This window comes from Maylandia zebra, unplaced genomic scaffold (genome assembly GCF_041146795.1).
Source record: "Maylandia zebra isolate NMK-2024a unplaced genomic scaffold, Mzebra_GT3a scaffold09, whole genome shotgun sequence".
Taxonomy (NCBI): domain Eukaryota; kingdom Metazoa; phylum Chordata; class Actinopteri; order Cichliformes; family Cichlidae; genus Maylandia; species Maylandia zebra.
This window is the reverse complement of record NW_027490039.1, coordinates 73,066-145,154: the sequence shown is the minus strand read 5'-3', so window position 1 is coordinate 145,154 and position 72,089 is coordinate 73,066. Positions and strand designations below refer to the sequence as shown.

At 45.4% G+C, this 72,089-nt stretch overlaps 2 protein-coding genes across 2 annotated transcripts; one reads left to right on the top strand and one right to left on the bottom strand.

The window, feature by feature from the left end:
- Positions 1-30,612: 30,612 nt before the first annotated feature.
- Positions 30,613-42,382, bottom strand: slc3a2b (solute carrier family 3 member 2b). The gene is made up of 8 exons (XM_004572179.2): positions 42,003-42,382; positions 37,923-38,113; positions 37,495-37,668; positions 37,190-37,287; positions 36,853-36,995; positions 35,905-36,220; positions 35,671-35,730; positions 30,613-31,619 (listed from the first exon to the last, which is right to left on the bottom strand). The coding sequence occupies exons 1-8, from the start codon at positions 42,311-42,313 to the stop codon at positions 31,269-31,271; spliced, it is 1,644 nt and encodes a 547-aa protein (XP_004572236.2). The 5' UTR covers positions 42,314-42,382; the 3' UTR covers positions 30,613-31,268.
- A 1,835-nt stretch (positions 42,383-44,217) lies between these two features.
- Positions 44,218-66,172, top strand: zgc:109986 (uncharacterized). Its single transcript, XM_024806199.2, has 8 exons — positions 44,218-44,349; positions 44,648-44,772; positions 47,431-47,569; positions 55,615-55,736; positions 56,010-56,120; positions 56,190-56,296; positions 65,518-65,608; positions 65,775-66,172. Exons 1-8 carry the CDS (start codon positions 44,253-44,255, stop codon positions 65,886-65,888), a joined length of 906 nt encoding a protein of 301 aa, XP_024661967.1. The 5' UTR covers positions 44,218-44,252; the 3' UTR covers positions 65,889-66,172.
- Positions 66,173-72,089: the final 5,917 nt, after the last annotated feature.

The following is a 72,089-nucleotide window of genomic DNA, read 5'->3' as shown; positions in this document are numbered from 1 at the left end:
TTTTCCAGCCCGGGGTCAAATGTGGAGCAAGGGCGCCACCCGGTGGACAAATAAAAAAATTACAACTCTAAGGCCTGTACTGCAAACGGAAACGGAAACATAACCGATCACGATCGATTTGACCGTAATTTTTTTGCCGTGAAAAATAGCGTTTATAATGGGTTTCAATGGGGCACAAAACGGTCCCTAGGGTGTTGAGTGTGAGTATTTTTGCTGCTAAGCCGTGTTAGGCTGATGTAAGAAAATCAGACTGAAATTTTGAATTTTTTACAAAAACGAAACCGGCTGGCAAGTTTGGCTATGTTACACCCAACACAGCGGAAATGGCGTTCATACGAATGAAAAAAGTGGCACAAAAAGAGCCCAGTATGACGTGAGGGTTAAGCAAGGAAAACAGGGAAAAGTCTGACATGTACACAAGAACCTGAATGAATAGAAGTGTCAACAGGTCTTTTAGAGTGATGAACTTCTTGGTTCAAACTCTCATCAATAGAGGAGGTCAGGAGAGAGGTTCAACAAGGTCTACAGTGGCGGCTCTGTCATGGTTTGGGTCTGTGGTTCTGGCTAAAAGCTGATCAAAACTGATGAAACCGTGGATGCAGAAAAGTGCCTGATTGGCAAGTACTTCCATGCACGTCATTCATGGACTGACACAGGAACTGATAGAGAACGAGAAGAAGAAGCAGAGTAACTGAACAGAGGTGAAAATAAGCAGGTCTACGTGGGAAGGACATTTGGACGGAGAGACACATTAGAGGAAGACTCGTGAACTGCATCCAGTGTTCTTCCACATAGCACACGATGTATATTACATATGCACTTGTGTTGTGTATTAACTTGTGTTAATATTGATATGGTATGGCTTAAATGAAACAGTGCACGTTGCAAAGCTAGACCATGACTGTCCTGCTAGCCGCCACATTTTATGAGCTTTCTTCCGCATGTTGAGCCTCTTGTGATGCTAAATAATTTTATAGACTGAAAAAAAGAACATGTTGGATTTACTTAATTCAACTTTAGTTGAAAACAAATGTTTTGCTTTGGCAGCCACTTAAACAACTGAATTAAATCAACACAACTTACTCATATTCAATAGACCTGTGCATTTTGTGTAGGTGAAACATGATTGAAACATAATTAAGATGAGCTCTTGGAATATTTATTCCAACACTATTCAGTAACTTTTACCCAAATACTACTGGGTCACTTAAACACATAATGTAGTCTTCATATCAAATAATGTTCAACAAAGTCTAGAGTCTGGTTTACATAAAACTCCAGTGGAGTCACAACAACTGTCACTCCATCCTCGTATTATTATCGAGGTTGTTGGGGCCAGATGTGATAGGGTAAGAGGCAGAATACACCCTGGACAGCTCGCCAGTCTATCACATGCAGACAAACAACCATTTGCACTCACGTTCACAGGTAATTTAGAATGACCAAAGAACCTTGCACTAATAACTGCATGACTTTTAACTGTGGGAGGACACCAGAATACCCAGAGAGAAACCAGTGCAAGCTAGCCATATGGTGGATTTGAACCCATGACCTTCTTACTGTGAGGCAACAGCACTAAGCGCCATGTCACCAATCCAGGGTCGACAGAAGTAGGAAAGCTATGATTTCAAGGCTTGATGCAGAATTTTCTGTATGTTTTTGTCCTTGACAGGTTAAACCACAATAAAAAGCAACAGCATACATGTGGTGTGTGTAGTGATCTGCCTCTTATAACTCCAGTGATTCTCCTGCAGTCTGAAATCTCATGTTATCTTGTTAATCCAGCAACTAACCACTCTTACTAGATTGTATCAGGTCATCTCAACAAGAACAAATTAAGTTGTTGAATTTCGTACAGATCCTACGTGATTTAATTACGTTCAACATAGAAACATGAAAATGTTGTGTTCAAATTACGAGGTAGGCTTTTTTAATGTAACAACCACCCAATATACTTTTTTCGGTTTACCAAAAGAAGTAGAGGCGGCTGCTTGACTTGACTGAGATGGATGCCTTCCTCACACCACGATCCAAAGGTGCAAGACTGAAATGTCTTGCAGTGTCGCGGGATTTAACATTGCTATATATGAACAATTTAATCTACCCGCTCTGCATATCATGTAGTTTCTGCACTATATAGTTACACTTAACTTTAAACCATGAGGCAATTGTGTTAAATACACGCAAGATGCTTACATAAATCCAAGAGCTTTTTTTCAGTGTCACCAGCAGCCTCTCTCACGGGACCCGATTTATCAATCAGTTTTGTTCTGTTTCTCCTTTGTCTGCAAACCCCTCTCCTCCTCCTCCTCCTCTTCCTCCTCCTTCTGTTTCATGTCCTGTGAATTATTGACGGAAGTGTTGCCTTTGATCTGGCTGCTAACAGACTTTGTTCCAGCTAGAGGAGGTTTTGTCTTCGAAGCTATGATCACTTGTAAAAAATAAATGTAAAATCTGTCCTGAATTATAAATTAAATGCAGGAGAACGAGCTGATTTTTGTACCTGTTTTCAACCTGAGGGCTTTTAGGTTATTCATGAGGAACTCTGAAGAGGATGGTGCCTGTCTTGAGGCCATGGCATGTCTGAGGGAGTGTGTGTGTGTGTGTGTGTGTGTGTGTGTGTGTGTGTGTGTGTGTGTGTGTGTGTGTGTGTGTGTGTGTGTGTGTGTGTGTGAGGGAATGGGGGGATAACACTGTCCCACTAGATCCTGAGGTTCACGAGAACAAAGCATCTTTTATTTATTGACACTCTGCTCAGAGCAACTCTGTGGTTCCCTGAAGGAGAACATAAAAAGCAGCAGTTGTAATGTGACAGATCGATGCTGTTCTTCATCTCACCGCTGTTGGATGGTGTTGTCATGGCGCTACACCGACTGAGTTTCAGTCTGAATGTTTAATATAGTTTCAGTAATCAGGTGAGGGAATCAGGATTCAATTTGTAATTATAAAAGACAGCGAGGAGGAGAACTACCCAGGATGTGATCACATTCAGAGATGAAATAAATGCTCATATGATGGAAAACGTGGAGGCATTAATGGTAGGGGGCTGCCAAAGTGGCCAAATTAATCTTTCACAATATTAACCCTCCTGTTGCCATCATAATTTGTACACACCCTTTGTCCTGACTCTCATAAAAGATCAAAAACAAAGCATATGTCATATGTTTTCTGTACTAAAGTATATTATTATTATAAGGTACTGCAAAAGGTGTAAACAATATTTTTATCAAGAGATAGTATTTGTGTTGCCCCACTGCGCAGAAAGTAATTGCAGTTTAACGAAGGCAGCGGCAATAATAGTCAAATATGAACAACGAAACCAAAAAGACATCCTGACAGGGCAACCTCGACCACCACAGGGGAACAAGCGAATAATACAGGCCGCCCCCTAAAAACGTCCCGTATCAAACACACACAATAACTGGTGGGAACAAGTGTAAGCATGTGTAGAGCAACAAGTAACTGTGCATGGAACTTGCAGATACTGTGTGCTGCAAATGTGAGAAATGCTTTACTCGTTCCAGCCACCCTCTTATTATTTAGGGGTTAGGGTTTGGGGTAGCTAGTTGACATGTCATAATCACCTATACTAACTCCTACAAGCCTTAGTTTAATGCCCTAAAGAATCTTTGTGCAGAAAACACGAGCTTGAACATGTTGGAAATACCAACTTGCTTTTTAAACGGTTCTTCAAAGCTTTTAGGTTAATTTAAATTCATTATTCTGCTGCAGGAAGAATCACTCTTCATATATATGCAAACTAGAGCGTGGCGCATGTTTTTGAAAAACATAATACGGCTTCTTCTTGGTCATCGACAGGCTGCAGGGCACAAAACACACAGACTTGTTGATCCAAACCTCGTGTTTCTCTCTGGTTTGGATCCACTGTGATAAAAGTCTCCTTATGCACAACTTTTACTTCTGTCAGTTGTCTCTAGCTGGGTTTCATCGAGGAATTTTTCCCATCATTTACTGTGAAGTGTTGGTACATGTCAGCACCCCAGAGTTCAGTCTTGTCTCTGATCTTGTCCTCCTTCTCTGATTGGAGTCATTCTTTATTTATTTGAACATGGATGGAGCTGTTTTTCTGTCTCAGTGAACAGTGATGTATTAATCACTTGATAGTAAGCTCATCTTCAGTGAATGAATGAGTCTGCTTTGGTTGCAACTAATTCTCTTTGTCTCCATGCATTCCTTTTAAAACCTTTGGTGTAGCCATGACTCCCATTGTCCTGCCATGACTAGTGATTTTTCTACTTTTCCTTCCTGGTTTTTCTTCCCTTGTTCCATAGTCTTTATCTGTCTCTCATTCGCAGGTAGAGTTATGTGACTTTCCTGCTCCCTCACACCTGTTCTGCATTAACTTATTGATTACCTGGTGCCGCTACTCTCTGCAAGATAGTAGCCATTATGGTTTTGCCTACCCAAAGACAGTTTAATTGTTTTGTGTTCTTGGCTTCCTGTTTAGTTTAACAGTTTAACGGCCAATACCAGTTACTCCACTCAAAGGGTCACTGCTCCACCTGACCCACCTTTTACTCAGCTGCCTGCCAGCTGTCCTACAAATGTCCCAGTCAAGATACAAACCAAAACTCCTGTCCCATTCCTGTTGAGAAATCGTGCCAATTACTCACAGTTTCTACAAATAAAATCTGTACAACTGCTGTCGGTCAAGTTAGAAAGTACCAAGTAGCTCTTTGAAGGACAACTCTCTCACACCTGCGACAGACGGGCAATCTGTAGCTGCATAGACCAGAGCCCTCCCACTATAATACGTTTTTATCAGTTTATTATTACTATATTATTATAATATGTTTATTGGTAAATCTTCAGGTTATTTTCTTGATTTTTCATGTAATTTAATTAAATATGTTTTCGACTTAATGTTTGTATAAACTGTTCCACTGCACCATGGCAACCAGTGAGGCTGATCCATTGCTTATGAAAGTAAGGAAATAGCTCTCTGATCTTAAAGAGGTTAGTCCATGACTCTCTGAACTGAAGAAGAAAGACTCGGTCCAAAAACGTAGCACTGCTCAGTGCCGAGTGGGACCTGTCCTCGACATCCACCCATTAGTCGTCCTGCACTAAAGTGGTGGTCCACGGTCAAAAGAGGGATTCAAATGGCAATGTTTTGCCACCCTGCCTGAACCTCTCCTACTGATGATAATTTACTCTATGTAGTGCATGCCCCAGTGAGTCTGCTGAAGGACTGTCTTCATTGCAAAACATCTGACCTTCTTCTAGTACACACTTTCATTTTTTCCTGTCTCAATTATTGTTCTGAACGCAGCAGCCAGGCTGCTAACAAGAACTAGCTGGAGTTAGCACACCACCCCCAACTCTTCCTCCACTTCAACAGGTTCCAGTGAAATTCAGAAAGAATTTTCAAATTATATTATTAACATATAAATCCTCCTTCATAGTTCGCAGAGCTACTGAGACCTTAACTGCAGCCGGCCTACTGATCGTGGTCTCCTAACTGCTACACACCTGAGGTGATCACGCTCTTGAGCTTGAAGCAGCTAGCCTAAAATTGGGCCTGATGAAAATGTGGTTCATTTTAAACTCATTTCTATGTTTTGTCCGTTATCTGTGGTCGTTTGTTCTTCTAATGTCTGTAGGAGTGTGTATGCAGGGATGAAAGTCTTTGACTCTGTGTTTGCATGTAGAACACCTATTTTAATGGTTTCTGTCACGAACCGTAGTTCAGCACACAAGCTGGACCCAGAAGCAGAGACAACACGCCAAGGTGAACGCAAAATAAACTTTATTTTTAACTAAGGGTGTCTCGGAAGGGTCAAAGGAAAACACGCCGATTAACTGGAAAACCAAGGGACCGGGAGGTAAACAACTCAGGAACGCCGTAGTCGGGACTGCGGTAAGCTGCAACAGAAAGAGGAAGAGAGTTACTGGGAAACGGGGAAATAACAGCATAAGCAGGGTAGAGTTGTTAATCTTACGATCAAGGCTGGGCCGTGGGAACCGGAGGGAGGATCCGCGGGGCAGCTCCAGGGAAAACAGAGGAGATGAAGACCGGTGGTGATCTGAATTCCAGGCGGGCAGGAGGACAGGCAGGTGAGGGCTCAAAACACGGCGAACGGTTACCTGAGCGCAGAAGGAAAGGATTAGCGTTGTTTAAAGCAAGTCAGAATCTCACAACCGCCTTCACGTGGGGCCACGTTACCGCTGAAAGGTGACTAACGGACTGGCGTGGAGCAGCTGGCTGAGCTGGGTTAAATAGTCCACCTGATGATCGCCTGGGATGGGATGCAGGTGTGGAGTCGACAGCCACACCCGTGGGCGTGGGCATCCCATCAGCTCCTTGGACACCGGGCTGCGGACCATGACAGTTTCTGTTCACAGTGTTGGGGAGTAATGGAATACATGTACCGGCGTTGTGTATTTAAAATACAAAATATGAGTAACCATATTCTGTTACAGTTACCATTTAAAAAGGTGGTATTCAGAATACAGTTACTTTGTTGAAATACATGGATTACACGGCGGTATTTTCCTGTTTCATATGTTCAGCTATGCTCTCTCTGTTTTTGGTGATTCCAAAACATTTGGTGGAAACCCAAACAGAAAACGCATTAAGAGGCTCTAATGTCTGTGTCTCAGTCTCGCGGCCCATGTCACCTCTACTTGCAGCCCACATAATGACATGAAGAAATATTTTTAAAAATTAATATTCAAAAAATTATTTAATATGAAGGCAATAGCAGAGTGTTACAGGCATAGCCCTAAAGCATGTAGCCTGATGGGCAGTGTAGTCCGTGCTGCAGGGAGGATGGACTGCTGTACCCGTGATGTGTCTGTGAGCGAGGGAGGAAAAGGAAAAGTACGAGCTGTCACCGAGCAGAAACGGGAGCTGGAAGCATGTAAATAGAATCAAATAGAATCAAAATTTATTTATATAGCACATATTAAAAACAGTGTTGACCATGGTGCTTCACAGTCAGTAAAAGCATGAGACAATTAAGACAAAACAATAAAACAGGACAACAAACAATAGGTAACAACACAACAAGCTAGAACAGCCAACTAGTTAGAAACAAAGGCCAAAGTAAAAAGAGGTTTTAAGACGTGATTTGAAAGACTGGTTAGACTCGGCAGTACGAATATAAACAGGGAGGTTATTCCAGAGTCTGGGTGCCACGGTTGCAAAGGCCCGGTCACCTCTCGACTTCAGTCGAGACCTAGGTTGTGCAAGGAGCCTGTGATTGGACGATCTGCTCTGTTGGGATTGTATAAGTGGAGGAGTTCAGAAAGATAGCTGGGCGCTAAATTATTCAGAATTTTAAAACAAAAGAATTTTAAAATCTATGCAATATTTAACAGGGAGCCAATGTAGTTTGGCTAAAATTGGAGTGATGCGTTCATAGATTCTCGTACCTGTTAAAAGACGCGCAGCTGCATTTTGAATTAACTGAAGCCGGTAAAGAGAAGAGTGTTGGAGGCCCGAGTAGAGGGAGTTACAGTAGTCCAGTCTGGATGTAATAAATGCGTGGATAAGCTTTTCAAGGTCCTTTAAAGGAAGAAATGGCTTTGCTTTGGATATCTGACGCAACTGGCAAAAGCTGTTTTTTACCACAGTGGAGACATGTTTCTCAAGTTTAAAAGAGCCATCCAGGAACACTCCGAGGTTTCTTACAGTGAGCGAGAGATGGCTAGCAAGAGGGCCTAGGACATCAGCTAACTGGTCTAGCGGAGTGTGACTACCAAAGACTATCAATGTAAGAAAATTATGTGATAACCAAATTTTAACTTCATGCAAACAGTTGACAGTTGAACAGAGGTTGCAAAGAAGCAGACACATCGGATTTCAGAGGTGAATAAATCTGGATATCGTCGGCATAACAGTGAAAGGAGATGTTGTATTTTTTAAAAATTAATCCCAACGTCAACATGTACAAAGAGAAGAGAGCAGGACCGAGCACGGACCCTTGAGGCACACCACAGTAAATAGGGGCAGAAGCTGAGGAGTGTTGCCCCATAGCAACAGAGAACGACCTCTCTGAGAGGTAGGATTTAAACCAAGATAAAACCGTACCTTTGAGACCAACAACATGTTCCAGTCTTGATAGAAGAATGTTGTGGTTAACCAAAGCAGCAGTCAAGTCAAGTAAAACTAAAACCACGGAATAGCCAGAGTCAACAGTTAAAAGAAGATCATTAAAAACTCTAAGTAAGGCTGTCTCTGTGCTGTGGCGAGGTTTCAAACCAGACTGAAACTTGTCATTAATACCATTTGCATCTAAAAAGGCCTGAAGTTGTTTTAGAACTACCTTTTCCAATATTTTGGAAATAAAAGGGAGTTTGGAGATCGGCCTGTAGTTAGTGAGACCATTAGGGTCAAGATTTTTCTTTTTCATAATAGGTTGCACAACTGGGTCTAAAACTAACGATGAATGAGATGGATGAGAAGCCCTTAGAGCTGAGATTTTTTCAGAGAAATACTTTAAGAACTTATCACAAAGAGCAGAGGAGGCGTCCCTATAAGTGGTAGTGCGAGGGTTTATCATAATAACCACTGCAGCCAAGAAGAGAGCCTGATGAGCCCAGCTGTAAGTAAGCTATTAAGACTCGACTGTACGCTGTGTTCATGTTTTCCTCCCAAACAATAAGTTTTGTTGGAGCAGCCTTTCAACGCCTTGCTCTGTCTCTCGCTAGCAAAGTTGACCCAGACAACAAAGTAAAGCTATTTTTCGGCTACGAGCCGACACGAACCCGACGTATTAGCCAGAGGTCCCTTTACTACAGTTCGGAGCTGCGGACCTGTTTTATATACGCGAGGAATAGTTTTCTATACGAGATCACTGCAAAAAGTGCAGCCTTACCTAATGTCTGTGGTGTATTCATAATTGTCTCTGGTACATTTGGTGTATGGGCAGTATGTGTTCATTGTTTGATTGTGTAATTACGTGTTACGCACTGGCAATGCATGCCGGGAGATGGTAATACAGTGAGTAAAGAGTTGGTCTTACCGCACACAGTGGTCCCGCGTACTTATTCACATCAGAGTAAGAATCTCACATGGTGTCAGAAGTGCTGTGTGACTTGTAAGACTCCATACATCTGCCGAGTGTGAGGAGAAGGGGAAGGTGGAAACGAAATGCCGAATGACGACGTAGACGATCGTCCGAGGGCAGGAGTTAGCACCGCGGCTAGCACCCCCAGCGCTACGTTTAGCATCCAACCACCGGAGCCCTTTGATTTTTCCAAACCACACAAATGGACAAGATGGGTCCGTCGCTTCGAGAGATTCCGTCAGGCAAGTAATCTGTCTGCGAGCTCGGAGGAAAATCAAGTGAACACTCTCATATATTGTATGGGAGACGAAGCGGATGACGTCCTGAGAGGACTAAAGTTAAGTGATGTAGACCAACGGGACTATGCTAAAGTGAGAGATAGCTTCCACAACTTTTTCATTGTCAGGAGAAATGTTGTTTATGAGCGCGCACGTTTTAATATGTGCAAACAAGAGCCGAATGAGACTGTTGATGCATTCGTGACTGCCTTGCATGCATTAGCAGAGCACTGTAACTACGGGCCGCTCCACGATGAGCTGATAAGAGACAGAATAGTAGTGGGCTTGGCCGACACGAGGCTGTCTGAGCGCATGCAGATGGAAAAAGACTTGGACTTGGATAAAGCTATACATATGGCCAGGCAGTCAGAAGAAATCAAAAAGCAACAGTCAGCTTTGAGAAGTGAAACAAATGTAATGCAAGTAAATGCGAAAACAGTTGACAGAGTGATACAAAAGCACGACAAAACAAAGTTCAACATGTTCAAAAGTAAAACTGTCAAAACACAACAGCAATATAGCAAGAGACAAAGTAACAAATGCTACAAGGGCGGAGGCTCTCCACATCCGAAACCCGAGTGCCCAGCAAATGATGCAAAATGTCATTTATGTGGAAAAAAAGGTCACTACCAGCCAGTGTTGGTCAAGTTACTTGAAAAAAGTAATCAGTAACTAATTACTCATTACTTCCCCCAAAAAGTAATCCTGTTACTTTACTGATTACTTATTTTCAAAAGTAATTAATTACTTAGTTACTTAGTTACTTTTTAAAAACCCGATTTACAACCTGAATAGGTGATAAAGCGATAGATCTTTCAGCCCAATTCTACTTTTTCTGCATAATCCATCATACAAAATGTAATCAGATGGAAAAGTCTTTTTTTAAAACTTGTTTTATTAGTTTTAATCTTTTAACTTTATGCATCAAGCAAAAATTTAATTATATGCAACATTCTCTGACTTGAATAAATTAGTTTAACATTTAAACCTATTTTCTGCACATTCCAGCACATAAAATAAAATATTTTTTGTGTTTACACTCAGTCTTTCAAATAGATGCAAGTAAAACACAGCAGAAAATAAATAAAGTCAAAGACTCAGCGGTCCTGTTGCTCTGTTTTCACTGTAAAGCAGGAGTGGGGTAGGCGGAGGTTTACCCTGGTGCAGGTGTGCCGCGGTCAGTGGAAGAATCCAGTTTCTCTGTGAGTTTCCCATTACGTCGTAGCTACTCGGTGCTTGTTGGAAGTTTAGGGTTTTTTCGGTGTAAAAAGAAGTTTTCTTCCCACGCACAGCGGACACTAATGTTTTTGTCACTTTTTATGGAATCAAACTCAAAGTAAGGTCAGTACTTCCACGCTTTAAACGCTGCACGCTCATACTCTCTCTGCACTCATATATGATCCATTGTTGATCTGCACACAGCTGTTGTCACGAACGTCGCACTTGCTTACGTCACTGTTGTGAGACACTCTCGCAAAAAATCACGGTTTTAGTGACACAGTAACGCAGCGTTCCTACGGGAAAGTAACGGTAATCTAATTACCGTTTTTGCAATAGTAATCCCTTACTTTACTCGTTACTTGAAAAAGGTAATCGGATTACAGTAATGCGTTACTGCCCATCTCTGCTACCAGCGCGTCTGCAGACAAAGCAAGACAGTACAAAGTATTGAGGAGGAAGAGGAGCACGGTTTCTTCCTAGGCTCAGTTTCCAGTGACGGCCAGGCGTGGACAGCCATCATACAAGTGAAAGATGCAAAAATCAGAATCAGAATCAGAATCAGAATACTTTATTGATCCCTGGGGGAAATTATTTCAAACTGGATACTGGAGCAGATGTGACTGTAATAGCTGACTCGGACTTATCAAAGATTTTTGCCAACGAACACAGACCAGTTCTCCAGCAGCCAGAAAAACCTTTGTTAGGCCCTGGAGAAACACCACTGGACGTTGCAGGTTTTACAAAGCTACAGCTCAACTACGGAGCAAAACAGACAACAGAGAAGGTCTATGTTGTAAGAAACCTGAGCACTCCACTGCTAGGCCTGCCCGCCATTACAGCTCTTGGCCTGCTGGTGCGAGTTGACGCGGTTTCAATGGACACTCTGAAGACTACTTACCCTAAACTTTGCAATGGTCTAGGGAAAGTGCAGCGGGCCTATCACATAAACTCAAACCGAACGCTGTGCCGTACTCGCTCAAAACTCTGCGAAGGCTTCCTCTGCCTCTAATGGGAAGGGTAAAGGAGGAACTCCAACAAATGGAAGAGCTTGGTGTCATTACCCGAGTTGAGGAACCTACAGATTGGCATGGTTGTTGTTCCAAAGAAAAACAGCCCTAGGCTGAGACTTTGCGTAGACTTTACCGGACTAAATGAGTATGTGTGCAGGGAAAAATATGTGCTGCCATCGGTTGAACAAAGTCTTGGAATGCTCGCAGGAGCCAAAGTGTTTAGCAAACTGGATGCCAACATGGGCTCCTGGCAGATTCCCCTGTCCAATGAGTCTGCCAAACTCACCACCTTCATCACACCCTTTGGGCGGTTCCACTTTAACCGCCTACCGTTTGGGATCAACTCAGCACTCATCAACACTTTCAGCGCATGATGGCGGAGGTCATCGAGGATCTCGAAGGAGTGGTGTGTCACATTGATGATGTGTTGGTGTGGGGACGTAACCATCAGGAGCATGATTCAAAATGCGAGCTCTCCCAGAGCAAGGTTGCTTTCTTGGGTCACATCATAGTAGGGCTGAACGATATATCGCATTTGCGATAATATCGCGACATGATCAAGTGCAATTTTCTAACCGCAAAGGCTGCGATTATACTGCGATTATATTATACAATTCATGGGCTGCATCCTCCTGAGGCCGCATTTGTAGACCGATTACGTCACAGCGACGCGCCGAAGGCTGTCCAAATTACTACCATATCCCAGAATTCATAGCGCGGCCCAGCCAAACTCCAGTTTCCAGCAATGGCGGCCGCTACTAAGTTTTAAAATTACTCATACTAATCTTTCTGGGTCACAAAATAAACTTTTAACATATTTTCAGGCGAGAAAGTAGTTGTGTAAACATCAAATATCTGCTCGGTTTATCAAGATATCCCATATTTGCAAAAGTGCTTCGACGTTTTCAGAGACGTCTGCTACCCACCAGCTCGACAGCTAGCCGGGAGCTCGAGGGTTACTGATGCGGCCGAGAACGGCACAACTCCCGGCACATCATTTTCAGATCACCGCGGAGTTTCGCTGCTCGGGTTAAACGTGATATATAAGTCACTTAGACAACCTAAAAATGTTATTGTTGGGCTTTTTTCAGTGTTTTGTTTGTTCGTGAGTAAATCGATTTGGCTGAGATTAAAGTTATTAGATTAGATAAAATAAAACTTTATTAATCCCCTGGGTGGGTTCCTCCTTGGTTTTCACACAGCTGACTAAACGTCAAACAGAAAACTTATTAAACAGAAGTATGAGACAGTCGAGAATTTACACCAGTGTCTGGTTATATTTTAGATAGCAAGAAGCAGACGGCCGAGTTTATTAAACTCCACCGAGACAGCGGTGACGCTAATCAGAACTAGACCGTCCAATTTCACGCCTTTAAACTTTAAAGGCGTGTTTGTGTGTGTGTTTATACAATTGCTATTATGTTTGCACTTTATGTGTAATGTTACTGACTGCAGAGATCAGTAAGATGTGTGTATTTTTTATTTATTAGTTTTATTTATTTAATATTATTTTTTAATTGAATGACTGTCTAGTAGTTCACAGATGTCGAAAAACTGAGTGTGGTAAAGCCACTGATTTTTTTTATGTATATTTCTGCAATCTGCACATTGTACTGACTTTCATTTTAATGTTTACACCAGGGTTCCTTGTCAGCACTTTATGCTCAGATGTTTGTAAGCTAAAAATAAACTATTGTGTATGTTCAAATATACTGTTGTGATTGAAGAAGTTAAATAAAAATGTCAGTCATCAATTCATGCATCACCTCATGTCATCATAACAGAGGTCTGTCTTCCAGGAAAGAACAGTTTAAAATTAATGTAATATAGTATTGGCCATACTATATGATGTATTGCTTGTCTTTGTTTAATAATACAGAAGACAAATACCTTAAAAAATAATCGCATATCGCATCGCAATCGCAATATTGGGGCAAAAAATCGCAATTAGATTATTTTCCATAATCGTTCAGCCCTACATCATAGCGGATACAGGAATCAGTCCCGACCCAAAGAAAGCGGAGGCGATTACAGAAATGACAGAGCCAACTAATGTGTCAGAGTTGCGCAGTTTTCTGGGCATGGTGAATCAAGTGGGCAAGTTCTCCCCCCATTTAGCCGAAAAAGACAAAGCCCTGCGAGATCTTCTTTCCAAAAAGAACGCATGGTATTGGGGAACTGACCAAGCGAGAGCTTTCAAAACATTACGAGATGCCCTGACCTCACCCCAAGTGCTTGCAATGTATGACCCCAACAGAGACATTAAAGTATCAGCAGATGCTTCATCCTATGGTCTCGGAGGTGTTCTTTTGCAGCTGTGGGAAGAAGGATGGCGACCAGTGGCGTATTCGTCGAGGTTCCTTTCTCTTGCAGAACAACGATACGCACAAGTGGAAAAAGAGGCACTGGCGTCTACATGGGCGTGTGAGCGTTTTCATGATTTCCTGATTGGTAAACATTTTTGTCTTGAAACGGACCACAAACCTCTCGTTTCCTTACTGGGAGGACAAGCTCTGGATCTCTTGCCACCCAGGATCCAGCGATTCAGAATGAGACTCATGCGTTACTCGTAAACTGTGCAGTACGCCCCAGGGAAATCGCTCTGGACAGCAGATACTTTGTCCCGCTCACCTCTGAAAAAACCAATGAACCTGTCAGACAAAGAGCTGATGGAAAGCACAGACATATATGTCGACAGTATTGTAGCAAACATGCCTGTCAGTTCATCATATATGCAAACACTGAAGGAACAACTGAAAAACGACAGTGTGTTTGCTCGCGTCATGGACATGTGCACCGAAGGCTGGCCAGAACATGCAAAACAAGAGCCTTTACTGCGAAATTACTGGCCTGACCGAGCCACGCTCACTGTTGAAGACGGCCTTTTGTTAAAAGACACACGGCTTGTCATTCCTTCAGCGATGAGAAACGAGGTGCTGGAAAAACTACACGAAGGACACCGAGGTGTTGTAAAATGTAAAGCTCATGCACGCCAAACAGTGTGGGGCCCGGGCTGAGTCAACAAATCTCTGAGATGCTGCTCAAGTGCAAAACGTGTATTCAAGAAAGACACAATAACAGTGAGCCACTCATGCCAACAGAATACCCTGCCTGCCCATGGCTGACAGTGGGCACAGATCTTTTCGAGCTGGGAGGGAAAACTTACCTTCTCGCTGTTGACTATCACTCTAGATTTGTTGAGATTGCTTTGTTAAACAGGACAAAATCAAACGATGTCATTACTCACCTGAAATCTTTCTTTGCCCGTCACGGCATCCCAGAGGTCCTCATGTCTGATAATGGGCCGCAGTATTCAGGTCAAATCTTTACAGACTTTGCAGCAGCATACGGCTTTAAACACATCACAAGCAGCCCCAAGTTTCCACAAAGTAATGGAGAAGCAGAACGTGCTGTGCAGACTGTAAAAAATCTTCTGAAAAAAGCAGCTGATCCTTATCTAGCTCTTCTTGCCTATAGAGCTACACCACTGCAGTCCGGATACAGCCCTGCAGAGCTTTTAATGGGCAGACGTCTGCGAACCACACTGCCGATGCTTCCATCGCAGCTGGAGCCCACACTGCCGGACGACGCACTGCTCGCTCAAAAGGAAAGGGAGAAGAGGATGATGGACGTGGCAAACTTCAACAGGCGCCACCGCGCAAAACCTTTATGCAGCCTGTCCCCAGGAGAGCGAGTTTGGGTGACTGATGTCAAAACTACAGGCACTGTTATCCAAAATCACTCTACACCCTGATCATGCACAGTGGAGTTACCACAAGGGACTGTGAGGCGTAATCGCGTGCATTTGATTCCTTTAAGTTCACCAGTGCATGAACCTGCTAATGTGCCTGTGTTGCAGAAGCCTCAAACACCCAGTGTGATCCCTGCTACACCTGTTAACACTGATGTCAGAACCAAGTCAGGGAGGCCAATAGTTAAACCTAAAAAGTTAGATCTGTAAGAGAGAGCCCCCTGGCTTCTGCTCCGCGGCTGCTGAGTGAGCCCTCATCTGGGACTCTCCTCAGCTCTTTCTGGGACAGTGGCACAGCTGCCCCTCTGTTGGTCTTCCTTGGTCTCTTGTGTTCTGGGGGCCTCTGGATGTCTGGAGTTTTGATCTCCTCCATACCTGCTTCATGCCCTGGAGGACGGGGCTGTGGCCCCCCCACACCCTCTAGCAGATTATTACATGAAGGAACCTTTTAAAAAAACAAGAAACAAGCGCGTCCATGCTCACAGGTGTACACACGGGTGATCACACCCACAAACTACACCCTTTTTGGCTCCTACCTCAAAGCACACTGTGTTCTGTTGATCTTATGTGCTGCACAATAATGTTTAATATTTAGTATTTACTGTCATATTCCCATATATCATTGTGATGTTGTTTATTCTATTACTCTTGTTCTCTTCTGCTTGCTTTCTTTTTTCTTTCTCAGCAGGTGATCCAGGTGATTGATATATGCATTTTTTTTCTCTGCCCGTTCTGTTGGTTTTTGTCTTTTGCCCTTCTCCCCCGTCCCTCTTCTCAGCTGTTTCTCTTTCCCTCTTTCTTTCTCCCCTTCTTTCCCCCAGTCAAGTCTGTCCCGTATTCATTAAGTGAAAATAAAATAAACAATAAAAGGTGAATCAAATGGACCATTACGGCAAGGCTGGGATGGTCAGTTTGGTAAAGTAAATCCGTTGGGCATCTTTCTTTGCCTGTAGACAACAATTCTGATGCAAAAGAGCCAAACGGGACAGGCCAAAAAAAAAAAAAAAAAAAAAAAAAAAAAGAGAGAAAAAAAAGGTTGTTGTTATATAACTGTGTTATAATGGTTTTGTAGAGCACAGTAAAATAAATCTAAAAAGAGTTGTTAAGAAAAGAAAAGAACAAGAAAACAAAAACAAAAGGTTAAAAATGTAATGCAGATTGTTTGCCAGATGTTCTTGTATGGCTTTGAAAAAGAGAAAAAAAAGAATCAAAAGGTAGGCTGGTAGAAAGTTCTGTCCTGAGAAAAGTAATATTCTGTTTTTGTTTAAAAGGGGAGATGTGGTGTATTCATATTTGTCTCTGGTACATTTGTTGTATGGGCTGTATGTGTTCATTGTTTGATTGTGTAATTACGTGTTACGCACTGGCAATGCATGCCGGGAGATGGTAATACAGTGAGTAAAGAGATGGTCTTACCGCACACAGTGGTCCCGCGTACTTATTCAGATCAGAGTAAGAATCACACAATGTCCACCTACTGTTGCTCATTTATATTAAGATTTAAACATCTAGTTGGTGTTGGTATGGAGAGTAAACTTCAGTAATAAATCACAGCAATAGTACATTCATGTAGTTGTAAAAAGCATGATAATATATTAAGTAATCCAAAGTATCCAGAATACGTGACTCTCATTGAGTAATGTAACAGAATACGTTACAAAATACATTTTGGGGCATGTAATCTGTAATCTGTAGTAGAATACATTTTAAAAGTAACCTTCCCAACACTGTCTGTTCAATACTTTGAGAAAGGTTCATGGGTCTGCTGCTAAAGTGCTTTTCTTTTATGAGCATCTTCTGCCCTCTGCAGGAGAAAGTGTGTGCTACAATAAATTCACATTTATATGTTTGCAGCACCACACCAGGCAGAGATGAGAATGCTGTAACTCCTCATGCATAACTCTCAGCTCACCCTAAGATTCAAATTGTTCCTTTTAAAAAGGTTAGTGAGGACACATCTCTGCTAATCATAATTCTTTTGTAGATTTTACATGATGACTGTCACACTTTAAAATAGAAAGGCCATTATTAGGTTAGTTTTGAGTGCACCTTTGAAAAGGTTTTGCTGTTTGGAGAGACAGCAGAAACGTTTACAGTGGCAAAACTGACCTAAACATAACATCTTTTTATCTTAAATTTGACGGCATGTAAGGAAAAAGCTTTACCTGGAAGTGAACTGGGGAGAATGATGGCAATGTTGTAAGAGGCAAAAAAAGAATACCAAAGGAGCCCTCCAACATCCCTGGGACAGTGGGCCAAGAAATTAGACTTTATGTGATGAGATCTGCATACCTGCTTATGATAGGAGTAATGTTTTAATGAAAGATAAGCTCATTTATTCATAGATAAGATAGTTAACCCTGGTTAAAGCCTACACCTTTCCTAGTAGTAGGTTGTTTTCTTTACATGCATTTAAAAATGTAATTCTAAGCATTTTGTGGTTTATGGTGATTTTGGAAAAGCTACCAAAAAAAACCTCAGTAGTAATATTTATTTTGAATAGTTGTGCTTTACATTCCCGAGATAGACAGGCCTTCATTTGTTTCTTTTGGTCAGAGGCACTTCTACGAGCAAACAGAGAAATTGGGGTATGTGAACAAGGAAAACAGGACAGTTGAAAGGAAATAGTAGAAAAGAAATCACCTTTCAAATGTTGTGAGAAGCACCGTTTAATTAGCAGCATGCACATAGATGAGCAAGTACTAAGTATTTAGCTTGACTCTGGAGAGGCACACGCAAGCAGTCTCACATTTTGGCTTCCCAGTGTCTGTTAGAATTGATTTGATGGTTTTTACATCACTGATAGGGTTTGCGGCACACTGACGTCAAATGACCAGATGCTTCGGTCTGCACCAAGAAGCCGAATAAAGCAGAGAGGAGATCAGGCATTCTTGTACAGCTGCACCTAAACTTTGGAACAGTCTCCTCCTTCAGTGTAGGACAGCCCCAACAGCCTGCATCTTCAAACTAGGCCCCCACCAACAGTCTGCATCTTCAAACTAGGACCTCACCAACAGTCTCCTCCTTCAAACTAGGACCTCACCAACAGCCTGCATCTTCAAACTAGGACCTCACCAACAGTCTGCATCTTCAAACTAGGACCCCACCAAGAGTCTGCATCTTCAAACTAGGACCTCACCAACAGCCTGCATCTTCAAACTGGGACCTCACCAACAGCCTGCATCTTCAAACTAGGACCTCACCAACAATCTCCTCCTTTGAGCTACGACCTCACCAACAGTCTCCTCCTTCAAAATAGGACCTCACCAAAAGCCTGCATCTTCAAACTAGGACCTCACCAACAGTCTGCATCTTCAAACTAGGCCCTCACCAACAATCTCCTCCTTTGAGCTACGACCTCACCAACAGTCTCCTCCTTCAAACTAGGACCTCACCAACAGCCTGCATCTTCAAACTAGGACCTCACCAACAGTCTCCTCCTTCAAACTAGGACCTCACCAACAGCCTGCATCTTCAAACTAGGACCTCACCAACAGTCTCCTCCTTCAAACTAGGACCTCACCAACAGCCTGCATCTTCAAACTAGGCCCCCACCAACAGTCTGCATCTTCAAACTAGGACCTCACCAACAGTCTCCTCCTTCAAACTAGGCCCTCACCAACAGCCTGCATCTTCAAACTAGGACCTCACCAACAGTCTCCTCCTTCAAACTAGGACCTCACCAACAGCCTGCATCTTCAAACTAGGCCCTCACCAACAGTCTGCATCTTCAAACTAGGACCCCACCAAGAGTCTGCATCTTCAAACTAGGACCTCACCAACAGCCTGCATCTTCAAACTGGGACCTCACCAACAGCCTGCATCTTCAAACTAGGACCTCACCAACAATCTCCTCCTTTGAGCTACGACCTCACCAACAGTCTCCTCCTTCAAAATAGGACCTCACCAAAAGCCTGCATCTTCAAACTAGGACCTCACCAACAGTCTGCATCTTCAAACTAGGCCCTCACCAACAATCTCCTCCTTTGAGCTACGACCTCACCAACAGTCTCCTCCTTCAAACTAGGACCTCACCAACAGCCTGCATCTTCAAACTAGGACCCCACCAAGAGTCTGCATCTTCAAACTAGGACCTCACCAACAGCCTGCATCTTCAAACTAGGACCCCACCAAGAGTCTCCTCCTTCAAACTAGGACCTCACCAACAGCCTGCATCTTCAAACTAGGACCTCACCAACAGTCTCCTCCTTCAAACTAGGACCTCACCAACAGCCTGCATCTTCAAACTAGGCCCCCACCAAGAGTCTGCATCTTCAAACTAGGACCTCACCAACAGTCTCCTCCTTCAAACTAGGACCTCACCAACAGCCTGCATCTTCAAACTAGGACCTCACCAACAGTCTGCATCTTCAAACTAGGACCCCACCAACAATCTCCTCCTTTGAGCTACGACCTCACCAACAGTCTCCTCCTTCAAAATAGGACCTCACCAACAGCCTGCATCTTCAAACTAGGACCTCACCAACAATCTCCTCCTTTGAGCTACGACCTCACCAACAGTCTCCTCCTTCAAAATAGGACCTCACCAAAAGCCTGCATCTTCAAACTAGGACCTCACCAACAGTCTGCATCTTCAAACTAGGCCCTCACCAACAATCTCCTCCTTTGAGCTACGACCTCACCAACAGTCTCCTCCTTCAAACTAGGACCTCACCAAAAGCCTGCATCTTCAAACTAGGACCCCACCAAGAGTCTGCATCTTCAAACTAGGACCTCACCAACAGCCTGCATCTTCAAACTAGGACCTCACCAACAGCCTGCATCTTCAAACTAGGACCCCACCAAGAGTCTGCATCTTCAAACTAGGACCTCACCAACAGCCTGCATCTTCAAACTAGGACCCCACCAAGAGTCTGCATCTTCAAACTAGGACCTCACCAACAGCCTGCATCTTCAAACTGGGACCTCACCAAAAGCCTGCATCTTCAAACTAGGACCCCACCAAGAGTCTGCATCTTCAAACTAGGACCTCACCAACAGCCTGCATCTTCAAACTAGGACCCCACCAAGAGTCTGCATCTTCAAACTAGGACCTCACCAACAGCCTGCATTTTCAAACTGGGACCTCACCAAAAGCCTGCATCTTCAAACTGGGACCTCACCAAAAGCCTGCATCTTCAAACTAGGACCTCACCAGCAGCCTCCATCTTCAAACTAGGACCTCACCAGCAGCCTGCATCTTCAAACTAGGACCTCACCAGCAGCCTGCATCTTCAAACTAGGACCTCACCAGCAGCCTGCATTTTCAAACTAGGACCTCACCAGCAGCCTGCATCTTCAAACTAGGACCTCACCAGCAGCCTGCATCTTCAAACTAGGCCCTCACCAACAGTCTCCTCCTTTGAGCTAGGACCTCACCAACAGTCTCCTCCTTCAAACTAGGCCCTCACCAACAGTCTCCTCCTTCAAACTAGGCCCTCACCAACAGTCTCCTTTGAGCTAGGACCTCACCAACAGTCTCCTCCTTCAAACTAGGCCCTCACCAACCGTCTCCTCCTTCAAACTAGGACCTCACCAACAGTCTCCTCCTTCAAACTAGGCCCTCACCAACAGTCTCCTCCTTCAAACTAGGACCTCACCAACAGCCTGCATCTTCAAACTAGGACCCCACCAAGAGTCTGCATGTTCAAACTAGGACCCCACCAACAGTCTCCTCCTTCAAAATAGGACCTCACCAAAAGCCTGCATCTTCAAACTAGGACCTCACCAACAGTCTGCATCTTCAAACTAGGCCCTCACCAACAATCTCCTCCTTTGAGCTACGACCTCACCAACAGTCTCCTCCTTCAAACTAGGACCTCACCAACAGCCTGCATCTTCAAACTAGGACCCCACCAAGAGTCTGCATCTTCAAACTAGGACCTCACCAACAGCCTGCATCTTCAAACTAGGACCCCACCAAGAGTCTGCATCTTCAAACTAGGACCTCACCAACAGCCTGCATCTTCAAACTGGGACCTCACCAAAAGCCTGCATCTTCAAACTAGGCCCTCACCAGCAGCCTGCATCTTCAAACTAGGACCTCACCAGCAGCCTGCATCTTCAAACTAGGACCTCACCAGCAGCCTGCATCTTCAAACTAGGACCTCACCAGCAGCCTGCATCTTCAAACTAGGACCTCACCAACAGCCTGCATCTTCAAACTAGGACCTCACCAGCAGCCTGCATTTTCAAACTAGGACCTCACCAGCAGCCTGCATCTTCAAACTAGGACCTCACCAGCAGCCTGCATCTTCAAACTAGGCCCTCACCAACAGTCTCCTCCTTTGAGCTAGGACCTCACCAACAGTCTCCTCCTTCAAACTAGGCCCTCACCAACAGTCTCCTCCTTTGAGCTAGGACCTCACCAACAGTCTCCTCCTTCAAACTAGGACCTCACCAACAGTCTCCTCCTTCAAACTAGGACCTCACCAACAGTCTCCTCCTTCAAACTAGGCCCTCACCAACAGTCTCCTCCTTCAAACTAGGACCTCACCAACAGCCTGCATCTTCAAACTAGGACCCCACCAAGAGTCTGCATCTTCAAACTAGGACCTCACCAACAGTCTCCTCCTTCAAACTAGGACCTCACCAACAATCTCCTCCTTTGAGCTACGACCTCACCAACAGTCTCCTCCTTCAAACTAGGACCTCACCAACAGCCTGCATCTTCAAACTAGGACCCCACCAAGAGTCTGCGTCTTCAAACTAGGACCTCACCAACAGCCTGCATCTTCAAACTAGGACCCCACCAAGAGTCTGCATCTTCAAACTAGGACCTCACCAACAGCCTGCATCTTCAAACTGGGACCTCACCAAAAGCCTGCATCTTCAAACTAGGCCCTCACCAGCAGCCTGCATCTTCAAACTAGGACCTCACCAGCAGCCTGCATCTTCAAACTAGGACCTCACCAGCAGTCTGCATCTTCAAACTAGGACCTCACCAGCAGCCTGCATCTTCAAACTAGGACCTCACCAGCAGCCTGCATCTTCAAACTAGGCCCTCACCAACAGCCTGCATCTTCAAACTAGGACCTCACCAGCAGCCTGCATTTTCAAACTAGGACCTCACCAGCAGCCTGCATCTTCAAACTAGGACCTCACCAGCAGCCTGCATCTTCAAACTAGGCCCTCACCAACAGTCTCCTCCTTTGAGCTAGGACCTCACCAACAGTCTCCTCCTTCAAACTAGGCCCTCACCAACAGTCTCCTCCTTTGAGCTAGGACCTCACCAACAGTCTCCTCCTTCAAACTAGGCCCTCACCAACCGTCTCCTCCTTCAAACTAGGACCTCACCAACAGTCTCCTCCTTCAAACTAGGCCCTCACCAACAGCCTGCATCTTCAAACTAGGACCTCACCAAGAGTCTGCATCTTCAAACTAGGACCCCACCAACAGTCTCCTCCTTCAAACTAGGCCCTCACCAACAGTCTCCTCCTTCAAACTAGGACCTCACCAACAGCCTGCATCTTCAAACTAGGACCTCACCAACAGTCTCCTCCTTCAAACTAGGCCCTCACCAACAGTCTCCTCCTTCAAACTAGGACCTCACCAACAGTCTCCTCCTTCAAACTAGGCCCTCACCAACAGTCTCCTCCTTCAAACTAGGACCTCACCAACAGTCTCCTCCTTCAAACTAGGACCTCACCAACAGTCTCCTCCTTCAAACTAGGACCTCACCAACAGTCTCCTCCTTCAAACTAGGCCCTCACCAACAGTCTCCTCCTTCAAACTAGGACCTCACCAACAGTCTCCTCCTTCAAACTAGGACCTCACCAACAGCCTGCATCTTCAAACTAGGACCCCACCAAGAGTCTGCATCTTCAAACACGGACCTCACCAGCAGCCTGCATCTTCAAACTAGGACCTCACCAACAGCCTGCATCTTCAAACTGGGCCCTCACCAACAGCCTGCATCTTCAAACTAGGCCCTCACCAACAGTCTCCTCCTTTGAGCTACGACCTCACCAACAGTCTCCTCCTTCAAAATAGGACCTCACCAAAAGCCTGCATCTTCAAACTGGGCCCTCACCAACAGCCTGCATCTTCAAACTGGGCCCTCACCAACAGCCTGCATCTTCAAACTAGGCCCTCACCAACAGTCTCCTCCTTTGAGCTACGACCTCACCAACAGTCTCCTCCTTCAAAATAGGACCTCACCAACAGCCTGCATCTTCAAACTAGGCCCTCACCAACAGCCTGCATCTTCAAACTAGGCCCTCACCAACAGTCTCCTCCTTTGAGCTACGACCTCACCAACAGTCTCCTCCTTCAAAATAGGACCTCACCAAAAGCCTGCATCTTCAAACTGGGACTTCACCAAAAGCCTGCATCTTCAAACTAGGCCCTCACCAGCAGCCTGCATCTTCAAACTAGGACCTCACCAGTAGCCTGCATCTTCAAACTAGGCCCTCACTAACAGCCTGCATCTTCAAACTAGGCCCTCACCAGCAGCCTGCATCTTCAAACTAGGCCCTCACCAGTAGCCTGCATCTTCAAACTAGGCCCTCACCAGCAGCCTGCATCTTCAAACTAGGCCCTCACCAGTAGCCTGCATCTTCAAACTAGGACCCCACCAAGAGTCTGCATCTTCAAACTAGGACCTCACCAACAGCCTGCATCTTCAAACTGGGACCTCACCAAAAGCCTGCATCTTCAAACTGGGACCTCACCAAAAGCCTGCATCTTCAAACTAGGACCTCACCAGCAGCCTCCATCTTCAAACTAGGACCTCACCAGCAGCCTGCATCTTCAAACTAGGACCTCACCAGCAGCCTGCATCTTCAAACTAGGACCTCACCAGCAGCCTGCATTTTCAAACTAGGACCTCACCAGCAGCCTGCATCTTCAAACTAGGACCTCACCAGCAGCCTGCATCTTCAAACTAGGCCCTCACCAACAGTCTCCTCCTTTGAGCTAGGACCTCACCAACAGTCTCCTCCTTCAAACTAGGCCCTCACCAACAGTCTCCTCCTTCAAACTAGGCCCTCACCAACAGTCTCCTTTGAGCTAGGACCTCACCAACAGTCTCCTCCTTCAAACTAGGCCCTCACCAACCGTCTCCTCCTTCAAACTAGGACCTCACCAACAGTCTCCTCCTTCAAACTAGGCCCTCACCAACAGTCTCCTCCTTCAAACTAGGACCTCACCAACAGCCTGCATCTTCAAACTAGGACCCCACCAAGAGTCTGCATGTTCAAACTAGGACCCCACCAACAGTCTCCTCCTTCAAAATAGGACCTCACCAAAAGCCTGCATCTTCAAACTAGGACCTCACCAACAGTCTGCATCTTCAAACTAGGCCCTCACCAACAATCTCCTCCTTTGAGCTACGACCTCACCAACAGTCTCCTCCTTCAAACTAGGACCTCACCAACAGCCTGCATCTTCAAACTAGGACCCCACCAAGAGTCTGCATCTTCAAACTAGGACCTCACCAACAGCCTGCATCTTCAAACTAGGACCCCACCAAGAGTCTGCATCTTCAAACTAGGACCTCACCAACAGCCTGCATCTTCAAACTAGGACCTCACCAGCAGCCTGCATTTTCAAACTAGGACCTCACCAGCAGCCTGCATCTTCAAACTAGGACCTCACCAGCAGCCTGCATCTTCAAACTAGGCCCTCACCAACAGTCTCCTCCTTTGAGCTAGGACCTCACCAACAGTCTCCTCCTTCAAACTAGGCCCTCACCAACAGTCTCCTCCTTCAAACTAGGCCCTCACCAACAGTCTCCTTTGAGCTAGGACCTCACCAACAGTCTCCTCCTTCAAACTAGGCCCTCACCAACCGTCTCCTCCTTCAAACTAGGACCTCACCAACAGTCTCCTCCTTCAAACTAGGCCCTCACCAACAGTCTCCTCCTTCAAACTAGGACCTCACCAACAGCCTGCATCTTCAAACTAGGACCCCACCAAGAGTCTGCATGTTCAAACTAGGACCCCACCAACAGTCTCCTCCTTCAAAATAGGACCTCACCAAAAGCCTGCATCTTCAAACTAGGACCTCACCAACAGTCTGCATCTTCAAACTAGGCCCTCACCAACAATCTCCTCCTTTGAGCTACGACCTCACCAACAGTCTCCTCCTTCAAACTAGGACCTCACCAACAGCCTGCATCTTCAAACTAGGACCCCACCAAGAGTCTGCATCTTCAAACTAGGACCTCACCAACAGCCTGCATCTTCAAACTAGGACCCCACCAAGAGTCTGCATCTTCAAACTAGGACCTCACCAACAGCCTGCATCTTCAAACTGGGACCTCACCAAAAGCCTGCATCTTCAAACTAGGCCCTCACCAGCAGCCTGCATCTTCAAACTAGGACCTCACCAGCAGCCTGCATCTTCAAACTAGGACCTCACCAGCAGCCTGCATCTTCAAACTAGGACCTCACCAGCAGCCTGCATCTTCAAACTAGGACCTCACCAACAGCCTGCATCTTCAAACTAGGACCTCACCAGCAGCCTGCATTTTCAAACTAGGACCTCACCAGCAGCCTGCATCTTCAAACTAGGACCTCACCAGCAGCCTGCATCTTCAAACTAGGCCCTCACCAACAGTCTCCTCCTTTGAGCTAGGACCTCACCAACAGTCTCCTCCTTCAAACTAGGCCCTCACCAACAGTCTCCTCCTTTGAGCTAGGACCTCACCAACAGTCTCCTCCTTCAAACTAGGACCTCACCAACAGTCTCCTCCTTCAAACTAGGACCTCACCAACAGTCTCCTCCTTCAAACTAGGCCCTCACCAACAGTCTCCTCCTTCAAACTAGGACCTCACCAACAGCCTGCATCTTCAAACTAGGACCCCACCAAGAGTCTGCATCTTCAAACTAGGACCTCACCAACAGTCTCCTCCTTCAAACTAGGACCTCACCAACAATCTCCTCCTTTGAGCTACGACCTCACCAACAGTCTCCTCCTTCAAACTAGGACCTCACCAACAGCCTGCATCTTCAAACTAGGACCCCACCAAGAGTCTGCGTCTTCAAACTAGGACCTCACCAACAGCCTGCATCTTCAAACTAGGACCCCACCAAGAGTCTGCATCTTCAAACTAGGACCTCACCAACAGCCTGCATCTTCAAACTGGGACCTCACCAAAAGCCTGCATCTTCAAACTAGGCCCTCACCAGCAGCCTGCATCTTCAAACTAGGACCTCACCAGCAGCCTGCATCTTCAAACTAGGACCTCACCAGCAGTCTGCATCTTCAAACTAGGACCTCACCAGCAGCCTGCATCTTCAAACTAGGACCTCACCAGCAGCCTGCATCTTCAAACTAGGCCCTCACCAACAGCCTGCATCTTCAAACTAGGACCTCACCAGCAGCCTGCATTTTCAAACTAGGACCTCACCAGCAGCCTGCATCTTCAAACTAGGACCTCACCAGCAGCCTGCATCTTCAAACTAGGCCCTCACCAACAGTCTCCTCCTTTGAGCTAGGACCTCACCAACAGTCTCCTCCTTCAAACTAGGCCCTCACCAACAGTCTCCTCCTTTGAGCTAGGACCTCACCAACAGTCTCCTCCTTCAAACTAGGCCCTCACCAACCGTCTCCTCCTTCAAACTAGGACCTCACCAACAGTCTCCTCCTTCAAACTAGGCCCTCACCAACAGTCTCCTCCTTCAAACTAGGACCTCACCAACAGCCTGCATCTTCAAACTAGGACCTCACCAAGAGTCTGCATCTTCAAACTAGGACCCCACCAACAGTCTCCTCCTTCAAACTAGGCCCTCACCAACAGTCTCCTCCTTCAAACTAGGACCTCACCAACAGCCTGCATCTTCAAACTAGGACCTCACCAACAGTCTCCTCCTTCAAACTAGGCCCTCACCAACAGTCTCCTCCTTCAAACTAGGACCTCACCAACAGTCTCCTCCTTCAAACTAGGCCCTCACCAACAGTCTCCTCCTTCAAACTAGGACCTCACCAACAGTCTCCTCCTTCAAACTAGGACCTCACCAACAGTCTCCTCCTTCAAACTAGGACCTCACCAACAGTCTCCTCCTTCAAACTAGGCCCTCACCAACAGTCTCCTCCTTCAAACTAGGACCTCACCAACAGTCTCCTCCTTCAAACTAGGACCTCACCAACAGCCTGCATCTTCAAACTAGGACCCCACCAAGAGTCTGCATCTTCAAACACGGACCTCACCAGCAGCCTGCATCTTCAAACTAGGACCTCACCAACAGCCTGCATCTTCAAACTGGGCCCTCACCAACAGCCTGCATCTTCAAACTAGGCCCTCACCAACAGTCTCCTCCTTTGAGCTACGACCTCACCAACAGTCTCCTCCTTCAAAATAGGACCTCACCAAAAGCCTGCATCTTCAAACTGGGCCCTCACCAACAGCCTGCATCTTCAAACTGGGCCCTCACCAACAGCCTGCATCTTCAAACTAGGCCCTCACCAACAGTCTCCTCCTTTGAGCTACGACCTCACCAACAGTCTCCTCCTTCAAAATAGGACCTCACCAACAGCCTGCATCTTCAAACTAGGCCCTCACCAACAGCCTGCATCTTCAAACTAGGCCCTCACCAACAGTCTCCTCCTTTGAGCTACGACCTCACCAACAGTCTCCTCCTTCAAAATAGGACCTCACCAAAAGCCTGCATCTTCAAACTGGGACTTCACCAAAAGCCTGCATCTTCAAACTAGGCCCTCACCAGCAGCCTGCATCTTCAAACTAGGACCTCACCAGTAGCCTGCATCTTCAAACTAGGCCCTCACTAACAGCCTGCATCTTCAAACTAGGCCCTCACCAGCAGCCTGCATCTTCAAACTAGGCCCTCACCAGTAGCCTGCATCTTCAAACTAGGCCCTCACCAGCAGCCTGCATCTTCAAACTAGGCCCTCACCAGTAGCCTGCATCTTCAAACTAGGACCTCACCAACAGCCTGCATCTTCAAACTAGGCCCTCACCAACAGCCTGCATCTTCAAACTAGGACCTCACCAACAGCCTGCATCTTCAAACTAGGACCTCACCAACAGCCTGCATCTTCAAACTAGGACCTCACCAGCAGCCTGCATCTTCAAACTAGGCCCTCACCAACAGTCTCCTCCTTTGAGCTAGGACCTCACCAACAGTCTCCTCCTTCAAACTAGGCCCTCACCAACAGTCTCCTCCTTCAAACTAGGACCTCACCAACAGTCTCCTCCTTCAAACTAGGACCTCACCAACAGCCTGCATCTTCAAACTAGGACCTCACCAACAGCCTGCATCTTCAAACTAGGACCTCACCAACAGCCTGCATCTTCAAACTAGGACCTCATCAACAGCCTGCATCTTCAAACTAGGACCTCATCAACAGCCTGCATCTTCAAACTAGGACCTCATCAACAGTCTCCTCCTTCAAACTAGGCCCTCACCAGCAGCCTGCATCTTCAAACTAGGCCCTCACCAACAGTCTACATCTTTAAAGTTGGACTTCACAGGATACCCTTCCATCTCTCTGCACAGTGGCACATTCTCTTCTACATAGTAAAATGTTAGTGTTCTCAGTTGCGCCGCCCAGTAGTACCATAGTGGGCTTGGGTATTTAAGCCCTCCTCTGTCGTAAGGCAGATAGAAGAGAGATAGGCGCAGCATGGGGCATCTGTTCTTCCATAAAAATTTGATGAAGAGTGTCCTCAGTTGAGAAAACAAATCGCTTGGTGGTGGCAGAGGCAAGTTTTGAAATAAATACAACAGTTTAGGGAGTATATTTATTTTAAGAGTATTTATTTTCCCCATTAATGACATTGGTAGAGCAGTCCATCTATCCAGAGAGTTTGAGACATCTTGAATAACTGAATTATAGTTGATTTCTATGATATCATTACGCAAAGGAACAATTTGGATGCCGAAATAGGTGAAGCTAATTATTAACAACCTTAAATTGAGTAACAACAGAGGTTGGGTTTTCCATATCTAATTGGTTTATTAACATAATTGATGTTTTAGACATATTGATCTTGTAACCAGAAATTTTACCAAACTCCTTAATCAATTCTAGCAGAGCCGGGATGGATTTGTTAATATTTTTAAGAAAAATAATTAAATCATCTGCATGAAAGGCTAAGCGATGTTCTGTCCTATTGTTACACCAGAAGTACTATCATGGGATCTCACTGTGATAGCCAAAGGCTCGATTGCCATAATGAACAACAGTGTGGACAAAACGTCCCCTTTTCTAAATCATCAATTTATTTTTATGCTTTTTGAGATATTATTGTTAGTCAAGTTTTGTGCATATGATTCCTTATAAAGTAATCTTATCCAATTACAAAAATTCTCTCCCAGACCAAAGCACCCCAGAGTCTCAAAGAAATAAGGCCATTCCACTCTGTCGAATGCTTTTTCAGCATCTCGTGACAGTAAAGCAGTGTCCTGAGCCCCTTTTGGTCATAAAGAAGCTTCAGAATCCTTCGGACGTTGTGGAATCCTTGTCTGTCCTGAATGAATCCATTCTGAACTCTCCCAATTATCTTAGGTAGTATTTCTTTGTTTCTCTTGGCTAAGATTTTACAAAGTATTTTCAAATCCGCATTAAGCAGACTGATGGGTCTCCAGTTTTCACATTTATTGTGTGGTTCGGGAGCAGAGCGACTAATGCTCCTCTCAGGGACTGCGGTATGGTGCCTTTTTGAAAGGACTCTAAACATTTTTAAAATTGGAGTCAACACTTTAAACACCTTGGCATTTAACCCATACTGAGTCTTGACATTTATTTTTTTCTTATTATTTTACTTGTTTCTGGTATGTGGAGTCTCCATATTGTTTCCATGAAAACCATTAATGAAAAGTAAGGTCTGTGTAATACAGATCCAGTTTTCAGAATGAGCAGTTTAGACTTTGTCCCGAATTCGAAAATGTTGAGCAATGAAACCAACCACGCCCCTTCATGCGTTTACAATAATTGTGATATATGTCAGTTACAGTAAATATTCATTTAGAAAGCAGACAGAAGTTCCTCCTTCTATCACATTCTTCCATATATGCCAATCTGTTTCACCCTCCAGAGGGTCCCTGAGGATTGACACTTTTCTTCACTCTTCTTCTGTCACCTGTTACTAGGCAAACTCAAATGCAATTAGAAGCTAAATGTGTCCCAGGCCTTTGGCCTAGAATGAATACTATCATGTATGTTTGTAAGCGTGCATGCTTAAACCTTCTGTTGCTCTCGGTCACTTACACCATGGATCCCCTGGACATCGCGCCAAGCTTAAGACCTTTAAATAGACCAAGCATCACTCTATATAAGCCTGCATGTGACTTTAATGGTTTAACTGGAGACGAGGAACTTAAAACTACAAAAACTGACAGACTCTCATGGATGCTGTGCTTTTCTTTCATTTTTATTTTTCATGTTTTCTTAGAATTCACAATACAGAAAGGAAAAGTGACGTGTCATATAAGACATAACCCAATACATCCAAGAAGAAGAAATGACATCATACAGCAGAGCACTCTGAAGCATTTGCTACTAACCAGTAAGCTTGACCTTGTTGAGACATGATTTAGGGAGGTCACTAAACTGAACACAATACCACATCTTTGCCCATAATTGGCCACATTTATTCTAACTGTTGCTGGTTAAGTAACACAGTTCTGAATCCGTTTGCAGTATCACAGGTGATGAGCACAGATCACTGAAGTATATTTCTGCATGTTTATTCTGGATGAATGTAAGACACCAGATTCTGGGAAGTGTCAAATATATAAGCATGCTTCAATATTAGCGTATTTGTTAGCAAGACATGTTAAAAACAGGCAACTACCAGGACATTTTACAAAGCCTTTTTGTTCAGCTTCTGAGAGCATTTATATTATTTTCACATGAAATTATATCATTAGTCGTTATCACTAAGTCACTGAATCTGAAATGATGTGTCGTATGTAATTAGACAACAATATTTCCCCTCACCTCACCATGATGTCAGTCTCTCTGAATCAGACTTTCATCAACATCTAATCTCTGCTAGTATCTTTTCTATCCCGTGTAGGGAAACTTGAGTAGCGCAGCTTCCCCGGGGCCAAGCCGCAGGTTTGTAAGATCCACGCTGCTGTCGGCAGGCATTGTGCTGCTGTTGGTGCTGAGAACAACCACAGCCGTCGGGGGCAGCACTGTGTGGCTCAGCTGCAGCACCGCTGACTCCTCTGCAGCCCAGTTGAAGGCGGCGAGGTAACGCTCGTTCTGATCCCACACCCGCAGGTAAGCCAGGGAGGAGGAGGAGTTAAAAAGGAGGATGAAGTCTCCAAACAGCAGGGAACGCTCTTTACCCCGCAGCTCACTCACAGTGCTGAAAAACCTGCGACAGGTCAGGCGCTCAGCCCGCTCCTCCTGCACAGAGAGAGCACACAATCACTATGTGATATTAACTGTTATCGGTAGGATGCTAGGTTACAATACTCCTGCTCGAACAACTACAGCCAATAACAGCAAACCTGCAGAGAAGGTGTTCATAATCACATCTGTGGTCACCATGACTACCATCTGCCATTGGTTTTGGCTATGACTTGTGAAGCCACAGTCATTTGGATGCCATGTTGTTGGGTTGTTTGAGTCACAGGTTATGATATTTAGCCTACATGATGTAGTGCTAAGTTATCATCTGATGCACACATGCACACAGATACAATACATATAGCACATTTAAAAAACCACAGGTATGCCAAAGTGCTTCACAGAACGAGTTAGAGCAATAATAAATACAAACACAAAATACAAATAAAATATACTAACAGGCGGGTGACATAACTAACCAATAATACACCAGGTGTAGTAGGCACAACCCGAAAGGCTGAAGGTTAAAACATTATAAATATTAATAAAGCTAGAAAGATAACTTACAGTACACCAGAAATGCGGGGGAAGCAAGGCTAAACAAATAAGTTTTTAATCGAGATTTAAAAGATTGAATTGAATCAGACACCTTGAGGGAGGTTATTCCAGAGGTAGGATGCGACAGCGGCGAATGCGCGGTCACCTCTGGTCTTGAGCCGAGATCTAGGTCGCACCAGGAGTATTTGGCCTGATCTAAGCGCTCTCCCAGGGGTATAACAGCTGAGGAGATCCGTAAGATAGCTGGGCGCGGTGCTATTTATGATTTTAAGTGAGCAATAAGATTTTAAAATCAATACGAAATTTAACAGGGAGCCAGTGCAGGTCAGAAAGAGCTGGAGTAATAGACTCAAACCTGCCAGTTCCAGTTAAGAAACGCGCAGCCGCATATTGAACGAGCTGCAGTTTGTGAACGAGGGCAGAATGGAGACCAGTGTAAAGGGAATTACAGTAATCTAACCTTAATGTAACAAAGGCATGGATACGTTTCTCCAGGTCCTTACGTGGTATGTAGGGCTTGGCCTTAGAGATTAGACGTAGTTGATTGAACTCGATTTAACTACGGAGGACACATGTTTGTCCAACTTGAAGGAACTGTCCCAGGGTCCTCACAGTGTCAGAAAGGGAGTCAGCAAAGGGCCCAAAAATACCAGTTAGTTCACCCCGAGAGGAGGGAGTATCAAAGACTACAATTTCAGTCTTCTTATCATTTAAAATGAGAGAATTGCTCAGTAGCCAGATTTTAACTTCATTCATACAATCAAAGAAGTGTTGCAACGACGATCCTCAGCTAGTTCAAAATAGATTTGAATGTCATCCACATAGAAGTGGAAAGAAATATTGTATTTATCAAAGATTTGGCCCAAGGGTAACAAGTATAAAGAGAACAGCATGGGACCCAGCACAGACCCCTGGGGGACACCAGAGGTAACAGGGGCAATGGAGGAGGCGTAGGTATCCATGGTGACAGAAAAGGGCCTTTCTGAGAGATTTAAACCAGCTAAGGGCACTGCCTGTGATGCCCACCAGATGCTCAAGCCTCATTAAAAGGACATTATGGTCCACCAAATCAAAAGCAGAGGACAAATCAAGCAAAATGAACACCACAGGGCGCCCTGAGTCAGCGATTGAGAGAAGATCATTAAAGACTCTCAGTAATGCAGTTTAAACCCCGACTGAAATTTTTGGTGGCCAGAGACTTAGAAGAGTAAGCCGGTCATAAGTTAGCAATGCAGAGCCACCTGAATGGCATATTAGCAGAAAGGTAAGAAGCAGCAGAGAGCAGTGGAGACGGCCTGCCGAACACACTGGCGCCATCTCAATGCCAAGACTCAATGACAAGATAGCATGAAACCAGAATTTCCCTTCTAGGATGGATGGATTCCCTGGATTCAATAAGACGTGACACTAAAGTCTAAAGACACCAGCGAAGTGGTTTCTGAGATCACAGGCGAGAGAGCTGAGCATCGTTTGTCCAGTTTTACTTCTGTCTGAAGCGAAGCCTCCTCTTTGAATGACTACTTATACAGTAACTAAATCAAACTTACCCCCAGTGATAAATGTTAATAAACTGTTTGTTTATGCAGGCTGAATGCACATTCAAACAGGGACCAAGCTTTAGTAGGTTATACTGATACTGTCACTACCACACCAGGTCGACTGTATTACCAGCATGTAATACTATACTATTATTCAAAGCACGCTCCACCCACACAATCAACTCAAATAACACACCTCTGCAGTCTGGTACTGAGAGTTTGTTTGTTTTATCCCTATTACAGTGGGGCAAAAAAGTATTTAGTCAGCCACCGATTGTGCAAGTTCCCCCACCTAAAATGATGACAGAGGTCAGTAATTTGCACCAGAGGTACACTTCAACTGTGAGAGACAGAATGTGAAAAATAAATCCATGAATCCACATGGTAGGATTTGTAAAGAATTTATTGGTAAATCAGGGTGGAAAATAAGTATTTGGTCAATAACAAAAATACAACTCAATACTTTGTAACATAACCTTTGTTGGCAATAACAGAGGTCAAACGTTTACTATAGGTCTTTACCAGGTTTGCACACACAGTAGCTGGTATTTTGGCCCATTCCTCCATGCAGATCTTCTCGAGAGCAGTGATGTTTTGGGGCTGTCGCCGAGCAACACGGACTTTCAACTCCCGCCACAGATTTTCTATGGGGTTGAGGTCTGGAGACTGGCTAGGCCACTCCAGGACTTTCAAATGCTTCTTACGGAGCCACTCCTTTGTTGCCCGGGCGGTGTGTTTTGGATCATTGTCATGTTGGAAGACCCAGCCTGGTTTCATCTTCAAAGTTCTCACTGATGGAAGGAGGTTTTGGCTCAAAATCTCACGATACATGGCCCCATTCATTCTGTCCTTAACACGGATCAGTCGTCCTGTCCCCTTGGCAGAAAAACAGCCCCATAGCATGATGTTTCCACCCCCATGCTTCACAGTAGGTATGGTGTTCTTGGGATGCAACTCAGTATTCTTCTTCCTCCAAACACGACGAGTTGAGTTTATACCAAAAAGTTCTACTTTGGTTTCATCTGACCACATGACATTCTCCCAATCCTCTGCTGTATCATCCATGTGCTCTCTGGCAAACTTCAGACGGGCCTGGACATGCACTGGCTTCAGCAGGAACACGTCTGGCACTGCGGGATTTGATTCCCTGCCGTTGTAGTGTGTTACTGATGGTGACCTTTGTTACTTTGGTCCCAGCTCTCTGCAGGTCATTCACCAGGTCCCCCCGTGTGGTTCTGGGATCTTTGCTCACCGTTCTCATGATCATTTTGACCCCACGGGATGAGATCTTGCGTGGAGCCCCAGATCGAGGGAGATTATCAGTGGTCTTGTATGTCTTCCATTTTCTGATGATTGCTCCCACAGTTGATTTTTTCACACCAAGCTGCTTGCCTATTGTAGATTCACTCTTCCCAGTCTGGTGCAGGTCTACAATACTTTTCCTGGTGTCCTTCGAAAGCTCTTTGGTCTTGGCCATGGCGGAGTTTGGAGTCTGACTGTTTGAGGCTGTGGACAGGTGTCTTTTATACAGATGATGAGTTCAAACAGGTGCCATTCATACAGGTAACGAGTGGGGGACAGAAAAGCTTCTTACAGAAGACGTTACAGGTCTGTGAGAGCCAGAGATTTTCCTTGTTTGAGGTGACCAAATACTTATTTTCCACCCTGATTTACAAATAAATTCTTTACAAATCCTACCATGTGGATTCATGGATTTTTTTTTCACATTCTGTCTCTCACAGTTGAAGTGTACCTCTGGTGCAAATTACTGACCTCTGTCATCATTTTAAGTGGGGGAACTTGCACAATCGGTGGCTGACTACTTTTTTGCCCCACTGTATATAACCTGTATTTATATATGTGTATGCATGGTATATTTATGCTCATGTCCTTACTCTCATTCCCCTTTATTTAGTATTTCAACTCTGTAACAACTTCTGTCGATGCTGTGCTACTGGAAACTGACTTTCCCACCCGAGGGATTAATGAGGTTTCATCTAATCTAATCTTACCTGCAGAGTCCCATTCAGCTCCTCATTGGAGTCCCAAAGCATCTTGGGAAACTTGGTGCCCTTTCGTGGAAATAATAAAATCTTAATATCACAACAAATACAAGTAATAGTACAATATGTATTCATATGTATTCATGCTTTGTGCTTCTCTGTAACTACAATGAGGCTAAAGCAAAGAACACGAGCTTATTAAAATACTGAAGTCCTGAGAGTTTACTGTACAGATGTCCTCACCTCGTCCATCAGACCTATCTCATCTCCGTAGCTGAAGATGGGCGTCCCGGGCAATGTCAGCAGCAGCAACTGATGCAGTTTAACTAGAGCTGGGCCCACCAGTGAAGCCATGTGACCCTCGAGCCGCCCCCCCAGATTCCAGGCGAGATTCATCTGACTCTGGGACGAATACAAGTGCTGGATAGAGCGAGCGAGCTCCGTGACATCCGTGTCACGTGAATGAAGGACCCGGGAGATCAGGAGGTCAACACCCGTGGAAGAGAGGAGGGTGGACACATCTTCAGCAGAGGAGCGGTCTGTGACGCCAATCAAGACTCTGAAAATCACATGCGCAGAAGGTTTACGTAATCCAGAGATTAACTGATGTTAATGCGGGACTTTCTCAGGTAGATCTAATAAACACAGACTAAAAATGATCTGGTCCTAAAGCAGAGCTATGTAGTTCTGGACACATGGCCTCAGTAGGGTCTCCCAGAGGAAGAGTGATTCAGAAAACCCCTGTGAAGGAGAAAGCAAGGTCCACCCTGGTGGGACAAGGTGACAGTCCCAGGCAGTAACAGCAGGGCAGAATACACAGCCTGTCAGCCACAGAAAAACTCTACTGTATGTAAATGTTCTGCAATATTTGAGTGAGAAAGTCCTCGAGCGTATTAACCAAAACAAAAGAGAACTTTTCTGGACCGTGGGGAACTTTCATGTGCAGGTGTTTGCCACATGAAGTGTTGGGCTGTTGCATCTGCTATGTTGGAATAACAACCCAGCGGCTTCGTAAAGTAAAGGGACACTTGCATAGTAAACACTTTTACAAACTTCAAATGTAATCTAAGTGACAAGACACAGACACACAGACGTGGGTAAAGCTGGAGGTTTCCTGCTGCTGCTGCCATCTCCTGCTTCATGAAATCTCTGCTAGTACTCGGTGACATCCAGGCGCACTGTTTTCCTCACCTGCTGTTGGGATGCTTGTCCGTCCTGTTCTGCACGATGGCTCGGATGTCGTTCCAAAGAGACGGCACCACTGTGGCCACGCGCTCCACCCCTGACAGCTGGATGCCATCCACGCCTTCGTCCAGCCAGAACACCAGAGCAGACTGAGGCACACGGACACACTCGTCACTTCTGTTACCCACCTGATGACTGCTTTTAATGAATAATAACTTAACTGGATTCAAATGATTTTAATGTTAATATTGGAAGCAACAATGACTTTACTGCCGCGCACTGAGATTTCTGGCACATTTAGCTGAACAGCAGTCAGCAGCATGTGTGTGACATCAGCACTCACCTTCAGTCTCTCTGCTACAATCGTCACACTGCTGTTGGAGAACCAGGGCCCGGACGAGCCCAGGTAGTTTGGAGTCAAATCCAGAACCACAAAAACACCTGCACAGGTGAGCAAATGTACTACAGTAAGTACATGTGTACTTTGGTGTCGTTCTTCATATACTTGAGTCGATCTCTTTGACTTTTTCAGAGCATTTTAGTGAAACATTCATTCTGGTCTGTAGTCAGCATGACTCCCACTGATATGGGACATAAAACGTGAAACATCATGAGACTGCTGCTTCTGTAGAAGGCTGTCTCCCTGACCCTTTTTATGAGCAGCCTGGACGAAACCCTTAAACTGGTCCAGGTTTCCAGCCTCGGGGGAAATCTCCTCAAAGCTCAGGTTCACAGCTTCATCCGGAGGCGCCACGTGGATCGGCCCGACCACCAGCCCTTTGACTTTCAGCTGAGCCAAACTGTTGACCTTTTGTTCCAGGCCTGAGGTGGAAACACACACAGTGAGGATGAGCAGTAGTTTACTGTTGTGATGGTTCTTTGTGGTGACTCTTTTATACTTCAGCAGCTGCTGACGTTGTGTTTGCCTGATTTTACATCTGACTGTAGAAAACACAGCAAACGGTCAGATAACTGAGCAGGGAGTTGCAGACAGAGCATGTTGCATGTTACACATTTAGTGGAGAATGATGCAAAGATGATATTTATGTGTGATCTCTATCTACGTTTGGACTCACCTTTCAGGTTGTGGGTGTCGGTGAAAGCCTGGATGTTTCCAATCTGGTACAGAGGCCCATCGTTCCACCAGTTGGTGTTGGGCAGATCTTTGCAGCGAGGGGCCTGCAGGATGATGAGGACGGCCCCCACCAGCATCCCCAACCAGCCGAGCCAGAACACCACCAGCAGCGCCCAGCGGGTCCTCACCCAGCTGAGAAACAGGAAAAGGCTGGATTATCAATGAGCCGAGGCTCTGCGTCCTGCAGGTACCCAAACGTGACTCTCTGGACGACTGAAGTGAATCTGGAAACGCACCACGGCTATGAATGCTGAAATGTTTGTGTTTCCTTTGTGACGCCTTCGACGATTTTCACGTCTTGGCCAAAAGACCCAGAACATGTAAAGGTCAAAGTGTTCAAATATGTGAAACAAATCTGCTAAAGCCCACGTCAGTTGATATTGTTGCCATGCAAAATTATCAGACAGCTGTGGGCACTGTTTCATCTCAGGGATGGGGGTGGCTGTAGCTCAGGTGGCAGAGCAGATCAGCCACCAACCAGAAGGGCGGTGGTTCGATCCCGGTGCTCGTGTCTGCATGCCAAATATCCTTGGGCAAGATACTAACCCCATGTTGCTCTCCGATGCATCCATCGGAGTGTGAATGTGTGTGAATGTTAGATACTTAAACTTAGAAGAAGTGCTTGTGTAAACGGGTGTGAATGAATTAGTTGTGTAGAGCGCTTTGAGTGCTCAGACAGTAGGAAAGCGCTATATAAGAACCAGTTTAGCCCAACAAATGCCTCGAACTCATTTTTCTGAACTTTTAACATTTAACCCTTTTAACTTCTTCCTAAGATTTGATCAAATGTCAAGAATACTACATTTAAAATAAAGTACTGTATTAACTACTGTGTTACATGTTTCATATTTTCACATTCTTACACCTCTTCTTGATTTCTCTTAACTTTTCTCCAAACCTGAGCTTTCCCTCTGCTGTCAGCCGAAGACAGAAATCTTTACGTTCTTTACACTCCGGTACTCCATCCTGTCTTTTGGTCAACGCCACTGTCTCCAAATATCATCTGACAGCTGGTCTCACTGCTGTCATCCCTGACACTATATGAATCAGAAAACAGAGGAGCATAGAGTGACACAGCACGAGTCAGACAGAAAAATCTCTGCAGTTTACTTTGCTTGTCACGGTTTGAGAGCCTGCACATTGTTGTTACAGAAAAACTAAAATGTTGTGCACTGAACTGAGATATTAAACCAGGATTATAATAATGGTGTTGCTATGGCAATGACATTGTGATACAACATTTTTATATTGCATAAAAATGTATAGAGGTATCATCATGTACAACAGCATCGGAGCATACTAATTAACACAGAAGAACTAAAGAACTGTGAAAGGTGAAAAAACGAAGCATTTCTCTGATATTTCCACAAATCTCGCGTCCTTTTTAGTACAATTAACTCCCTTCAGTCCATCTCCGAGTCTTTTTTGTGGTTTAACAGAATGCAACAATTAAACATCTTTGCTTTTGTTGCTGTCCTTGGTAGATTTGAACCTGCGTCCCTCCCTCCTCTTATTAAAACTGTAAGACAAGACAGGGACTGATTTTAACCCTCAGGAAAAATGTGTAGTCTCCATCTGGCTGTGTTTGCTTTGGTCGCTACCATATTGCTGCGGTCGCAGGGTCAATGGCAGTGATGGCCTACAGATGCTGGCAGCTACCACTCTGCTCTGAATCATACCTGTTATTAATCTGTCTCTCTTCCACAGCATGTCTTTATCCTTCTCTCACCCCAACCAATCACAGCAGATGGCCCCGCCCCTCCCTGAGCCTGGTTCTGCTGGAAGTTTCTTCCTGTTCAAAGGGAGTTTTTCCTTCCCACTGTCGCCAAAGTGCTTGTTCATAGGGGGCTGCTGCACGGAGGTACAGTTTTTACTCTGTTTCTGGTTTAGTATCATGCCAACCCTAGCATGTACAAAGCTCTGACTTGAACCCCACTGAAAATGACTAAAGTCTTTTCTTTGAAAGTAAAATCTCAGCCCACACAAATATATCAACAACAGTGATCACAAAACGGTGTATAACTGAACACAGTAGTGCAATTTTTAACCAGGTCTTCCCATTAACACCTGACCTGTCCAGAGGGTCAGTCAATGAGCTCGTCAATAGCTTCAATGCTAACATGTTAAATGTAATGGACACTATTGCTCCCATTAAGGTGAAGGTTATCTCTGGAAGGAAAAAGTCTTCATGGAGAAACTCCACACTGGTGAAAAATGAAAAAAGAGAGTGTAGGAAAGCTGAGCGCAGATGGAGAAAAACAAACCTCCAGGTTCATTATGACATCTATAAAGAGAAACTTCACAATTATAATTTACAACTGAGGAGTGCAAGGAGGTCCTACTTCTCTGACATCATCACTAAAAACAGCCATAATGCTCGGGTCTTATTTTCTACAGTTGACAGGCTAACAAACCCTCCTGTGTCAGTGGCAGCTGAACTTCATTCGACCATGGCCTGCAATGACTTTGCCAAATTCTTCACAGACAAAATCCAAAAAATTAGACAAGCAATTGGTACATCAACAGCAGATCCAGGATATGTACTGTGTCCACCAAAAAACTGTTTAAACACCATGAAACAGTTTCAACCTATTAACAGCAAAGACCTGGAGGACATCTTAGGTCAACTGAACTCCTCCTCCTGCTGTTTAGATGTCCTGCCAACAAGTTTTTTCAAAAAGGTCTCAAAGAGTTTAGAGTCAGACCTGTTACAGATCGTCAACTTTTCTTTATTATCAGGTGTGTTTCCAGAATCACTAAAAACTGGTGTAATCAAACCTATACTGAAAAAGGACAATCTTGACAAGACACAAATGAACAACTACAGGCCGATCTCAAATCTCCCGTTTTTAAGTAAGATCATTGAAAAAGCAGTTTCCCAACAGCTCAGTTACTTCTTAAAACAGAATAATTACTACGATGCCTTCCAGTCAGGTTTTAGACAGAACCACAGCACTGAAACCGCTCTGACCAAAGTGTTTAAGCCTCAGATCAGCTGAAACACTCAGTTTATTTAAATCCAGGTTGAAGACTCACCTGTTCTCAGCTGCACTTGAATAAAGCACCAAATCCACACTTTTCAGCTTAGATTTCAAAACTAACATTTTAACTACTGATTTTATCTGTTTGTTTGTTAATTAGTTAGTTAGTTAGTTTGCTTGTTTTAATCAATTTTAAATCATGCTTTTTATTTGTTCTAGTTTCTAATGTCTCTGTAAAGCACTTTGAATCACCTTGTTGTTGAATTGTGCTATACAAATAAACTTGCCTTGGCTAAAGTCGATGCTAGAAGATCATCAAATATGGAGGAGTTGAGAGATTAACCAAGGAAGGGTGGGCAACGGTCTGTGACTGCTCAGGCGACATGTGCAAATGACAGCAAGATATTCAGCTGACTGTTAGCATCAGGGGAGCTAATCGTTTTAGTTTCTGTGTGCAAAGCAAAAATAATCTAACTAGGTTTGGAGAGTAACATACGCTCTACTGAAGATGGCATCTTATTCAGGCTTATTTCCAAGAGACACTGCTCAACTGCATCTATTACAGCAGAAAAGCCTGCAGACCAGACTAATTCAAACATCTCATACACCAGCTGATTAAAAATATGAAAAAGAAGCAGTCCAGCAGTCGGCCTCCTTAGTTCCCAGATGTTTCTGGAGATGGGAATGGTCCATTTTTGAGATGTGCAGCTATTTGTAAGTATTGTGTTTTTATTTGAATGTGAGGTGGACTTCAAACGTGTTTTGGAATCTGGATTAAAAATCACGGTGTGAAAAACCGACATTATAATAAAAGCTGTTATCATTGCCAAACAGTGTTGAACTGTAGGCGATCTCAGCCTTCTTCACTTCCATCAAACCACCAACGTTTACCTGCGTATCCAAACACAGAGACAGGCTCAGCAGTACTGTACGCGTCACAGGTTTACATGAGATGCATGCTGGTGTCATGCAGAAATAAATAAATAAAAGGAACGACAGAGCCTCGCCCTGCAGGGGTGTGCACAGTGTGTCCTCCTCACCCCGGGGTGCCCGCCACCCTCATCAGCTCCTCCTTGTTCAGCCCAGTGAATTTCACCTCCTCCTCCTCGTCGGGGATCTTCAGCTTTACCAAGCCATTCTTCTCCGCCGTCGTCGGTGCCTCCTGCCCGCTGGCAGAGGGTGTGTCGGCGGCCTGGTCTCCTCCCGTCATCGGCTGCTTCTCCTGCTCCTCCTGGTCCAGATCTGCCTCGCTCACATCGGCCTCCGTGGCATCAGCATCCACCTGAGCGGGACCCGCCTCGTCCTTGTGCTCAGCATCCTTCATCTCTACGTTGGTCTCCTCCGTGTTCATGTCGGCCTAGTCCGGTTACTGATGGAAGAGCTGCAGACACGCTTCAGTCTGTGCGACGTTCACAGACAGTGGGACAGACGAACATCCAAACTGTCCCAATTATTTAAGTAAGTAAAAAGTAAGTAAAATTTATTTATATAGCACATTTCACAGATAAAAATCACAAAGTGCTTTACAGTAAGATCAGACATACAAGTTAAAATTAATTAAATTAGTTAAAAGCCCGTTTGTATAAAAATGTCTTCAGCTGCTTTTTAAAGGAGTCAGTAGAGTATTTGAACCAATACGTGTTTCATTGGCGTTCAGCTGTGCCAGCACACACTTTAAATGGTCTATTTAAAGTGACCCTCTGTAAGCCAACTGGGCCAGCTCACAGAAAGGTGAATATGGTGAATGGAGCGGCTATAATGTAGCGCATTTCTATTGTAGCCACTCAAAGCGCTGTAACACGACTCGTCCATGAAGCCCTTTTATTCTCTGCGTAGGTGCTTTCTGTCTAATGATAATGTGATGCCCAAAAGCTTTAGCATTCAGACTGGAGGTGAAACCACCTGCCAATCAGCAGACGACCTGCTCTGATGACAGCCACTCTGAAACTACAGCACGAACAAAATATGTTCAAAATACAAAGCAAACAAAAATATAAACATCAGGTTTGGTTTTTAGGATCATTTTCTTGTTTTCGTTTCCAGAAAATGATTTCTGTAGTCTGGTTTCTCCTACCAATGCTTGAACAGAGATTTCCGAGCGCACCTGAATGTGACATCAAATAGGATTGGGCCAGTTTTACATACGTCAGTTGTAGAAATTGTTGAATAAATAAATAAATGAATAAATAAATAAATAAATAAATAGGAGAGCTGCGTGAAGTTGCAGCTTGCAGTGCTGTGTTGCTTGAAAGCATCTCTCCGTCTGTCTGTCAGCGGGAGACTGTGGCCTGATGGTGACAGCTGGAAGGACTGACTGCATCACTTCGCTCTCCTCTTTTGTTTTATTAAATGTCTTTATTTTTTGGATTACTACTGCTACTCTTTTATTCCCCCTGTCACTGTAACAATCAGAATTATTGTCCGAAGGCCGAATAAAGACCAGAACAGATTTATTTTCCCAAGCAGACTAATACAGCTTCCACTTGACTGTCATATTTTATTATTATTATTGTAAATGTACGAATTTATTCATTTTTTCATTTTGAGGTATTGCAATCAGAACCCGACAGGACCAGGGGACAGGAAAGAAAGAAAGGAGGGGGACGAACACCAGAGGAGGAGACTCTGATCAGCTGCTGAGAAAAAGCATCAGGAACACATCCGTCTCCACCTTTAAGTAAAGAAGTTGAATCAGTACTTTAGCTTTCAGCAGAGTATTTTTAAACAATGGTGTCTATACGTCTACTCAAGTACAGGATGCCAGTGTGTTTGCCTGGATATGTCCCCCAAAGTGTCCACTAAACAAATATGTTGGGATGATTTCTTGTGTTTGCAGAATATCTCTAGAATTAGAAACATGCTGTCGCTGAAAAACCAGTTCATTTCTCCTGGACTACTGTCATTCATCATCATCACCTTGTGTTTATGCCAAATGCTGCAGCAGGAGTGCTGGCAGGCACTGCTGGGCTGACATGTCCTCAGGCTGCTGCTCGGGACCTGTCCGGTCAGGGAAACACGGACCTCCAGCACAGACCTCCAGCACAGACCTCCAGCAGTGCCCAGCGGGACTAGAAGCTCGTTCATACGCACTGACGGGTTTTACGGCTTTATTTAAGTTTTATTTAAGCCAGTTTTACGCCTTTCAGACAATGACTGCATAGCGTGATAGGCGGCGGTAGTGCAGCGTGAACGCGTGCAGACCGCCATTAAACCCAGAGAAGAAGAAGCTTGGCGTTTCTCGGAGGCGTGCAGCGCCTGTGACAGCTTCCTGCGTGTTTTCCAGCGTGAACATGAACGTGGCTGAAGCGAAATCAGAGCTGAAGCGGCTGCTGAGCAGGCTGAGGCCGGCTGAACTCACGCAGCTGCTGGGCTGGATGAAGAACTCAGGTAAACACGCTGCACGTGTGGCGTGGGCTTCGTGGGTCACGGCTTCAGCGGGGGACTCCTCACTGTGTCGTCACCATGTCGCGCTGTTTCCACGGTCACGCACACTTCAGGAGTAATACAGAGTGGGACGCTTCGGGGTTTTACGAGTTTGTTACATCTTCCGTTGATGCTGACAGAGCAGCCCACAGACTGACAGCATGCTGTCACCGCCGAGCCGTCATTTCCCCTTTACTCAGGAGTGTGTGTGTGTGTGTGTGTGTGTGTGTGTGTGTGTGTGTGTGTGTGTGTGTTCTTGCAGATGAGCTGGAGGACGAGCTGCTGGGAGATAACGGGCGGGTGCTGCTGCAGAGTATTGCAGAGGACCTGCGGGCAAATGTGGCCCCCGATGCTATGCTGCCCTGTGAGACCGCTGCCTACAGTAAGGTACTGTGTCTGAACTGAGCAGGTACTACAGAGCACACTGCTGATCAGTGCGCCTGCATCACTTTGTGATCAGAAGCTCATTATGACCTTCATAAGTTAATAATTAAAGTGGTGTTACTACTTTATTTACTTTACAGTGATTGGAGGCAGCTACAGGTGTAGCCACAGCTGCCCTGGGACAGACTGTGGCTACACCTGTAGCTGCCTCCACCAGTGTGTGAGAGTGAATGAACAGTGGCATTGTAAAGCGCTATATAAATGCACTCCATTATTATTATTATTATTATTATTGTTGTTGTTTCTAATAATCACAGCTCTGTTTGGCCTTTTAAAATTCAGTTTTGGAGGCAAATAAGTGTTTTTAATGTGACACAACTTCCATCAATGTTTACATGACTGTACTACAGAGCCACGCCCACATTGTGTTTAATATGCAGCTTTCATTTTACTTCAAGCTTTTCCTCAATATTTATTTGACTTAAAATAAAAACACTATTAGATATTTAGTCATATTATATTTTTATACAGTTTTTTTATGCCGTTATTTTTGTGCCACTATTCTGAGCGCACGTAAAAAAAGTTTGCAGGTGCAAGTGTTGTATTTCGAGGAGAAATTTATTTTGAGCAAAGAAAAGCTGAATTTGAGTGAACAAAACTCATTGCTGCGTGCAAAAAAAGTATTTCAGTGTTTGCTATTATCCACACACACACACACACACACACACACACACACACACACACACACACACACACACACACACACACACACACCAGCAGCCCCTCTCGCTCAGTTTTTGCATTTTCAATCGCTCGCAATGTGTTTCTCGCGCTCTCAACAGACTTGGATGCAAAAAAACCTGATTGGCTGTTCTGGTCTCCAATCAGCTCGAAGTGACGAAATGCAATATCCCAGAAACCATTTCGTCCAAAACTCAAACGAGGCAGTGGCGGAGGAACACAGAGGGGCGGAGTTTGAAATATTACTCTGTCTGAGTCACAAAATCAACTTTAAAGATATTTTCATGCGAGAATGTTTCTGTGTAAACTTCAAACACCTGCTCGATTCATCAGGACATCACATATTTGCATAAGTGCTCTGACGTTTTCGGAGATGCCTGTTACCAGCTGACCGGGTCACTCGGGTTAAACATAATATAAAAGGCTGAACTGACAAAACCACCACCAGGTGTTACAGGAAAAACCATAAAGCCTTTGAACTAAAACGCTGTTGTGACAGTGATGCACACTGTTGTTGGTATATATGTATGATTTGTATCACCTTCATGTTTCCAAACCGACATCATGACCAGCAGCTTTACAGCTGTGGCTCCAGCAAACATCAGCTGATACTAGAAATTAATATTAAATAAATTCTAACAACAGCTGATCAGCTTAAACGTGCTGCTGTTGTTTAGCGCGACATCCGCTGGTTTCCTCTTTCTGGCCCAAAGTGGGAGATAAACAAGAGAGCCGATCAGCTGATCATTGATCAGTTTCATGATTGAAATAGCAACAGGAGAGGGAGGGGAGAGAATGAGAGAAGAAGAGGCAGCTGTGCAGCGTAACGGCAGAATAAATCCAGCTTTGTGTCTTTTTCATTGTAGCTGAAGTCCGGGACAAACTGTTCCTTTTCCCTTCAATACGGATGTCTTGTAATTGGTCCAGCCCAGAGTTGATCATGATTGGCTAATCCACCACCTTTCATTGTTTATACCGTTACAAAAACAAACAAACAAACATAAAAATGAAAAATCACCATCAGCCCACTGAGCAAATGTCCGGCATGCCCAATGGTCAGCTGGTAACAGGCATCTCCGAAAACGTCAGAGCACTTATGCAAATATGTGATGTCCTGATGAATCGAGCAGGTGTTTGAAGTTTACACAGAAACATTCTCGCATGAAAATATCTTTAAAGTTTATTTTGTGACTCAGACAGAGTAATATTTCAAACTCCGCCCCTCTGTGTTCCTCCACCACTGCCTCGTTTTGGACGAAATGGTTTCTGGGATATTGCATTTCGTCACTTTAAGCTGATTGGAGACCAGAACAGCCAATCATATTTTTTTGCATCCAAGTCTGTGATTGGCTGGTTTTGTGGCACAAATATAACGGTGTAGAGAAAGAGTTGAGCGCGCACGGGCAGAAATGTTGAGAGTGCGAGCAACACATTGAGAGCGAGCGCAAAAACTGAGCGAGAGGGGCTGCTGTTGTGTGTGTGTGTGTGTGTGTGTGTGTGGATAATAGCAAACACTGAAATACATTTTTTGCACGCAGGAATGAAGTTTGTTCACTCAAATTCAGCTTTTCTTCGCTCAAATTAAATTTCTCTTCATACAACACTTGCACCTGCAAACTTTTTTACGTGCGCTCAGAATAGTGGCACAGAAATAACGGCATATTTTTTGGGGCTTACAAACATTTTCAAACCTTTCTGAAGTTTAAAAATATTGAGCCATTATATTTCAGTTTTTGATTTCGTGTTTGTGCGCCTGCTGCGTACGTCTGATCATAACGGCACTCGGACACTCACATAAGGAGGACACTGTGTTGGTAGAACGAGGCAGTGTTAGTGGAGACAGGTCTGAGCTTCATGATGTTAATGGAGAGAGGTGTGGTGATGATGAGGATGACGAGGAAGCTTTGGTACGTGTTCCAGATGCAGCGGCGGTCACGGCCGACGGTTCACGTGGATGGCTTCCTGTACGACGACGAGCAGGTGGACTCCCTGTGTGAACGGGGGCTGATGAGCCGCAACTACTGCCTCAGCTGTGGATCCCACAGGACTGCACCTCTGGGTGGGAGCACATCACCACTGCTCACCTTTGTTCAGGTCTACATGTTTAGCAGCTGTAGCTAGCTGGCAGACTCGCATGTGTGTGAAGAAGTGTTACATTAAGGAAAAAGATGACAGCTGTTTAAAGACAAACCGGCACAGTCGCTGTTCCCTCTGACATAGTCAAGTCTTACTTCAGGATCGGCTTGAATAACAAGAAAGCAAACGGTTTGTCTTTTAGCTCACAAACACAGTGCGGTGCTCAGTGTAAGAGTGTGAACACATGCAGCAGAAAGCTGCTAACCCTGACAGGCAGATGCAGGGTTATGTTACAGCCTCGTGCAGTAGAGACGATGTTTGTTAGAACGCACTAGACTTGTAGTCAAGAGCACCTAAACCCAGACCGAGACCAGAGTGTATCGAGACCGAGAAGTCTTTAAACTGCAGCCAGATGCTGCTTTGTTTACGGGTGTCAGGCATATTTATGTATTTCTGCGACGCACAGCCCTCCTCACCGCTGTCCACTGTCTCACCCACTGAGAGGACCGACGCACGCTCCACTTGACTGTCGCGTCCATCCCCCTCTCTGTGTTTCACATAATGATATTATCCTATATCCTCGCATGTGATTGGCCACAATATGGAGGGATTGGAGCGTAGCTGAGCCCCTGTGTGAGAGCTGAGCAGCCAAAGGAAATGTAGCCGGCTCTCGCTCAGTGGGAGTCAACTCTTCTGATTCACTACAAAGCGCTCTGTAAGCACGGCTCTTAGAGCTGACACTTTTGAAATGACACATTATCGAACGCTACGTTGTGTGTCATGGATACTGTTGACTCCAGAGGCGGAGCCAGACATTTTATACACCCGGGGCTTAGCCCCAAAGGGTAGTATGCAGGGGGAGGGTGACTGAAAGATTTATTAGGCTGAGTTATGAGTTTTGTTCAAAAAAGAATGACTTCATATAGGAAAAAATATATATCACATATGCAGGACACCTTAAACTAGTTTTTTAATTAAGCAGCAAGTCAGAACAAAGTCAGGGCTAGGGATTGGTACTGGTATCCGGTGCCATGATGGCTAAAATGACCAAAGAAAAAGACGGAAACAGTTAAACATGAGAGGTTTTTGGACAAAGTTTGTGTTTTTTCCATTGTTTAAGCACTGCTTCCAGCCAAGAGTGATGCCATATATGCCCCATAGCTGCAGAAAAGGCTAACATTGTTATCTTTTTACAAAAAAACAGCTAAACATGAGAGGTTTTTGGACAAAGTTTGTGTTCTCCATTATTTAAGCACCGTTTAAGCACCGGCACCGTTTCAAAAGTACCGGTTTGGTACTGGTATCAGATAAAACCTAAACGATACCCATCCCTAGTCAGGGCTGTTTCAAGACACAGGGACTAAACCCCAATTCAACCAGACCCAGAACTGATCCGGAATTAAAACAGGATTGCAACAGTTCAAAATCAGGACTACTGAGGATTTAACCAAGACAGAACCAGAATCAGAACTAGATGATAGTAGACTATTTAGATTGAGAAACGTTTATATAATTATTTAGCCTTGTTGTGCAAACAATCCTGCAAAACTTAATAAATATAGAATATGAAAAGTAACAAATTGTATCTAGTAGAGCAGGGCGATATGGCCAAAAACTGGAATTGCACAACCCACCCTTCAGTTGACAGCAACACAGGAGAGCCTCACCCACCTTCGGGCTCACTTTTGTCTACAATCGTTCTTCAGAATGATTTGACTGATGTGTGGAGAAAGCTCCATCCTAAAACCAGACAGTATACATATGTAAAGGTTTCTGAGAGCAATGTGAAGGCAGCTGGGCTTGATAGATTATATGTCAACCAGATGTATGATAATAGACTGGTTAAAGCAGAGATCTCACCTGTTGGTTTTTCTGATCATCACTTAGTGACTGCAGATATTTCCTTATTGATGCATTCTAACATCGGTTCGCACTGGCGCTTTAACGTGCTGCTGATTCATGACAAAGAGTTCTGTCGAGCTTTTTCTGACTTCTGGTGCCACTGGAAACTAAGGAAGATGGACTTTTGCAATTTGGCTCAATGGTGGGAGGTGGGGAAACACAGACTAAGCTTTTTTGTCACCAGTACACATCACATGCAACGGCCACTGTTAAAGACTGTTTTGAGGACTTAGAACGAGAGCTCAAGAGGCTAGAGACTGAGATTATAAGTGGGACAGATTAAAGCATGTTCAGTCCCTTCGGAGGCAAGTGTTCATGTTTTTAGACACAGACACTGGATGTCTCCTTCCGTGTCAAACATGAATGGTAAATGGACTGGTTCTTATATAGAGCTTTTCTACTCTGTCCGAGCACTCAAAGTGCTTTATATAGCTAATTCATTCCCAATCACACCCATTCACACAAGCACTTCTAAGCTTAAGTGCTAAGTATCTAACATTCACACTCCGATGGATGCATCGGAGAGCAACATGGGTTAGTATCTTGCCCAAGGATATTTGGCATGCAGACTGGAGCAGCCTGGGATCAAACTACCGACCTTCTGGTTAGTGGCTGATCCGCTCTGCCACCTGAGCTACAGCCACCCCGTGAAGAAGGGCTCTACACGGTGTATGCTAGTTCTGGGAACATGAAATGTTTTGAGTGTGGAGATGTGGGTCATAAGAAAATAATGTGTCCTCACAGACAGCTTGCAGCGGGACCTGCTGTGGATGATAGTGGGGAGGGGGTTAGCGGGCAGCAGGCGCTAAACGTGGCTGCCCCTCCGGTGCGGGGCGAGGCTGTCGTTGCCCTGGCTGAGGCTGTGTCTATGGTGCGGGGCGAAGCAGACGTTGCCCTGGCTGAGGCTGTGTCTATGGTGCGGGGCGAGGCCGCCGTTGCCCTGGCTGAGGCTGTGTCTATGGTGCGGGGCGAGGCCGCCGTTGCCCTGGCTGAGGCAGTGTCTATGGTGCGGGGCGAGGCCGCCGTTGCCCTGGCTGAGGCAGTGTCTATGGTGTGGGGCGAAGCAGTCGTTGCCCTGGCTGAGGCTGTGTCTATGGTGCGGGGCGAAGCAGTCGTTGCCCTGGCTGAGGCTGTGTCTATGGTGCGGGGCGAGGCCGCCGTTGCCCTGGCTGAGGCAGTGTCTATGGTGCGGGGCGAGGCCGCCGTTGCCCTGGCTGAGGCAGTGTCTATGGTGCGGGGCGAAGCAGTCGTTGCCCTGGCTGAGGCTGTGTCTATGGTGCGGGGCGAGGCCGCCGTTGCCCTGGCTGAGGCTGTGTCTATGGTGCGGGGCGAAGCAGTCGTTGCCCTGGCTGAGGCTGTGTCTATGGTGCGGGGCGAGGCTGTCGTTGCCCTGGCTGAGGCTGTGTCTATGGTGCGGGGCGAAGCAGTCGTTGCCCTGGCTGAGGCTGTGTCTATGGTGCGGGGCGAAGCAGACGTTGCCCTGGCTGAGGCTGTGTCTATGGTGCGGGGCGAGGCCGCCGTTGCCCTGGCTGAGGCAGTGTCTATGGTGCGGGGCGAGGCCGCCGTTGCCCTGGCTGAGGCTGTGTCTATGGTGCGGGGCGAGGCCGCCGTTGCCCTGGCTGAGGCTGTGTCTATGGTGTGGGGCGAAGCAGTCGTTGCCCTGGCTGAGGCTGTGTCTATGGTGCGGGGCGAGGCCGCCGTTGCCCTGGCTGAGGCAGTGTCTATGGTGCGGGGCGAAGCAGTCGTTGCCCTGGCTGAGGCAGTGTCTATGGTGCGGGGCGAAGCAGTCGTTGCCCTGGCTGAGGCAGTGTCTATGGTGCGGGGCGAAGCAGTCGTTGCCCTGGCTGAGGCAGTGTCTATGGTGTGGGGCGAAGCAGTCGTTGCCCTGGCTGAGGCTGTGTCTATAGTGCGGGGCGAAGCAGTCGTTGCCCTGGCTGAGGCAGTGTCTATGGTGTGGGGCGAAGCAGTCGTTGCCCTGGCTGAGGCTGTGTCTATGGTGCGGGGCGAGGCCGCTGTTGCCCTGGCTGAGGCAGTGTCTATGGTGCGGGGCGAGGCCGCCGTTGCCCTGGCTGAGGCTGTGTCTATGGTGCGGGGCGAAGCAGCCGTTGCCCTGGCTGAGGCTGTGTCTATGGTGCGGGGCGAAGCAGTCGTTGCCCTGGCTGAGGCTGTGCCTCCGGCGCGTGGTGAAACTGCCCTATCTAAAGAGGACGCTGCGCCCTCGGTGTGAGGTGAGGTCGGCGTTTCTTCCGCGGACGCTACGGCATTGGTGTGGAGTGAGGTGAGTGATTGCATGACTACAACCAAGCCGACAGAGAGGGTGGAGGCTGGACCTGCGGTCAGTACGGCGCAGACTGGGGATGAAATGGGGAGCTCTGAGTTGGGTGTAGAGTGTGTTGTTGCCTCGGGGGACGGAGAGGTGGAGGAGCAGCAGCGCAGGACGCCTGCTGGTGGTTATGGTTTACGACACGAATGACATGGAGTGTGATTCTGACTCTGATAATGTTTCTGTGGCAGACAGTGTCTCTCAAAATGCAGATTTGTATTCTTTGGAGGTAATCGTTGCTTTTCTGGACGACACCTTTGGTAGGAAGGTGAATGTTAGGGAATATTTCCCTGATGTTGAGAAATTCGTTTCGTCAGCTATGACTCTTCAGAAGGTTGTAGGTAAATGGTCTGTATTTATATAGCGCTTTTCTAGTCCCTAAGGACCCCAAAGCGCTTTACACAACCAGTCATCCACCCATTCACGCACACATTGGTGATGGCAGCTACATTGTAGCCACAGCCACCCTGGGGCGCACTGACAGAGGCGAGGCTGCCGAACACTGGCGCCACCGGGCCCTCTGACCACCACCAGTAGGCAATGGGTGAAGTGTCTTGCCCAAGGACACAACGACCGAGACTGTCCGAGCCGGGGCTCGAACCGGCAACCTTCCGATTACAAGGCGAACTCCCAACTCTTGAGCCACGATCGCCTAGATTTCACCAGAAGGCCAAAAGACAAAAACAAAAAACGAATCCAAAACCAAAAGAAACGAAGCACACCAGAACACAGGAAAAAACAGAGTCCAAAACAGAAGAGTTCAGGGGGCCGACCGTGCGGATGGCAACAGCGGCGACGTGGACACAGTTCGGGAGGCCGGCCGTGCGGAAGGCAACGGCGGCCACTCAGGCGACGGTGATCCGGGGGCCGGCCGTGCGGAAGGCAACGGCGGCCACTCAGGCGAAGAGGGTCCGGAGGCCGGCCGCGCGGAAGGCAGCGGCGGCGAGGAGGGAGACGACGGAGCAGTTCCGAGGGCCGACCGTGCGGACGGCAACAGCGGCGACTCAGGCGATGGCGATCCGGACCAGGCGAAGCACAGGCGGAGGCTGGGCCAGGCGAGGCTGAAGACACGGAGGCTGGGCCAGGCGAGGATTGGACTTACTGGATGGTAAAGAGCGTTATCATCTGGAGAAACATGTTACTGGTCTGAGGGAACAGTTGAAGCGTCTGAATCGGTAGAGACACTGGAGTTTTTTACGCTGAAACGTTATGATCATTTCATCTCTGCTGGGTTTTTCTGTTTGCTTTCTTGATGGCTTCCTCTTATGTGCCGGGATTGAGGGTGGTCTCCTTGAATGTGAATGGGTGCAGGGATGCCGATAAAAGAGCCTTATTAGCTGAGGTGATCAAACAGAAGAGATTAGATATAGTCTTTCTCCAAGAAACACATACTGACAGTTTGAATGAGATAGACTGGGATCTGTGGTGGGGAGGGCGGAAGTTTCTTAGCCATGGGACAAGTTTTAGCGCAGGAGTTGCTATTTTGTTTTCTCCTTCTCTAAATGCGAATGTTATTTTCAGCATAGAGATGGTGGCGGGCAGAGTCCTTTTGGTGACGGCTGACATTGGAGGTTTTATTTTTACTTTTGTTAATGTCTATGCACCAACCTCAGGGGCGGAGCGTGGGATTTTGTTTAAAACATTGGAAGAAAAATTAAGTGGTGCTGCTCAAGGGGACTGTGTTGTGTTGGGTGGGGACTGGAACTGTTGTCTTGACTTTACTTTGGATAGGACAGGGGCGGAGCCGCATCTTCAGTCATCTTCTGCTTTAACAGATGTCCTACGGACAATTAACTTGGTTGATGCGTGGCGGGTGAAGCATCCCTCATCCAGGCAGTATACCTGGGTGAAAGTGACTGATGGCAGGGTTAGTGCAGCGAGAGTAGACAGGTTTAATGTGTCTGTTTCATTTACTGCTCGAATTATTAACTGTCAGTGTTTTCCTGTTGTTTTTACTGATCATCACTTGGTTTTACTGGAGCTGTTTCTATCTCCCACCAGCAAATCCAAATCTTTTTGGTGGTTTAATATAAAATTATTACATGATCGGATATTCTGTGTATGAAAGGCCCAAATTCGTGTGTTCTGTCAGCAATATAGTTTTCTTTTGACGGCCAATATCATGAGAACTGTGCAGGACCTTGAAAAGGAGATAACACGTGTGGAGACTGTCTCTGGTTCACAGTTAGGTCAGCAGGATAATGCCTGTCTTCATTCTAAAAGGCAAGAGCTTAACCATTTTTTACATGAGGGCTAAAGGAGCTTTGGTTCGAGCACGTTTCACCAGGCTCCAGGACATGGACGCTCCAACCATGTTTTTCTTTAATTTGGGGAAGTCTGTGGTTCACAGGAAGCAGATGGTGTGTCTTCAGCTTTCGGATGGAAGAGTGACCACGGATCCGGCTGAGATGAGACGGCATGCAGTGGCCTTTTACACGGACTTGTTTAGTGCGGATGGCTGTGATGTGGACTCTGCTTCGGACCTTCTGCAGGGGCTTCCTCAGCTGAGCCCAGGGGATCGGGATGTTTTGAACAGGGATATGACCTTGGATGAGCTGTCTGCGGCGGTGTCTCAGAAGGCTTCAGGCAAAGCTCCAGGAATAGATGGTTTACCATCAGATATTTTTAAGCACTTCTGGAGTCTTCTGGGTTGGGACCTGCTGGACGTGTTTAAGGAGTGTTTTGTAGGAGGGATACTTCCAGCTTCCTGCAGGCGTGCAGTTATCTCTCTCATACCAAAGAAGGGGGATTTAACCCTTCTTAAGAACTGGAGACCAGTGGCCCTTTTATGTGCAGACTACAAGATTCTCTCCAAGGTTTTATCGAACAGACTGAAAATGGTCATTGACCTGCTGATTGGTGTGGATCAATCTTACTGTATTCCGGATCAGTCTGTGATTGATAACTTGTTTTTGATGAGAGATGTGTTTGATATTTGTAAAGTGTACAATGCTAATGTTGGCATCGTTTCTCTTGATCAGGAGAAGGCTTTCGACCGTGTGGACCATGATTTTCTGTTTTCCACCTTGAAGACCTTTGGTGTTGTGCGGGGGTTTCTGACTTGGGTGAAGCTGTTGTATAGCGATGCTTGCTGTGTTGTGAAGGTGGGAGGGTTGAGTTGTCCTGTGCCGGTTCGGAGAGGGATTAGAGAAGGTTGCCCTATCTCTGGACAGCTTTATAGCATTGTTTTGTTCATCAGTACACAACTGAAACCGGTTTAGAGAGTTTGTTTAGCCGTGGAGGGAAACAACTGAAAATATGAAATAAACACACATGTGAGCTGAGACTCTCATTTCATCATTTGTTGATTCACTCCAAGAGCAAGTAACGTAATAATGGGTCAAGAGATCAGTTTGACATCAATCTTTCGTGATTCACCGCCATATTTACATTATTTGTACAGTACGAATGATTTGCTTTGGTACCTGCTCAAACTTAAGCTCTCCTCTGTCTGCCTGGCTGCGCTTCTCCTACAGCAAACTCGCAGGCAGCAGCTCCTCCCCCCTCGCTCACATGCTGCGCTCAGTCGCCGAGTGCCTGAGCTCGGATCGTACCAAAATTAGGGGGAATTTACGACTGCGCGCTATGTGCTTCAAATATTGTGTGTAGTTTTTGTTTTATACAGTTGTCAGTCAGGCATCTAACTATGAAACAAATGACACTCCAAAAGACCCCGGGCTTCTGCAAAGATGACCCGGGCTTAAGCCAGTAAGCTGCTCCACTGTCAGCACGTCAGTGGATGCACGAGGTGATGGTGCAGGCAGCTGAATGAAACCGTTTGCTGTCATCGTCTCCTTTGGCAGACTTCATCTCTCACTCGTTCTCCGTGACCGAGCTTCGGTTCCTGTTCCAGCACGTTCTTCCAGATCTGAGTGGCCGGACATTGGTGGATGTAGGATCCAGACTGGGGGCCGTGCTGTATGGGGTCAGAGGTCAACACACACACACACACACACACACTTGCTGTCGTGTTTTTGTCACTGTAGAGGACATTAGAACGACTGTCCTTCTTCCTAATAAGTGGAGCTGTACAGACTTGCAGGAGGATTTTCCAGGAACACGAGCAGACGCTCAGGCGTTTGGTCTGAATGCACTTTTGTGACAAACTTTTAAAAAAGTAAATCATTCAGTTTAATTTAACAAATGTTGTTGCTTGGAAGTCTTTCTTTTTCACCTGTGTGTGTGTGTGTGTATTCAGGGGTACGTGTACAGCTCAGCGTCCCGGCTGCTCGGCCTGGAGATCAGCGAGGGTTTCGTCAGGCTGCAGGACTCCATGCTGCACAAATACAAGCTGACTGACAGAGTTCAGGTTTGTGTGTTCGGGTTGTGATGGTCGCCTAGAAGACGCTCAGCCACAGATGGTTTCTTCTCTCTACAGGTCCTCCAGGCTGACGTCTGCACGCAGGATGTTCTGCTGCAAAACGCAGATGTTGTTGTCATGAATAACGTCTTTGAGTACTTCATGGAGCCCGAGCAACAGGTCAGGTAAGGTTACACAGATATAAGCCCTGCAGGGCAGTTTTGTTGTGTTTGGTTGTCTGTGTGAAAGTTTGATCTGGGTTTTGGTTGAGAGGACATGCTGACATGCACTCAGGTCTGACTGAACTCGTTGAATCAGGGCAGGCGTCTCTGAAGGCACAGAAAGCTGTATGCACAGAATCATCGGTCGAATCCAGCAAAAAATGTGCTGACTTTGCCCTAAAATAAGGGTTTAGTCCTGTGACGTATGTGCACAGCAGGACAGCGCTGGCATATATCTCCTACTGTGACTGTTCACGTGAAGGCGCAGGCTGGACAGCCTCCATATGGACTATTTCAGACTCGTCCCACTGGTTTGCTCCTGTAATGAAACGAATGATCAGCATTTTGTGTTCAAACATGAAAGTAGTGATCCTTTTCTCACAGCGTCTCTGCAGCCAGTCGTCTCCCCCTGCTGGCCATTAGAAAGAATGCAGGTTTAAGACATTCCTGGCTTCACGTTGTACGAAGAAGTGCCATAATTTAGTTAAAGAGGTTTGTTCAACTCAGTGTTCAGTGTCATGAAGGAGCTTTACACCACAGCCCAGCTCTTACAGTTACAGCAGCACAAACCTGTCACTGCAATTCACTGTATTACAAAAGTAATACAGTGAATTGCACAAGTTACAACAAACATCAGGTGTGCTTGCAGGCTGTTTGTCACCAAGCATACTGATTGACTCAGAGCAATGAATGTAATTGTGATCAGGTGAAACACTACAAGTCCTAAAGTAACCTTTAGTGTTTGAATGGATGCACTTTAACCTCCTGAGCTCTTCCACAGCAGCATTTTGAATTTCTCTTTGATATTTGGGCTGATTGGGACCTGATGAATGTAAAAACAAAGAATGACCAGATTTGTTTTTACCTTATTTTTGTTTTTAAGAAAAATCAGAGCCACATATGAGGATATTTATTTAAAATGTTGATAGAACAGGCGCACTATAATGCCCTCGTAAGTGGACATCAGGCCCTTGTAGAGCAAAATTGAGTATTTTGGTCTAAATAACCCAAAATGTGACGTCCACATATGTGGACACAGGTCCCAGGAGGTTAAAGAGCCTCTGCAGCCCGCACATTAGAAATGAACAGGATCAGTGCATTAGCTGGAGTTTTTCTTTCACCTCTCAGTTGAGTGATTTTTGCTGCATTGCTCTGTCATCCTGTTTCTATTCTTTATACATCTGTATCATCTGTTTCTATAGTAACGTCTGATCGGAGCAATCAGTACTCAGTTATTTATGTTTGTGTAGAGCAGGGTTGGCAACCTTTCTGATGACGAGTGCATCTAACATTTCCTCAGAGGTCAGTGTGCCATATGACTGCATTAGCAATAAATGTAATAACGCTCTATATTAAAAGTTACCCACTATATAGAACCACTTTATAGGATTATATTTGTTCGCAGATGTTGGCAGCTGTCAGCGAATAGTTTTCAGCTATTTGGAAACAAAAGACTTTTTATCCATAACAGCAAATGAACTGTACAAGAGATAATGCAAATGCTATTTATGGTCTCCTCACAACAATGATAAATACTGTCAATAAGGCCTCTGCAATGTTCTGAAGACAGTTAAACTGTCAGGTAGTGACGTCCAGCAGGTGAACATGCAGCTCCATGAACTCACACAGCTGTGGATTCCAGCTGCTTCGTAGTTCTGCAAACTTTGACCCCACAGAGTCGAGCTTTTCAGTTCAATCAGCTGCATTTCGAAGTCCTCTGTGTCCAGCAGGTTAATGTGAGACAAATCCAGCTGCTCATTAAAGATTTCTGGTTTGATCAGAAAAGAAAACACTGGTCCAAACACCTGAAAGTCCTGAAACAGCATTGTGAATTCTGTCTCCAGTCTATGTATGTATCTGTGTATTTCCGCTGAGCCGACAGCTGCTGAAGCTTTTGAAGTGTCAGAATGTGGAAAGCTAACAACGTCCCTTTCACTGGTAGGCTAAGTTACTTTTAGCCAGTTACAAGCTGAATCTGGTAGTTGGGTTGTTAGCTAAGATACCGTCATTAAGAAGCAGCACAACCAATGTTTCTATGCGAGCTGATTTGCGATGTGCACCGCTGGTCATTTATTTTTGAATGCACCTTCTCAGATTAACTCACTGCGTGTCATGCCCAGGGCTGGACTGGGACAAAAAGAACGGCCTTTTGACTGGAGACCGGCCCCCCAGGTATTAAAGCCATAAAGCCTTTGAATGAAAACAACCCTGTTGTGACAGTGATGTACACTGTCTTAGATTAGATTAGATGAAACTTTATTAATCCCTTGGGTGGATTCCTCTGGGAAATTCTGTAAATAAATAAATTTAAAAAGCTTGTTGGTATATGTATGATTTCTATACATGTTACATCAGATAAAAACTTTGGTTGCAAGACTCAGATAATTATTTATTAAAATCATTTTAAATGAGAATAAGAAAGTATGTCTTTGTGCCCCCCTCTCCCTGTTAATGCCCTACCTGCCCCCCTGGCAACACTTTCCTAGACCCGCCCCTGCACAGTTACCAGCTGTCAGCTACCTAAAAAAGGATCCTGGTGTTATTTGTCTCTCAGAAACAGTTCATAACTTCAACTCATCCATGTCACCTAAAAGGTAAACCTGTTTCTCCATCACAGCTCTGATGGTTCAGTAAGGACATCTCCTGGTTTCATCTTCATGTTTCCCTCTCACCACATATCCAAACCGACATCATGACCAGCAGCTTTACAGCTGTGGCTCCAGCAAACATCAGCTGATACTAGAAATTAATATTAAATTAATTCTAACAACAGCTGATCAAGCTTTAACGTGCTGCTGTTGTTTAGCGCGACATCGGCTGGTTTCCTCTTTCTGGCATAAAGTGGGCGATAAATAAACGAGAGAGAAAAGCCGATCAGCTGATCATTGATCAGTTTCATGATTGAAGTAGCAACAGGAGAGGCAGGGGAGAGAATGAGAGAAGAAGAGGCAGCTGTGCAGCAAAGACACAGAATAACTCCAGCTTTGTGTCTTTTTCATTATAGCGAAAGTCCGGGACAAACTGTTCCTTTTCACCTCAATAAGAAACGCGTAATATTTTCTCTGAATACGAGATGATTCTGTTTTTACAGGACGGTTGGAAGCTCTACTAACTAACCTTATGAACAAAATAAAGTTCAACATCAGTAACATAGCACCCACCCAGCTGTATAGAAACTCTGTCATGCTAGCTAGTAGCAGTACGAAAAAGTCAGCATAATGAAAATAAACTCCACCTAAACTTTGTATCTGACACAGATGGACTGCAGGTCATAACTTCTTACCTGAAGTTCACCTGACACTCGGACCGGCGGCCACCTCGGGGCTCTCCTCCTCCGGGAGCTCTGCCGTAGCCACCACCAAACAACTGAGTTATTTTTACACATTGGCCAGCATCTGGCCAATCCACCACCTCTCACTGTTTATACCGTTACACACACACAAAAAAAAATCATCGGCCTATAAAAATGAAAAACTCACACTTAGGACCAATGCCCGGTGGGTCGATGGCCAGTCCAGCCATGGTCATGCAGTCAGTTAACCTTTCGCGTGCCAGCTGTGGCGCACATGCCCAGGGTTGCCGACCGGGAGCTATAACTATCTTTTATAGACAGGGTTCGTAAGGGTGCTTGAAATCCTTGAAAATGCTTGAATTTTAATATTGTCTTTTCACGGTTTGAAAAGTGCTTGAATTTCAGAGGAAGTGCTTGAAAGTGTGTTTCCTTCACCACAAATAACTATCTGATTGAATAGTTTTCTTATCAGAGAGAAATAAAATGAGTCGCAAAATTTAAAAGCAAGATTTCTCCTCCTGGGCTGCCTGATTATTATTTTGCTGTCAAACTCGCTGGAGAAATGATTGCAATGCACAGAGTGTGATGCAGTACGGCAGCGCTATATCGCAGTAGTTATGGCATGGAATATGAACTTAGCTAACATTACTTAGCAGTAGCAGTCATATGAGTTACTTTAGTCAAGTGAAAGCGTTAAACATTAGCCCGTTACATAACTAGCTAACTTAAGGCTTTCTGATGAACCCTCTGACCCAGAGAAGTCTCAGTTTCAACCTGGGTCGAAAGTGCGGACTTCAAATTATATAGAGATTGAAAATATGACATCATTTCTGGGGTAAAACCGCAAAGGATTCTGGGAACTCGTGGCAAGTGGTACTAGCGCACGCAGGCTTTCACAAGAAAACAGTCACACAGCAATAAAAAGAAACCCAAAAAATGGCAAGAAGCTGTTGTATTAACTGCAATAGCCGGTCGCATGACAGCCACGGGAAGCCGACGGGTAAAGAGATCGTTGTTATCGGATTACGTCGTTGAAGAGAAATTGTTCGAGCCATGTTTCCGAAGTAACAAAGAGCCACGGATGGCCTGGATTAATAAATAAAGACAATGAATTGAATGAATTACGAAACACTCTTTTTATTTCTATTAGATCTGAAAATGTTGTGTAACACTACAACCTGAAACGACACATAGATGCGTCGGCCTGTAACAACAGCTGTGAGATGGAGTCGTCCAAATCACCAAAGTAAACTGGAGCTGGGCTTGTTGCAGGATCTGAAGTTACTAAACGTGTTGTGAGTGTGTGCACTCTCACTTAGGACCATAAAATAATAAATATGTGCGTGATGACAGTTGGGCAGCACGCTAACGTCCTTACTCCACTCTGTATGCTCGTGTGGGTCTGTCTCGTGCTTTTTTTGCCTCTTCGTCACGTCTGTCTTCGTGCAGACCTGCCGAGTTCGCCGTCGTTTTGTACATGACTGTTTTTGGGGCAAATAAAATGCAAGTAGGGATTAAAACCGCAGAGTTACAGGTGCTGGAAATGCTGGCGCTTGATGTTTAGATTTTGGTGCCACTCGTGCCCACATCTCTATACGCTGTTTATTTTTTCTGAATAAAACAGTGGTGTTTAAGAAACCGTAAAAACTGTGAGAATCAAAAAACGATACGGCAACATGTGGCATCTGGTTGTTTAGGAAGAGGGGGAAGTTTTAGGAGTGACGCCAGCGAGAGAGAGCGAGTTTTGATAGGTGAGAGATTTGTGACGTTTACTGTGTTTGGAGTCTCAAGTTAGTGTGTTGTCTTGTGCAGTCAGTGTGTAGTCGTTGTTTTGTTTTGTGTGTCAGTGAACGTCACAGCTGCAAAAAAGCCACCAAAGGCAGACTGCAGTGTAAACGCTGACACAGCTGCTGTCAGACCTGCAGGTTTATCCCTGTGCTGTTCTCATCTGTGTCAGAGTGACACAAACTATTTTTTGCAGTTGCATAAATAATTTGTGTGTCTTCTTCTTTGATGCAGAACAGCTGATTGTTCTGTAAATAGATTTAAATGGTTATATAAAAAACGTCTGAGCCTTGGCTGCATTTTTAGGTAAATAGAACCAAATAACTTTGTTGTTTGCAAAACTTGTGCATATTTTTTAACAATGTACAATTTCTATTTGCATTTCAAGTTATGACAATGATTCGTTAAACATGGTTTTTACAGTCAAAATGATCACTTTCTACTCGTATTTTATATTTTGTCTGAATTTAGATCAATGGTGCTGATACAGTTTGTCAAAATGAGAAAATAACAGATTGGCAAGTTAAACAGTTTCAAAGGTGAAATATAGAGAACAAATCCAGTAGTCAGAAACAGCCAGTTACACCCTGGACCCCAGAGGGTTAGAGGCTAAAAGCAAAGGTGTCACCAAGTACTGTTTATATTTGTGTGTACAGCTGCAGCTTCTTTGAGTATTGACTTGGTGCCTTTGGGTGAAATAATGGTAATATGATAATATGACTGATCCATATGGTCACAGAGAATAGTCACTTGTTTCTGTGCTACCAAAGTTTCATTCAAACTGTGTTTCTGGTCAGCACCGACACATCAAACTACTTACACATCATAAATGTCTTCAAGCTCACACTGAGGCCTGTGGGGCACAATCAGCCGCTCAGACAGTACACACATTTATGTGTGTTTGTACATGAATATTTCATACTTTAAGGCTGCCTATTTATTTATTTATTTATTTATTTATTTATTTATTTATTTATTTATTTACTTATTTTTTGTGTCCCGTTTGGATCTTTAGCATCAGAAATGTTGTCTTAAGGCCAAGAAAGATGCCAAGCAGATTTATTTTACCAAGTGGATCATCATGGCCTTGCCATATTGGTCCATTTGATTGACCTTTATTATAATTATGTATTTATTTTGTTTTGCTACAAACGGGACAGACATGACTGGGGGATAGGACAGGGAGAAAGAATGAAAGAAAGAGAGGGAGAGAAAGAAAACCAGAGGGGAGAAGAGACGGTGAGAAGGGGGGGAAGAAAGAAAGAAAAACAAACAAAGCACCTGGATCACCTGTATGGAGAAAAAAAACAGAAGAGAAAGCAAACAACAAAGAGCAACATAATAAAAAAAAGCACCATCACAATAAACTAGCTAGCAGTAGATATCAGTAGATACTAAATAATAAACGATATTGTGCAGCACGCAAGATAGACAGCGCACAATGTGCTTTGAGGCAGCAGCCAAGAAAGCTGTAGTCCGCGTCTGTGAATACCCGTGTGCACACCTGTGTGCATACCTGTGTGGATCAGCATGCTTGCATTCCAAAGGTTCCTTCTTGTAATAATCTGCTAGAGGGTGTGGGGGGGCCACAGCCCCGTCCTCCAGGGCATGAAGCAGGTATGGAGGAGATCAAAACTCCAGACATCCAGAGGCCCCAGAACACAAGAGACCAAGGAAGACCAACAGAGGGGCAGCTGCGCCACTGTCCCAGTAAGAGCTGAGGAGAGTCCCAGATGAGGGCTCACTCAGCAGCCGCGGAGCAGAAGCCGGGGGGAGTTGCAGTGACGCGCCCGTGAGCTCCACCGGCAGCCAGCCGTGCCTGAGTGACCGAGCCCCAGGCCGAGAGGCCGGGGGCACCCCACCTCTGAAGTGGCCCGAGCGAGCCCCAGGCTCCAGGCCCCGATAAGCAGCCGCCAAGGAGTGAGCCGGTGTGTACCTGGACGCCCACCCCCAGACACAAAGAACCACCAACGCACCGACACCTGAGGGAGTCCGCCACTGGCAGGGGAAGTGGTGGTGGGGGGAGATAGGCCTCCAAACCTTGGAGGGCCTGAGATGTCCCCAGAGAGGTGGTGCCTGACACCCAACCTGACATATAGACACAGACATACAGGCACACACAGATACAAACATCCATTCCCACCCTCATGCTCTCATATGCACTTACTCCACACTCAACCAACATGGAGACAGACATAAAGAGACGCTGTACACACGATCACACTCCCCAAGCGTACTCTACAAACCGGGTCTAGGTACCCTTGCTCCTGGAGGGGGGAACTGCACCCAGACCCAGGTGGTGTTACCCTTTTCCCTGCGGTGGGGAGAAGCAGACCGCCCCGACTCCGCAGTAGCAGGGAGGCCCCACACCCCAGACCGCAGTCGGACGGCCAACTCCTCCTCCTAGCCCCCCCGCTCCAGCAGGCCGCAGAGAACGGGGGTGAGAGAAGACTCCAAACCTCCCTCCACCTGCTCATTGTAGTGTTGATGCATGTGTGTTCTAAGGTGCAATTAAAACCCAGGAAGGCTGCCTATTTATTTAAGACAGATGAACAAAATACATTGGACTTGTACATAATAATATCACAGATGATAAATAAATAGATTTTAAATAGATGCTTGTGCATTCTTCAAGTCTTCTATGTTGAATTGAACTACATATGTGATGTGTTCAAAGCCTCCCAGTCAGTGCTGTTCTCCAGGCCTGTCTGACATGATGTTATTAGCACTTTAAAGGTGATCATGTAGGACTTCAGCAATAATGTAGTGTCGTTAAACATCTCACAGTTAGTTTTATTGGGAATTAACTTAAACACAAACAAACATCTGTCTCCTATTTTTGTGTCGTACAGGAAAGAAGCATCAGTATCTGATGAGAAGACTTTGTTTTTCAACAGAAGTTGATTTGTTCACATTTTCACATCTTAATTTTTGAGTGAAATGTGCATTTTGAGTTTATGCATAGAATGCGACCGTTTCCTTTTGCAGTATTTTTGTGTGGTCTTAATAAAAGGGGAACAAAGGTGTTGAAGTTCACCTAGGATGATTTGTTTTAAGGGACCTTGAAAGTGTTTAAAAAGTGCTTGAATTTGACCCTGAAAAAGGCGTATGAACCCTGATAGAAATACATGTACAAAATGTGCAAGGATGCGTACATAAACACACAGAAATGTACATAACTACACTACAATGCACACAGAAATACACTCAAAGTATATACAAGATAAAGCAGCAACAGAAACAGTGATACAGTGATGGTAATAGGAAAGTACAGTTTCATCAGCACATAATAAGAAGCCTCAGCTCATTAGCAGGTCTTATAATGAACAGAATACAACCTAACTTTCTGCTTCCAGAGGAACCAAGAGTGCGAAAGCAGCTCGGTGCTGCTAGTGAACGCACCGTATCAGGTGATGAGCAGGTGTGAGCGCCTCTATACAAGCGGGTCGGGCAGTTTGCATGACTGTGACTTTCAGGTGTGTGTTAACTCGCTGCCAAGGATGAAAGCTGTCAGCAGTAGAGAAACAATAGTTAACCCTTCCCAGACTAACAGGGAGTATCTGAGGATTATCTCAGACACCAGAGGACTCCATTAAGCATGCTGAAAAGTTCATGTGCAGGTGGAAAAAGACTGAATGTGCAGGGTAGGCAAGCGTGTTTCCTTTAAGAAAACATGGTGACATGGCTTAGGTTTGCAAACTTCATTTGAACAATGTGCTCTGGACAGGTGAGACCAAAGTGGAGATGTGTGTCTGTAATCCACAGCAGTACAATTAGTTAAACACAGCACACTGGCACGAACACGTGATGATTTGGGTTCGTCGTGCAGCCAGAGCAGACCTGGGACCTCTGTTCTAGAGTCGGATGTGAGCTCCCTGGTCTGACAGTCCAGCTTGTTCTCAATCTACTGAGAATTCATGAAAAGAATCCATGTGCCAGTCAAAGGTGACTGAAAACTCAGGTGGGACCTTAAGACACTTCAACTACATGGAGACCTGCCAAAGACCGTATGTGTTTCATTATGTCCTGATGTAGAAAACCTTGGTTTTGGCTTCCCTTCTGTACGCTCTGTCAGATGCACACAGCTATGATGACTTTCTGTTTTCAGGGCATGGAAGTTCATCGTGCAGAATTTCCGGAAGAAGGGATCTCTGCTGGTCACTGTTCCCAGCCTGCACGAGAGTCTGAATCCCCTGCAGGTGATGCTCGGCGGATGTTAGCAGTTCTTACATGTGGACAGTAAAAAGTGTTTCTCATGTTGTGACAGATGAAGTTTGTTCCTCTCATGGATAAAGTGACTGCTAACATCATGAGCCAAGCCGTTCTTGGTCTGTTCTTCAATGTGTTTGTGTCTGTGTCAAACAGGAGGTGTTGCAGCCTGACTGGGTGGAGGAGCTTCCTATCAACTACGACGTCTACCTGGGCAGAGACACAGACCCCGACGCTCTCAGACAGATCCACCTGTACAGGGTCATCTGATCTGGACTGGACCCGTTTGTCCCTGATCTCAGTTGAAATCGTCTTGGCTAATTGATACTCTGAACTGGTCAGAAGTGAGCTCGTTAAATCCAAACCCAGTTAATGAAACCCATGATCTGGTTTAAACTGGTTAGGAGGGGTTGAAATTATCTGGGTTGGTTAGAGCTGGACTCTTCCTTCCCTGGTCTGCATATCAAAGAAACTCAGGCTTTGTCTCGTTAATTGAGTTGCACTTGCAAAATACTGTTAATATTAATGTTAATATTATATGTCAGTTAATTCAGCGTTGACTAAACGTGTCCTTTACTATAAAGGCAACAAGTAACCAATCACAAACATGGACAGATGAGCGTGGCAACATGATGAAAGTGTCAAAATGAGGCTTTCTCTAGTAAATCCTCATATTGAGTCACAATGAGACTACCTGACTATCCCAGCAGAAAACTCAATAAATACAACTTTCCACACACCAAGGCCGACACGATGCTTCAGAAAAACTGTCTGACTGGTCGTAAGGTGGGGCATCGTGTAATGTTAGTGTATCCTGCTCAGGTCAGAGATACAGAATAATCAGTGTGAACATACCACGAGTAACATGATCACAAAGGTCAGGTCTGGTCATGTGTAATGTTTTCTTGGATGTGCCTGTTCACACCAATCTTTAAATGAGAAGGTTTGTCATTTCTAAATGTGGCATTCAAAGGAGGAGGCCAAACATCCCTGCAGAGGTTGGAGTCTTTCAGAAACAACAATGTATGGAAAGTGCGACCATCAGAAAACTGATGGTGCAAGTGGTGGGTTGAAGTCAGAATGTAGAAATGCACTGCAAGGAGTCAAACTCCAGTGTCCTGACACTTCTTCATGTGTCCCTGCTGCAACACACGTTCCTCTGGCATTTCTTTATATACAAATGATATCGAATTTAAAAAACCTTCAGATATTAAATAAAGCAGGTGTGGCGCATGCCCCTATTTTAAGTCTCTAGATTGGGGGTGATGGCTAGTGATGTGCGATACCACTGACTTCCTTTCCGATCTGATACCAGGTAAAATTCAGGGTCGACGATACTGATCCGATACTTTTTACAGAAACTTATTTTATTTATTGTATCTCAAATTAAAGCGTCATAATGATTACAGGACATCAGATTACTGTACTTGATCTTATCACTTAATAATGCAGGGTTCATCATATAGAAATAAAATAAGTTGTGCACTATTTGAACACGTTGCCTGTCTGCACTAAAGGACTCTGTGAGAGACGTCTGTCTCGCCCTGGCAGCACCTGTCCCTCTCCTCCTCTTCAGTTCGTCTCAACATAAGCTCGTCATATTCTGTGATATGATTTACTCTGAGGTGTTTGACCAGGTTAGTGGTGTTGCCACAACACCTCACTGTCTTGCCACATGTATCGCAAACCACGTGTTGGCTGTTTGTGGATGTAAAATGCATCCACACATGACTGTTTACACTCAGCCATTGTTGTGAGTGCGCACGCCAGAGGCTGCCACACAGTTATACAGCCGTGTTTCACACATGACTATGAAAGGTGGAGGAAGTAGACAATCCGAATGTTATAGTTTCTTTCCACTGTGTTCCTGTTAATGATAAACTACAAATTTACCCTAAATTACTAACATATCGATATTTTAATGTGAGAATCTATTCTAGAACATAAATGGCTGGTATCAGAGGAATCGATATTTCAGGATCGATCCGCACATCACTACTGATGGCACGGCCATAGCTGGACTGGCCATCCCGGTGGGTCGATGGTGATTTTTCGTTTTTATGGGCCGAGAATTTTTTTTTCTTTCTCTTTTTTTTTTTTTCTGTCCCGTTTGGCTGTTTTGCATCAGAATTATTGTCTAAAGGTGAAGAAAGATGCCCAACGGATTTACTTTACCAAATGGACCATCCCAGCCTTTCCGTAATGGTCTATTTGATGCACCTTTTATTGTTTATTTTATTTTATTTTCACTTGCTAGATACGGGACAGACTTGAATGAGGAAAAGAAAGGGGAGAAGGAAAGAGGGAAAGAAAAACAGCGGAGAAGAGGGACGGGGATAAAGAGCAAAAAACAACAAAATAAGCAGACAAAAATACATCTATCAATCACCTGGATCACCTGTTGAGAAAGAAAAAAGAAAACAAGCATTTAACAAGGGATAACTCAGCAGCCGTGGAGCAGAAGCCAGGGGGAGTTGCAGTGACGTGCCCGTGAGCTCCGCCGGCAGCCAGCTGTGCCTGAGTGACCGAGCCCCAGGCCGAGAGGCCGGGGGCACCCCACCTCCGAAGTGGCCCGAGCGAGCCCCAGGCTCCAGGCCCCGATAAGCGGCCGCCAAGGAGTGAGCCGGTGTGTACCTGGACGCCCACCCCCACACACAAAGAACCACCAACGCACCGATGTCTGAGGGAGTCCGCCACTGGCAGGGGAAGTGGTGGTAGGGGGAGATAGGCCTCCAAACCTTGGAGGGCCTGAGATGTCCCCAGAGAGGTGGTGCCTGACACCCAACCTGACATATAGACACAGACATCCATTCCCACCCTCATGCTCTCATATGCACTTACTCAACACTCACCCAACGTTTTCTTTTTTTTGTAACGGTATAAACAGTCAAAGGTGGTGGATTGGCCAGATGCTGGCAGATGTGTAAAAATAACTCAGTTGTTTGGTGGAGGCTATGCCGGAGCTTCCACAGAGGCCAGCGGGTGGATGAGGGAAGGGGAGGCAGAAGGAGGAGAGACCCGAGGCGGCCGCCGTTGTTCTGGGAATCCATCCTACCTGGAAAAACATCCTACAAAATGTTTCTGCGCAGACGCGGCGCATGCACACAAAACCAACGCTGAATTAACTTCTTTTTCTCTCACCCATCCGGAATACTTCTTAAGGTTATGGTTAGGGGAAGGGTTAGGTTTAGTCGCAACTCACCCTCAAATTATATGTAACCCAGGTCCCACGTAGCTATGGTAAAGCTAGAGTATATAGTACAATGAGACTGGGCCTGGGTTCGTAGTGCTACTAATAATGATACCTGATACCCTCTAATTTAACTAATAAGGACCACCACAACTGTATTTTACACAAATTTATCCCTCACTGGGTATTTATTTAGACAAAAAAGAAATGAATAAACAGTTACTTTTATAAAATGAATTGGATTGAAATAAACAAAAATGCTGTAAATGTGACTACATGAATTATAAATAAAAGATTATCAACACAAAATACCTCTTTCTTAGGTGCCAACTGTTATTTCAGTTACGACAGCTCACACCTTTAAAATGGATGAATTTAAACCTTTGATTATAACTTTGATTAAAACTACACACTTACTCAAATTAAACTAAATTTGTAACAGTGGGCCCCCACACACAAACACACACACACTTTAACCTGTCCACACTACACCTGTAGCACGGTGCTTGTTGCAGGCCTGATTCGAAGTTCGGGTGCGGTGAGGCCTAAAACTGATGGCCGCTTCACTCAAACTGAGCCATAAACAAAATACGTGCACTTTAGTTCCAGTTAGTACTCACGAGTCCAATGAGTTTGTTAGTGGGGCAATCAGAAACGGGCAGTTAACAGTTAGTTCACCAGTAGTGAAGACAGTCAGGGGCGAGAAAACAGTCAGGGGTGAGAAAACAGCAGGGTCCATCCGGGCAGAAACCTCTCTCTCCTTTCAGAGCGTCCCTCGGCTTCTAAACATATTAAAACACTTGAGCTACAATACCAAATGCTATCACATAACGATTTAGCATTAGCATGCTTTGACTGAAAATCACAGAGCTAAACATACAGCATGGCATCACAGCACATAACGCGGTAAGCTGCGCTAATTAGCAAGCCGCTAGTTAGCATCACATATCACGCTATTTTATCACTATAACGAATAGTTACTGTAGCACTCTCGTGTGATGCGACGAGCTAATAATCACTCTCGATGTTAGTCCGCTGTAAAACTTTTAATGCGTACTCCAGCACATGACAAAACACACAGACCGCACCGGAAGAACAAAACTCCCCCCACCATACTATTCCGGTTGGACTAGTCCCCCACAGTTATGGCAGGTCCGCACAAACAAATATTGCTTGGTGATCATTTAACCAATGATCTACATCCTCCCCATTTAGCTGGTAGCACCTAACAAAACTAATTCACTCACAAGTCTCTAAACAGTGCTTCTTAACACAACTTTAACTTACCGGTAACAATGTTTTTTTGCTCGGAGTAACCCCACACCTTAACATAACAGCAATTATGAAAAATGCAAATAGCAAGCATCATATTTCAACATACTGACAACAAACTGATTACACCTAAGGCATCCTAGTGTTTTCCATTTACGTGTATCTTGGGTTGGGTCTGCAGATGCGACCTGCACGTGTAGTGTATGGTGTCTGGTTCACAATGTTCTGGCCGGGCACCTGCACAGCAGGTTGGGGCTGAGGAGAGGATGTGTTTTGTCAATCCTCGTTTGAGCGTGTGTGTGATTGCGGTGTGAGTGTGGAACTGTCCATTGTAGAATGGTTAGTGTCCTGGCACTCAGGGTCATAGTCATGGAGTGGTGGCAGAGGCGGTTCTGCCACTGGGAGGATGTGGCGGCGATTCCTCCTGTAGGATCTTCCATCGACCTGAATGATGTAGGATCGTGGCTCCTTGCTCTTCCTTTCCACAATTCCCAGCTTGTCGTAGCCTTTCTCTGTCTGCACGCGGACCACTTGTCCTTCTTGCAACGGCTGTAGCGTGCGACTGGACTTATCATAGTGACGCTTCAGTCCGAGTCTTTTGTCGCGAAGTCGGTCACGGATCTGTCCTGTGTCTTTTGCAATGGGTGCCAACAGCTTGCTGCACACAGGAATGCCCGCGCGTGTCTGACGAGACATGAGGCGTTCAGCAGGGGAGCCTAGTTGTGTGTCACGGGGAATGTTTCTAAGGTTTAGGAGGTCAAGAAACACATCGGTTCCATCTCGGTGAGATTTTTCCATGAGCTGTTTTGCACTGCGCACCGCTCTCTCAGCAAGACCGTTTGACTGTGGAAACTCTGGGCTGCTGGTTGAATGGGTGAAGTCCCACTGTTTTGCGAAATCAACAAACTGTTGACTAGTGTATTGTCTGCCATTGTCAGTGAGGAGCGTGTGCGGTGTGCCATGAACTGAAAAGTGTCTCTTTAGCTTGGAGATGACCGCTGCTGTGGTCAAGTCACGGAGAAGGTCAATCTCAATCCATCCTGAATAGGAATCTACAAGGACCTGGTATTGTTTTCCATGCCAGGTAAAAATGTCAGCAGCCACCGTTGACCATGGGAGGTCTGGAACAGGGTGCAGTTGTAGCGGTTCTCTCTGCTGATGTGTCTTAGTGCTGTTACACACAGTGCAAGAGAGCAGCTCTTCTGCGATGTCTTTTGACATTGCTGGCCAAAAAATGACACTCCTAGCTCTGCGCTTGGTTGCTTCGGTACCTGGATGGCCTTTGTGTACGATGTTGATGTACTCTTTGTGCAGGGACTGGGAAATGACAGTTTTGTGGCTTTTCATGATGATCCCATCCTCCATGCTGAGCTCATCTCTATATGGAAAAAACGGAGCCAGAGCGGGCTGTACTTGGCTCTCTCTGCTGGGCCACCCTCGCTGAATGACTGTGCTGAGCGCTTGTAGCACATCATCTTGTGCTGTGTGCTGTCTTAGCTCCTCCAGGCGAGCAGTGGAGATGTAGCTCACTGTCATCACTTCATAATCAGTGTGTTCGACCGGGCAGCGTGACAGCGGGGCGAGCGGGGCTCTTGAAAGGGTGTCGGCTATATACATGTATTTCCCCTTTTTGTAGACCAGACTGATGTCGTAACTCTGTAGTCGCAGTAACATCCTCTGGAGCCGGGCAGGGGCGGCATGGATTGGCTTTTTCATTATGGTCACCAGGGGCTGGTGGTCGGTTTCAATGATTGTTGCTTTGCCATAGACATAATCTTTGAACTTCGTGCAGGCAAACACCACGGCGAGGAGCTCCTTCTCTATTTGAGCATATCGCGTCTCTGTGTCAGTGAGGGCACGCGAGGCGAAGGCCACTGGTCTGCCATTTTGCAAACACGCGGCACCCAGCCCATAGCATGATGCATCACATGTCAGTGTGACTGGCTCCTTGACGTTGTAATACGCCAATACTGGCGGGCTGGAGAGGCATGATTTGAGGTGGTCGAAAG

Excerpts from the sequence above, each read along its gene's own strand:
- slc3a2b (XM_004572179.2), bottom strand. The coding sequence starts at position 42,313 with ATGAACACGGAGGAGACCAACGTAGAGATGAAGGATGCTGAGCACAAG. Across the intron at positions 38,114-42,002 it reads AGGGTGGCGGGCACCCCGGG|CTGGGTGAGGACCCGCTGGG; the intron begins GTGAGGAGGACA and ends CCTGTTTCTCAG. Across the intron at positions 36,221-36,852 it reads GACAAGCATCCCAACAGCAG|AGTCTTGATTGGCGTCACAG; the intron begins GTGAGGAAAACA and ends TGTGATTTTCAG.
- zgc:109986 (XM_024806199.2), top strand. The coding sequence starts at position 44,253 with ATGAACGTGGCTGAAGCGAAATCAGAGCTGAAGCGGCTGCTGAGCAGG. Across the intron at positions 44,773-47,430 it reads AGACCGCTGCCTACAGTAAG|ATGCAGCGGCGGTCACGGCC; the intron begins GTACTGTGTCTG and ends TACGTGTTCCAG. Across the intron at positions 65,609-65,774 it reads AGAGTCTGAATCCCCTGCAG|GAGGTGTTGCAGCCTGACTG; the intron begins GTGATGCTCGGC and ends TGTGTCAAACAG.